General features: G+C 39.8%; 1 protein-coding gene across 9 annotated transcripts; it reads left to right on the forward strand.

Moving 5' to 3' along the window:
• The first annotated feature begins 2,761 nt into the window (after positions 1 to 2,761).
• UBE3A (ubiquitin protein ligase E3A) lies at positions 2,762 to 56,851 on the forward strand. 9 transcript variants are annotated; one of them, XM_061377666.1, is made up of 15 exons: positions 2,763 to 3,065; positions 6,661 to 6,873; positions 12,401 to 12,468; positions 19,722 to 19,867; positions 20,478 to 20,594; positions 23,922 to 23,966; positions 34,909 to 35,219; positions 39,061 to 40,316; positions 48,168 to 48,312; positions 51,978 to 52,183; positions 53,951 to 54,115; positions 54,496 to 54,651; positions 54,744 to 54,817; positions 55,709 to 55,852; positions 56,081 to 56,851. In XM_061377666.1, exons 5-15 carry the CDS (start codon positions 20,575 to 20,577, stop codon positions 56,199 to 56,201), a joined length of 2,643 nt encoding a protein of 880 aa, XP_061233650.1. In that variant the 5' UTR covers positions 2,763 to 3,065; positions 6,661 to 6,873; positions 12,401 to 12,468; positions 19,722 to 19,867; positions 20,478 to 20,574; the 3' UTR covers positions 56,202 to 56,851. The 9 variants fall into 9 exon arrangements, with proteins under 9 accessions (XP_061233657.1, XP_061233658.1, XP_061233650.1 ...); XM_061377665.1 differs by having other exon boundaries at positions 6,779 to 6,873; XM_061377667.1 differs by lacking the exon at positions 19,722 to 19,867 and having other exon boundaries at positions 6,779 to 6,873.
• Positions 56,852 to 66,749: the final 9,898 nt, after the last annotated feature.

Consider the following 66,749-nt stretch of genomic DNA (forward strand, 5'->3'; position numbering starts at 1 on the left):
ATGATGCCTGACCAGCCTGAGCACCTCTGCGATGAGAAGACCAGCTCTGCAGGCAAGAGGAGAGCAGATATTGCTTACTTGGACTTTAGCGATGACATGCTTCCCCATAGCATTCTTATAGGCTAGGAGGAAATAACGACTGAACATGTGCGCTCTGTAACAGATCAAGGGAAAGGCAGCAAGTAAGTGCATCTTCCAGACTGAGTTTTATCAATATTACTATTTCTGAGGTAATAAGAAAGCTTATGGCACAATAAACTTTGTCCTGAATCTGAAATTTTAATACACCAAAGCTGGCAGGTTTTGCTACTGTGTGGGAGAGCATCCAGATGCAGAAGTCTGTGTTCATTCCAGTGATTATTTTTAGGTGAGTAACAATGTCCATCTTAGCATAGCAATATACCCTGCTTTCAGACCATGCTGTGAAGTACTCTTGCACTTCAGTCTTACTATTCCAATTATACCTCTACCCATCATATTCCTTGTACCAGGATTCTCTGCCTGATCTGTAACAGTGTAGTTTAAGTCCACCAGACTTACTAGCTATTGCCCTGTAGCATACAGCTTAGGTCTTCCAAAATCGTGCTAAAATCTATAATGTATCCATGCCTTCTTAAAGATCTTTAACACTTTTCCTGGCCCAGAAAAAAATACTTCACTTCAGTATTGTACATTTGAGAATTTATTTTTATGGTTTTAAGAGTTTATTCTAACATTTAAGAACTTCTCATGCTTCTACATTCATTTATTTATTTATTTTTAATAAAAAGTATACTATCTGCAAGTGTATAATCATTTCTATTAATTCCCTTTATTAAGGGTTAATATAAAAAAAGATTCGGATCTGTTTTCCTTTTACTTTCTACTTACCCCTTCCTCTCCTTCTATGCTTGCAGCTGCACAAATTCAATGCCTTAAAAGAGTAATCATCCACAAAAGTCACATTTTGCATGTGTTGCTCTATTTTGAAATTACCTGATCAACCTGCTTTCAACACTGACCTGACAAAGCGCAAATTTTACCTGTGTTTTTAAAACCCCTCAGAAAGCAAACTTGCAATGCATAGGCCTTAGTGTAGGTAGGGAAGGAAACAAATGAGTTAATGGAAAAACTGTTCTCAAGGACAGGTGAACGAGCCAAGCTTCGGGCACAGCTGCTCAGGGTCAGGGTTTCTTGCTCACCCGTAGTCCGCATGCCCGGTCCTCACTGCTCCCCAGCCTTCCCAGCCCCACCAGCCAGTTCTACTCTCTGTGCCCCCAGTGGTTTGGGGCTTGAGTAACATGGGCCTCTTGCTCTGCCTGTCCTCATACTCTCCTCCATCACCTGCACAGAGAACTGACACAGCCGGGATGCCCATACTGAGTGCTGCTTGTCCTCATGTGCCTTGGCCAGCAGCAGCAAGAGCAGAATATGGCCCCTGCGCGGGCTACCCTCCAGAGGTCATTGTCCATTCCCCTTCTTGCGTTCCCTCCCGCCGGCCAGCCCTGGCACCCGGCCCAGATTAAACTTGATACACCCTGGGCGAACTGCCATGGGGCCGTGGACAGCCCTGACACCGCAGCAGGCCTTGATGGTGGCCGCCCTCTCCTTGCTGAGGGCTCAGAGGTGGCGGTGGTTTCTCTCCTTGCCCGCAACAGCTGTGCCCCCTTGCTGTGCCACTGCTCACCTCTATGTCTGTGTATTGTCCTGCCTGCAGCCCTGCTGCGAGCAGGGCAAGTGTGTGTGAAAGCAAGCATGCTTGCATGTGTGTGTGTGAACAGGGGTGCCCCTGTGCACCTCTGGTGTATCAGCATGCATACATATATAGATAAGCATATAAGCATGCATGCAGACATACACGTCCCTGCACACGTCCCTGTGTGTGCATCTGCATATATGTCCCTTGGTGTGTATGTGGAGATAGACTCAAAGAGCCATAGAATGGTTTGGGTTGGAAGGGACCTTAAATACCATCTAGTTCCAAGCCCCTGCCATAGGCATGGACAGCTCATAACTAGACCAGGTGGCTCAAAACCCCATCCAACCTGGCCTTGGACACTGCCAGGGTTGGAGCATTCACAGCTTCCTTGGGCAACCCATTCCAGTGCCTCACCACCCTCACAGTAAAGAACTTCTTCCTTACATCAAACCTGAACTTCCCATTTTAGTTTAAACCCATTACCCCTTGTCCTATCATATGTATCCTATATGTATCCTACCCTATGCGTACATGCATCTGCCTGTCAATCCCCCCACACAGGGATATATGTATATAGGTGTATATATGCATAGATACACACATATGTAGATGTGCGTGTGCGTGCACACTATTAGACACGCGCGTACCACCGTCGGCCCCATGCTATAAACGCCTCACTTCTTCCGCCCCCACTCGGCAACTCGCCCCGCGCCTTGCGCCCCGCGCATGCGCCACCCCGCCCTTCGAGTTACCACCCCCACGCTCTGCGCTGACCGCCGCTCCATACAGATGGAGCCCCGCCCCCTGAGCCTTTCGCCCTGTTGCCCTCTTCCAACATGGCGGCTGCTGCCTCATTCACGCAGGCACATAGGCGCCGCCCTGTCTCCTTTCCGCCGGGAGCCGCGAGTGAAAAAGACAGGAAGAAAGCGGCCCGGGAACTCTATGGTTTCGCGGGGTGGGTAGCGTGGAGCAGCCGACTTGTCCTCCCGCCCCTGCCCGCGTTGCACGCCGGGACGCAGTGGGTCCTCCTTCCCGCCCCCCTCCCCCCAACCCCCGCCCGTCCTCCGAGCTTGCGCCGCGCCGATATCCGCGTTGCTCCCAAGATGGTGGCGTGGGGCTCGCTGTGAGAGTGAGCGAGTCCGCTACAGGAGGCGCAGCCGCGGGCCTGGCCCGCCCTCTCGCTGTCGGCAGGCCGCTCCCTCGTCCTTTCCCGCCAGGCCGCGTCCCTGTCTTCTCCGCACCGGGGCCCCGACGACTCCTCCGGCAGCAGCAGCGTTGGCGGCGGCTCCTCGCCTGCGGCCCGACCCCGAGCGCAGCGCGGCCCCCGCATGAGCCCGGGCGGCGGTGCCGGCGGGAGTGACCGGGAGCAGCAGGCCGCGGCGCCCAGGTCGGTAGGCGCTGCGCAGCGCCCGGCCCGAGGGAGGGCCGGGACGGGGGATGGCGCCCGGCTCACGCCGGCCCTGAGGGGGAGGGAGCCGGGAAGCGGCCCTGCCCGTTTCCCTCCGCTTGGGAGATCCACTACCGGGGGTGGTGACGGCAGGCGGGAGGCTTCGGCGGCAGGGGTGCGTGGCCCCGGTGGTCATCCACCTCCTCCCCGTGAGGCACATGGGTGCGGGGCCGCCCCGTCCCTCCCCAGAAGCGGGAAGGCCGGGCGGGCTGCAGCCCGCCCCCAGGGGGACCTGGGCTTGCTGGGCGACCTTGGGTGAACCTAGCCTGTCCCTGCCTCAGTTTCCCGGTTCCGCGGGGCTGCCGTGGGCACGGGGCGCCTGGGCGCTCTCGGCATGGCCAGCTGGGGCAGCCGGGGAGGTGCGGGTGTGTGAAGTACTGCGAGGGTGCGTGACTAGTGTGCAGGGCCCGCTTAATAAAGTAGCTGTGTTCACTTGCTCCTGTTACCTTTGATCCAGTCTGAAGAGTCGGATCTTCTAACCTGTGAACAAGATGCTTTGCTAGTAAACGGGATCTGTCACCTCCCGCTGCAGGACTTTCGGGGTTCCGTTTTTAAGTGTAGCGGTAATATTTCTTTTAAAGGAGCTCTGTAGGGCATTACAGTTCACAGCTGATTTGTATATCTGGTGTCTAAAATGAAGTGATGTGGTCATTCAGAAGTTAGTACTGCTGAGGGAAAAAAGCATGGTCCACAACTCTCCTTTAAGTGGCAAGAACCTGTAATTATAGACTTTTGGTTATGCTTCCCCTCCTCCCCCAGTTAATGCTTTTTTTTTTTTTTGTTTTCTTCTGTGTAAGCTTTGTTATAGCTCTGGAAGAAAACCTGTGTCTTACACATCAGTTCAGGAATGGCTTCTCTGTGTCTGTATGGAAACTTCCCTACTTCAGTAGGTGGCTGCGCAAACCTGAGGCTCAGAATCAGCTTGTCAGATTAGTTTTACCGTTCCTCTTGCAGGTCTACCAAAAAGTTCATCAGTGGGAAATTTTATCTGATTTGAGCTTTGATTCCTAACAAAGTAAAATGGACGTGACTGTATTGTTATTTTACATTTTTGTTTATGTTGCTGACTGGTTTGAAAGGAAGAAGTCTAAAACAGAAGATTAAGTTACTAATTCATGCAAATAGCATCCAGTTGGAGATTCCACACGAAGAGGGAAGCTAAACTCTATGTTGTGTTGTTAGACATCTATGACTGGGTGAGATGATAACAGAGGTGGTGAGAGGTACCCCTTGATAAGAATGAAAACTGCTGGAAAACAGGCTTTACAGTTTTAAAAAACTGCTTAGTTTGGATGGTAGCATGGAATACTCTGTGCCCTTTCATCTTGGAAACAGTTGAAGGCTTGAAAATACTGTGAAACTTGAAGTGTGTTGAATTGAAAATAGGAAATGTGCATTACCAAATTGCTATGGATATTCCACAGTTTTCCTTACACTCATTTTCTTTTAAAAAGAACTGCAGTTTGCAGTGCTTATGACTTGTCTTTGTAACAGTAATGTTCTGTCAATTCGATATAGACAAACTTTGAAAGAAAATCTAGACCACTGCTTAGGTTTACAGGTCTGAAAAATATCTTTAATTGAAATTATTTCTGTGCAGTATTATGGGATACTGCATGTCTCTTTTATGAATACCTTCCATTCCACTATAAATGTTTGCTGTTTGTAGTATCTTTCATACTAGAATCAACAAGTTTTTTTTCTGTTTACCAGCATTGTTTGCTGGTTTTCCTCCCTGGACTATCCCTAGGATCTCCCAAGAATTCATAAATAAAAACATCAAGGTAGATGGCAAAATAGCTTGATTTGTTTGGGATTTTCTAGGGACATGATTCTGTGACTGTGTAAAGGAAGTGACAGAAGGGAAGGCTGGCTTGGAACAGCATAGGAGTTTAACTTGTTCACAGCAGTGTTTTAAAGCCTAAAGCTTTCAGTTCAGGTCCTCTTCAGAACCCTTAACATTGTGTGGGTTTGATCCTTTTTTTAATAGCAAACAAAGCTTTTAGTCTTTTTTTAATTACTGCCACTGCTTAAAGACATATGCAAATAATTATTCTTTTGTGGATGGGATTTAAAGCTGTGTGTGTATGTTAAATACACCAAGAGATTTTCTCAGCTTGTTACAGCACCTAGAGTGAGATTGTCCCTCTTCTAATTGACTTGAGGAAATAAAACAGATTCTTTTTCTTTTCACTTCATGTTTGGTAGGAGAAAGCCTTTTTCAGAATTATGAAATATGCACCCCAGTAGGAAATCATGCTTATTTCACTATGAATATTTGCTTTTTAACCTTGTAACATTTTGTGTAAACAATAGTGTAGGACATGATATGGCATTTAACGTGGAATGAATATAATGTTTACATTTTTATAACTGTATCAAATATGCATCACCTTAGTTTTTGCTATGGAGTAAATTATTATTATTTTTTTTTTCCTCTGCTGCTTTTGGTTTCAGTTTATTTAGTGAATGTTCAGAGAGAATTAATGTTTTTTTAATTCAGGAAATGTCTTTCCCTCTCACCATAGCAGTGTATTCATACATGGGAAGATAAAAGCTACCAACTCTTAAAAATAGAACACGCAATTGAGGGACAAGGGAAAAGAATTCCTAAAATATGTAGGCATATATCTTATTTTCAGTGTCAGTATTTGGTACTGTGGGCCAGGTCTTCGCTTCACTTTAGTTAATGAATTGATATTGATTTTTAAACAAAGGAGATGTTTTACACTTTTTTCTGAAGTATCCAGTAGCTGTGAGTTTTACAGAGCAGCAGTGTTGAAAGATTTTCTGTCATTAATCAAATGCTGATTTGTACATGGAAGACGGTAATACATTTGCTGTCAGGTTCTGTGACAAATAATTTAGAATATGATGTTTACTAAAAAAAAAATACCATTTTCTCCCCGACTCCCAGGAGAGTGTTGTGAGCTTTGCTAAATATTTGGTTCCCAGAAACAACAGCAGTGAGCAAACCACATGTTAGGAGTGGCTTTTTGTCACCTTAATATTTTGACCTTAACTTTTACTGCATTAACTTCTTGTGCTTACAGACAGTGCCTGACAGCCTTATAAAGCTGTATGGCCCATGAATAAAAGTTTGGAAAAAAGCAGACTTATATGAACAATAATGTGTGTAATGTATCTGGTTGGTCTGCAGAAAGTCAGCAAATGCAGTGTAAAGGTAACATTTTGTAATGAAGCAACACTTCAGCAGCTGTACTGGCTGGTAAGATGTTTCCTTAGGAAAATAACCTTGTAGGATAAATATTTAAAAAAAAAATTAATGATAAAATCAAATAATGTTGAGATCCAGGATTCCTGGTTAGCAATACAATACGTGACCAAATAGCACTTTTAATTGCTATTTTTGAATAGTTCCACCTTCTTGTGGCTGGGAGTTGAGAGGACTTGTTAACAACTTACTTGTTGCAAAATTACATTATAAATTAAATATTACTATGGTGTTCTGTCTCACAAACACTTGTGAATTCATCTCTGAAAGGAAGCGTTAACTAATTCTTACTTTTAATAGGTTGAGCCTGCTTCCCTGTATTATGAAAACTGCTGAATGGAGGAAGAGGGTGGAAGTCAGACTTTAGCGGTACTCTTTCCATTACCATTCTGCATGGTTCTTTACCTGTGTTTTACAGAGTGTTGAAGAATTAGGAGAAGCTGCAGTTATTCAGCTGGGTGAACTAAATGGGTGGCTTGCCTCTGGACCCTGACTCTCACTTCACTGTCTTAGGTAAGAGGGGTGACCTGCTTCTTTTGAAGCAACTTGCATTTCCTTAGAACAGGTGTATGTGTTTTAAGAGAAACTTCTAGTTCGTGAACCAGTGGTTTAGTTTTTTTGTCTGTTTGTTTTGTTGTTGGGTTGTTGGTTTTTTTTCTGTCACCTGGTGGCTTGAAAAGAATATTAACAGCATGTGGCTGTTTTAGAATTGTCTTTGAAAAGCACTCTTATTTGTATCCTTCCACATACCTTTGAAAACATGCTCTATATTGACATACTTTACCTTTGAGAATCATGCTTATCTTGTGTGGTACTTTGACAGTGGAACTGTCCCATAGGTGAATTACAGCAGTGATGGTTTAGCACAAACTTGAACTGATATACCAGCTGACAGCTTGATAGTGAGGGTATAACTTTTTTCATGGAATAATAGAATAGTTTGGGTTCAAAGGAACTTTTAAAGGTCATCCAGTCCAACCCCCCTGCAATGAAGCAGGGACATATACAAACAGATCTGGTTGTTCAGAGTCCTGTCCGGCCTAACCTTGAATTTTTCCAGTGATGGGGTGTCTACCACCTCTCTGGGCAACCTCTTCCACTGTTTCACCACCTTCATTGGTAGAATTGCTTTCTTGTCATTAGTGTAAGTCTACCCTCTTTTATTTTAGAAGCATTACCCCTTGTCCTATCACAACAGGCCTAAGTTTGTCCTATCTTTCTTATAAGCCTCCTTAAGTACTGGAAGGCTGCAGTAAGGTTTCTAAAGCCTACCTGGAGCCTTCTCCAGGCTGGACCACCTCAGTTTGCTCAGCCTTTCCTCATAGGAGAGGTGCTCCTGCCTTTTGATCATTTCTGTGGCCCTCCTCTGGACCTGCTGCAACAGATCCATGTCTTTCCTGTCTGAGGACCCAGGAACTGGAGGCACTACTCCAGCTAGGGACTCACCAGTGCAAAGCAGAGGGGCAGGAACACCTCCCTCAACCATCTGGTCGCACTTTTAGTGCAGCCCAGGATACAGTTAACATTCTGGGCTGCGAGTGCACATTGTCAGCTCATGTTCATTATTTTATCCACCAGTACCCTGTAAGTCCTTCTCAGAGGCACTCTGTATTGATATCACCCAGCCTGTATTAATACCAGGTATTGCTCTGACCCAGGTGCAGGTTATTGACACTAAAACTCATGAGGTTTGCATGTGCTCACTTCTCAAGCTTGTCCAAGTCTCTTTGGATGGCATCCCCATCCCTCAGGTGTGTCAGCTGCACCACTAAGCTTGGTGTCCTCTGCAGACTTGCAGAGGGTGCACTCAAAGTGTCCATATTAAAGAGTACTAGACCCATTACAGACCCCTGAGGAACACCACTCATCACTGATCTCCATCTAGATGTTGAGCTGTTGACCGCGTCCATCTGGATGCAGCCATTCAACCAATGACATGTTGAAACACATGCTGGTTGTCTTGAATCACCTGTCTTCCATGTGTCTTCATGTTCAATCCTGGTGTGACATAATGTCAAACCTGTGACCTAAGTACCTACATAAGACAAAGTAACAAAACCTATAAGGTAGTTTGAAACCCAGTTTAGGTTTGGTCTTGGTGGGCCTTGCATCAGCCAGTGGGATCACAAGCATAAAATCATGGAACCTGTATTTGGGTTTGGCTAATTGCATAGCTGTGATTTGTCTGCATGATTTTCTTTTTATTCTGTGAGGACTGTGGCAGGACTCCTGCCCTGACCAAGATTGAGTTCTAGGGACAAAGCTAGTTATTCATCTGTCCTTCATAGCGGAGATCACACTTCTACTTCCTTTGATGGACCCTTTTTTGGGATTTGTTGATACTCCCTTGATAATCATTACATTAAAGACATTGGTGAAATGAGAATGACAGACGAGCACCCCTTTTCCATACCTTCAGGAGCTGTGTGCAGGGGAGGCACAAGACCTGCGTAACATGTTGCCAAGCTTGCATGGTGCTGAGAGATGCCAGACTTGTCCAGGCAGCTGGGCTCTGGCATTGCTTGTGTACTCCTGCTCTGGTATGCTTTGTGGGACCCAGGTTGGAGCAGCTGCAGTTCAGCAGGCTTGGGGTGTCAGGGGGTGGTGGAGTGGCTCTTAAAGGAGCTGTACTTCTAAAATGGTCTGCAGGTCAAAATACTTCAAAAAATGCTACCATAGTTGTAGACAAGTTTTTCTTCTGCAGATGGTTATTCATGTGCAGGAGCTGATTAATGCTTAAAATATTTTGATTTTACAGTATGGTAATTTTCATTTTCTTAAAAGCTATCTAACTTTTACAAAGCTAGATGATATTGGTCTATCACTACTTCAGAATTTCTGTTTTCAATATCATGTTTCCAGGTTTCTTATTTGTATAGCGATACTCAGCTAATGCTTACTTTTTATTTCATAGTGAAATCTCTTGAGCAAAATTGTGGTAATAAATGCTGTGGTTTAATATGTGTATATACCCTATTTCATTTTTAGGAAGTCCATGGTATATGAGCATACACAGGCTGCAGTGGCAGCACTCAGATGTGTTTCAGCTGTTGTAGCAAAACTTACCTATTTGGGACCATGACAATACATACTTAGAGTCTACATAATCTGCAAGTCTCATCAGAGTTGAAGGGAATGTGTCACTTTTGTGAAATACTGGTATTTCTTGGTTGTAAAAGTTGAGCCCTTCACATTGTAAGGTGGTGATAAATACTTCATTTGTGTGGCTCCTCTGACCTAAATATCTTACTGAAAGAAGGGTGTTTGTGAATACTTGGTGGTTTTTTGTTTGGCTAATGTTATGTCGTATATGTCAGTCATGGAAGAAAATTATTATTTAAAGTCACAGTTTCTCTAATACAATTTCAAATACATAATGCTACATAAAATACCTACCTTTTTTTAAGGGTAGCTCTCAGAATTTTTTATTTTGCTCCTGTCTTATGAAAGTTACTGCAAAAAAAAAAAAGTGGAAAACATTCAGGACTAGATAAGAGGTGATTTCATGATGTCTTGCATCAAGCCAGACATGAAAGTTGCAAAGTATTTTTTGTAATTTAGAATTAATTTCTTAAATATTTTTCAGTTCTGTACATTATAGTTTGGTTAATTACCTAGCTTAGCATCTTTGTTAATATTCAGTGTGCCTTAAAGTCTCCTCTTACTGAAAATATATGACAGTTGTAAACAAGCAGCTCTTTTGGCTCTGGTCATGTGACACATCAAGATTTCTTCTTGTTGAGTGGAAGGAAGCGTGTTAGCCATGCTTTAGTCACATTTTCCATTTGCATTTTTTTTAGGCAGTTGTGGTAGCCTAATGCTAATTAATGAGTACTAAAGGTGAATGTTAAAGCACATCTGACTTCATTAAATTATTTTCATTCTTTTTTAGACAAGCATTACAAATTCTGTAGTTCATTTTGATGTTGGTCATGTAGCCTTTGAGTGTAGCCTTTTAGTAGACAGCTGAACTGCTTTGCTCTGGTGGTAGCTGGTGGGGGGAGTTTGAAGAAAGAGGACTAGAAGTCCAGGAGCTTCGGTTTTGTGTTGCTGGAATTGCTCATCTGCTGCTAGCTACATGTTAATAAGCAAGTCCTGTGTCTTCCGTCTCCTCTGCTGTGGTCTCGTTTCTGCTGTAAATTGTACTGTTTTAAACTACATAGCTTCAATTATATTGGGAACCTTTGTTATCTTTTCTCCTATTGCTGGATAATAATCATAAGATAGATGTGTAATTTTGATACCTTTTCATGCTATACTTTGTGCTCTGCTCATACTCTGTGCGTACCGATGGTGCTTTTGTACCTTAGAGGAGACAGAGTGAATTTTATATAGATGGTACTGATTTATCTGTGTACATGAACAATTATATGCATTGGTGTTTGAGCTGGAAGTCTTGTGATACAAGGTGTGAAAATATTGGTCACATTTGTCAGAATATTTCTGAGTTTGCTTAATGGCAGCACTGTGAATGAAGAATTATTCTTTAATAGAATATAAAATAAATATTCTAGATTTCTGTTGGTATGGAGTAGAAGTGCCACTTCCAAACAGGAAAATCATTAGTTTTTGTTTCATATTGTTCAAATAATCATTTTCTTTTTCTTCTGAATGGTACCAAAGTTCTACTGGTGTAGTTGCATAACATTAACTCATTAATCCTAATTGTACATAAATCCATATAGTTATCCTAATTGTTTGCTGAAATAGCAGTCTTGTTTCATGAAACAGGTAGGTTGTCCTGTTTAACTTTTTTCTTTAAATACAAAAAATTGCGGACAAACTGTTAGTGATATAGAGACTGCTTTACTGGCACGACTGTTTCAAACCAGGATCACCCATTTCACATCCCTGATAAAGAACTGGGCCTTTGGTGTCCTGGATGAGTTCTCTGTGGTTTGACATCTTTTAAGGCAAACCAAAATGTACTCTTAAGGTAACCAGATCAGTGTTTCCTTCGTGGGAACTCTGATCTGTATTGGAGATCAGCCTAAATCGGCAGCATTGGATTTATTTGTTCTAAATAGAGTTTTAGAACCTAGAAATTAAGTGGAATGGTACTGAAAATGTGATACTCTGTGCCAAATAAGTAAGTTGGGTGTTTTGGTTTTGTTTGTTTGGTGGGTTTTTTTTTCCTTTTGAAAGTTGCTACTAGATTTCTTTATCTACATGCTTATTCCTCTCACTTTTTTCTCCCTGAAACTGGTTGTACTTCTAGGTGTTTGTTGAAGATGTTTGAAGTATGTTTTAGTCATGTGTCTGTTGTTAGTTATGGCTTGCCTGAAAATGAATGAATTGTAGAGCTTATCAAACTCCACCAGTTTTGTGCAGCCTGGACAAAGATGTGGTTCTGTCTGTGACTTCTTTGAGCGTTGGGTGGGTTTTTTTCTAATGATAATTACCATTAGTTAATAAAAAAAGAAACAAACAAAAAACCCCACACCACAATAAAAACAACAAAACCAAACAAATAAAAAAGACCCAAACAAGCAAAACCCCCAAAAGCACAAAGAAACACACACACAGAGATCAAAAAAAGAAACCAAGCAAAAAACCCCAACCAAACAAAAAACAAAACCACAAACAAACCCCCCCCCCCAAAAAAAAAAAAAAGAAAAAAAAGAGGGGGGAGAGAAGACCATGCCAGAATCTTCCATATGAAGGAAATTGCTATTTATCATGAGGTAGATGAATGGAATTGTAAGACTCTATTGCATTACTGTGGAGGAAAGATTAGGGAACATTGTATGTGCAGGCTTTCTGCTTTTGTGTTTTCCCTAACGTAGTAAATATTTTCTGTTGTGGTTTTTATGGGAAGTATGATTTAGCTTGGGAAGTCATGATTTAGTTTTAGGTAGTCCTGTGAAAACAGGGGGTTGGGCTCTTTATGGTTCTCTTCCAACTGGACATACTCTGTGATTCTGTGTTTCCTTTAGTTGCAGCTTGTCACTGATTGAATGTGTCATTTTGAAGTTGTATTGAACTTGTACCAAGCACAGTGTGAAAACTGGAATGTAATGGGTTTTTTTTTGCATTGTAGGTACAAGAACCGTAGAAGTGCATTTTAAAATTTGAAAGAACAAGTTTCTGCAGCTCTGGAAAGATATGGTATGTTTATGTTTTCACTTATAGTGCGTGTATGCTAGTAATTATAATATGAAAGCTTTGTTTTTTGTTCCTGGTTAAAAAAAATGAAATGTTAAAAATAAAGTCAGGAAGAAAAATGCATTAATTTTTCCTGTATTTTTTTAGCTGTGATGTTTACTAGTTAGGTATAGTGCTCTAGAAAACTGACTTAGTTGAGGGTTTTTTGGTGTTGTGTTTTTTTTTTCCTTGGAGAATGCTGAAGATTTGGTTTTGGTTTGTTTGGGTTTTTTCCTTCCTGCTGAGCACATTTATAGTGAGACTTTTACAGGTTTTAGGAATGGCTTGAAAAATAAGCTCGTAACTACTCGCAAACTTAAGTAAACATCAGTGTAAGTTAAATTCGCAAATTGGAATGCTAGGAAACAGCATTGACCAGAGAAGCTGTGGCTTCCCCATCCCCAGCAGTGTTCAAGGCCAGGCTGGATGGGGCTTTAAGCAGCCTGGTCTAGTGGAAGGAGTCCCTGTCCATGGCAGCAGGGTTGGAACTAAATGAACTTGAAGTTCCCTTCCAACCTGAACTATTCTATGAAATACAGAAATGTAGCTTTCCTTAGTAGTGCTAACATCAGCTCATAGCATATGGCATTTTTTTGTCTAGGCTCTTGAATGTCCAGCCAGCTTAAATATATACATGTATTACAGCAAGGTTGGAATCTTAACTTGTAGTTATTTTAATTTTCATTTTCTGACTTTATTCTGGTGTAGTCCTGTGGAGATACCTGGTAGTACAGAATGACTGCGCCACCCTAGTGTTTTAAGTTCTGTAGTTGTGCAGTTTGGTACTTACAGAATTTTGGAAGTTTCTTGCATTGCTGCATTCAGAAAAACAATTACTGGGTGGTTTTTTTCTACCATATTAAATAGGTCTAATAATGTACATAAAAGCTTTATGTGAATATATGTAATATTTAAAATTAACTGCTTCTAAGCTACATCCATACTGTTTTTAATCACTTTAAATGTTGGAAGAAATAGCTAACTACTGATAAGAGCTTTATACGCCATGGGTATATGTCTAGGTTTTTGTTTTGAAGGTATTTAACATAGGAAAGTATTTAAAGTTTTGAAATCTCAACCTTGCAGAAGGATTGTTTGGCATCTGTTTTAAGCTATAGACAGGATTAATTCTAAGCTATAACTTTAAATATAGTATGTGCTAATTAAAGATTGTAAATGACTTAAAGCTATAACGTTACATTATCACAGTCCAGATGTTCCTGAGAGAATTGTATAAATTGGTCCTTTACTGTAGCAGGCATCTGGTAGGTAGCGTATGTTCATTTTTGCACCCACAGCACCACTGGGACCACCCAGCTGCTTCTTGCTCTCCAGTTCAATACCAGTTGTGTGTATGATAACTCTTCTTCAAACCTAAACCATTATTTCTTTCTTGCCATTTTTGATACTGGCTGCTGTTTTCCGAATGTTTAACTGCTTGCCACTGTATGTATGCATAGCCTGTGTACTGGTATGCACTTCATAAATTGGTAAAGAATTCCCCTCTTAATTCCCCACAACTTGAGTAATGAATGCTAATGGAATATCAGAAGAGCTGTATGTTATGCTACAGAATTGCATGATTGCTTGGTCTTAATATAAACTATATATAAACAAACATGCTAATGATACTGAAGAACTTGGTGAACAGAAAGGTATTTTACATGGAAGGCTGCATGAAGGATGGGTAGCAAAAGAAAGCAAAGTAACAAAGTATAAACAAAAGGACAGATGGAACAGAAGTTTAAATACTAAAACTGAAGTGAAGGTGTAAAACATACATGTTTGGAAAATAATTTGATACCTAGGCAGTAAAAGGAGAGCTACTAGAAGAAGTTTAAACAGATGACTGGATTTCACCTTCTGAGGTAGGAGGGTCTTTCTAATCCTAACTGTATATCATTTTGGAGGGAGCCTGAAATAGCAGGCATAATTGAGTTAGAAACAAATGGCTCTGCTGCAAAACCAAGGAGTGTGTGTAGCTGAGTAAAAAACCAGCTGTGGTCTAAGTGAAAAATGCAGAAACTAAAGAATATTTCAGGTCTTTCCCGCTTTTACAGAGGTGAATAAAGTACATCTATGATCTTACTGAAATACCAAACCAAAACCAAATGTTGAAAGAAAAGTCTAATGCCCAGAATTGCAGGGGTGGCTTTAGAAAATAACTCGCAGGCCTTTAGCTTTGGCACAAGGGGAGGGATTGGGTCAAACACTAGACTTTTTTCTGTTACTGCATGATTTCTGGGCTATTGACATACAGACAAAGTAAGTATACAAATATTACAAGATTAAGCTTTTATGTAAATCTGTAGTTGATCTCTGTAAATCAGGATGCACCAAATTCTACATTTATTAAACTCAATAACTTGTGTTTTTACTGAAGTGTAAATTCCAGAATGGTGGCAGCTTTAATTTGAAGATAGTAGCAAATTCAGATCCCTACCCCAAATAATTTATTCATGTTAATTATCCTTTCTGTCCTGCATGATTCTCTTCCTACTCTAATTTGAGTTTGTCAGCCTTCAGTTTCTAGTCATATGGCAGTTTTATATGCTTTCTTTTAATTGGAAGCTCTTTTTTATGTATTTTTTTATGTGCAGTGAGAGGACTTAGTTACTTCCAGTATCCATATTGATTAGCATGATTAACTTTGAACTTTTTCCCTTATCTAATCACAAGGCACTTTTTTCTATATACATGCTGTCTTTGTGACTCTTTTCTGCTACTTCTAGAACACTGCTGAAGAATATTGAATAATTGGAGAACTGGGCACAAGTTTTGGACATGTCTGAAGTACTTTATGTAGATGAACAGGCACTTTTCCAAGAGCCCTTCATATCAGTTGTTCTAGCTGTAATACTGGGAACACTTGTGTGCTTGCACATCAGTTACGACTGTTTTAATCATTTTAGGTTGTCATTTTCCAGGATAGAACCCAAGTCTTTTGGTCTTCTAACTGTATGACTTTGTATTTATTAAATGAATGGTTTGGCTTACTAGTCAGTGGGAAAAAAAAAAAATAATATGGATGTGTTACTACTGGTTTTCTGCAGCTTCGTTAGGATTTATGTTACCAGGTTTTCTTAGTGCATGTTTTATTTTACTTCAGGATCATTCAACCTCCTATTAGTTGTATGAAGAAAATTTCTGGAATCTTATGTCCATTCACGTTTTCTCTGCAGGAAGCAGCATGCAGGCAATGAAAATGTCTTGATAAGGTTGAAAACATCAGTTAAGTCTCAAACATGATATTTTTTTATTTTTTTTCCTCCTCCCCTGCAAGTGGCAGTTAAGATGGAATTTAGGGATTTGGTGAATATTCTACAGTTTTCTCCAGGATACTTAAAACAATCTCAAGTTATAAAAGACCAGCTTTTCTGTTAATTGTCAGTTCCTTTTTTGAAGTAGTGACCTAGCAGGGGAAGTTCTGAGGGTACCTTTTACTGCATAGATGATAACTGTTCATTTCATCATGGTACTCAAAATCCAGAAGTGTATCAAATTCACTCTTGGAGGATTCAGTGATTCTTCAGAAAACATATGAAAGCTGTCTAGTGTTATCTTCATGAGATGGATGATTATTTTTAATTAAGCAACTCAAATTCTGGCACTGTAAGGTCGGGAAGGTCATGGTAGTTCTTTGTACAGGTGAATCACCCTTGTTTTCATGAGATCACCTGTTAAAAAGAGAATCTTAAAAAGAAGAAAAATTGGATCAAAGATTACTCAGGTGGATACTTAAAATTCCTTTGTAAAAGAAACTTAAATTCTTAGAAATGCCACCTCCAGGGCACCCGTCCTTCAGTGAGGTCAGTAAGAAGTTATAGTTTAAATGAGAAAAGTGTTCCTTCTTTCCGGGATCTTCCTAGACCTCAGATACTAGGTGTCAGCTGCCAGATTTCTGTGCTTTCGCAGAAAATGAACATCAAATAACACAGATAAAGTAATGGGTATAGAAAATCCGTGTAAGTGATAACTTTCAATTAAGTGATTTGTACCTGGAAGTTTTTTGGCTTTGGTTGCTGACAAGTAGGTGCTTATGTTCTCCGTGGTGTCGCTTTAAGTTCTGTATGTTGATGTTGGAGACCTCTTCTTGGCTCCTGTTTGTGATCCTTGACTTTTGAGATTAAATGAAACATGCAAAGTGAAGATCTCATCAGGCTATGCAAAAAAGTTGCTTTTAGCCCCTTTTAATGCATCTGAACTTGTTTCTGGCTTCTTGCTCTTTCACTTATTTATAATTTTTTTCCTCTCTCTTTTTGAGTTCATAGAAACATTATTTTCTGAAAATCTGCACCTTTGCCCCCTTGAAGAAATGGGTCTGAGTTGTCTCAGACTACTGCGTAAACATTATTTATCCTGTTGCAGCTTGATGAGGGCTATTCCAGGGAGCCACATACGGTTCTTCAGATACATGGCTTGAGGGCATGGATCTTGTGTATTACAATGCTAATTATAATAGGGGCTGTTGCAGTCCTGGTTGAATCTACCTCTTGTAAATAGTCACTAAGCAGATACAGATGTGTCTCTACTGGAGCCTGCCCAGTCCCAAAGAGCCAAGCAGCCATCTCAGGTTTCTTGGGCATACTCCACAGGCACAAATTTAGATACATTCAGCTGCTCAGTGTGTTTGTGAAAGCCTAAACTGTAAGACATGCTAATCATAATTATAAAAATCTGTTTGAGTAATAACTATCTGCTCTGGGGCTGCTGTTCCTACCTTAGAAAAGGTAAGTTATATCCAGAGTGTGTTTTGTAATGGAATTCCTGTGACAGAAAAGTAGTTGGCTTAGGTCAGTTTCCTATTCTTCATAATGTCAGTTTCCAGGATGCTAATATTCTCATCAGTGTGGTTTCCCTTTCCTGATCAAATAGTGTCCTTTAACTCTGTTACTTGTTGTGGGGGTTTTGTTTGTTGTTCTTATTTATTTTTTTTTGCCTTGTTTGGATCAACAATCAAATTGTCCTTTGTTCAAACTAGAATCAGAATAAGGGATCTTCTGATGCCAGTGTCCTTTACCACCCACCCTATGTTTCAACATGTTGGTCTCTTTGCCAGGAGACACTACTCTGGTGATGGATGAATGAGTAAGGTTTTAGAAAAGAATTTTCATCTATGCTAGGGAATCCTTGCCTATCATATTCTGTCCCAAGGAGTGGCAGCAAGGATATGTGGGGAAGGTAGGACAGGAAGGAGATAGAAGGGAAAATTGTTGAAAGGTAGCATGAGATTCATAGACCCCATACAGTAAATCTAGTTTTAAGGTATCTTGTTACAGATTAGAAATGCTGTTACTGTCCGTTTCAAAGCTGATTCAGTCTATAGACACAAATTTTGCTGCAAAACTTAGATGAGTTAACTTCACCTTGGTGAGATGCATGCTGGCTTGGGTGCTGCCTCTCTTCACAGAGCTGTTGTAGATACTATGTTCAGTGATATGCTAAATCTGACTAACAGAATTGGAGCTGTGTCAGGCCTGGGCACAAACTTGTCTTGGCCATGATTAGTAGAGGTGCCACGTCAGTGCACATTCTTTAACATTCCAAAATCTGATGGTTTTTGAATCCAGCACCAGCACTTCATGTGTTCCTTCACTGTTAACAGTCATGTTCATGGCTTCTATAATACAAAATCTCAGGAAAACCTTGTTTTAAGGTTGCTGTCAGCCTGTTGTTCTAACATGCTTCTACTTGAATGGAAGACTACTGTAACTAGCTTTTTGCCCATGGTCTGGGTGATACAGAACTCAAATCCAGGTAGGGAGTGATTGGTTTGGAACATGAGCCGATGCTGCCAGCAGTTGGACAGAATGCAGGTTTCCTAACACATGAGGAAATTAGAGATTACACCACAGTCCTCTTTGACCCGCATGGTGAAAGTTACTTAGGCAAAGGTCTAGAAGCGGTGTTAATTTCTGCATGCATTTTTACAGAGCAATTTCACATCAGTTCAGAAAGCAGCAAGAATTTAGATTTAACTTTAGGAAGAAGCACTGCCTTGAAATAGGCATCTGTTTATTTAGAGAAAAGGCTTGCCTGAACGTAGACACTGTCAGGTCTTCAATAATCAGAAAGCCATAAGAAGTGTTTTTAAGACTTCTTAGTTTTGCATCAGCGTCTTGATTTTTGCTTTTCTGTTCAGCTGATGGTCAGTGAACTTTAATTTGAAAATCTTTACCCTGTTTGTTGTTTAATGTTGACAGATGAGGAACCTTTGCAACTGACTCTTAATGGTTGCACTGTGTTCCTGGCATTGACTCAGTTAAACTTTGACAATTTATACCTGTAAAACGTAAGCACTAGAGAAACTGCTTTGTTTCAGAGGGTTTTGGTAGCCTGCTTCCTTTTTACTTATGTCAACTGCACGTGTGTTTAGATGAGAAGACACAAATATAACTGATGTTAAAAAAATGAAATTACATTTTTCCTATGTCAAGGAATGTACCCAGTAAAGCTAGTAAGCATCATTCCAAAACTAATACAGATTTGTTCTGTTGTGGGGTTTGTAGCAGAATAGCAAAAATTAGCATTTTTTCTGCCAATTTTTTTAAAATCCTGGGCCTTGTTTACAGATAAGTGGTTTCGTATCACTGATAAGTCAACAGATAACAAATTAGCATTGAGAATGCTTGATTGCTTATTGAACCTAAGTCTTTACTGAAGACTCTTGTAACAGGTTGGACTGAAGCACAAAAGCTTTCTTTACTGGAACATTTAAAACTGTATGATGTGCTCCCTTAATACTTTTACCAGATCACTGTGACTTTGGAGAGCTACGGGTGTGCCCTGAATAGCTTGCTAGCCTTTGTACACCTTGCTTCTGTGTGAGGCTTCTTCATGGCAACCTTCAGATATGGGGAGTTTTATCTGGGACTGAGCCACAGGAATAAACTTCTCTGATATTGTACAGAGGTCTGCCCTCATAGCTACTGGTGTTTAGAAAAAGATAACTTTTTACTTACTAAACACAGTAATAACATTTCAGTTTTAATCAAAACTTTATATTAACAGAAAGTGAATAATGCTTTGTGGTCTGACTCTCCATCAGAGGCCTTTTTTTCTTTACAGACTTTGTCCAGTGCACTTAGGAGCTTGGGTGGGAGAGAGAATGGGGTTGAATTCAGTGTTGAGGGTTATATTTGGAAATATTTTTTCAATTAACTTTAGTTTAGAGTAGATAATAGCAGTAGGTAAGAGACTAACTGGTTCCTTTTCAGCCATGGAAGTAATCAGCTGGGGTGGTCCCAGGGCGCTCTGGGCACGAGTATTGCTGGGTGATCACTGGCTGCCACCTGCGTGACAAAATAAAGGACCAACCCTTCAATTTGTACCGTGGAGCCAGATCACAGGAAACAGTTGACAGGTAAAATACCCTTTTGAAAATTTAAGGGAGAGAAGAGTAGATGCGGCTTAAATGGAGCGAGGTACCTAAAATACTGGCCACAGAGAGTAAGGGTTGCTCCTCTGAAACTTTTACATAGCTTTAGCCTACTTTATTTTGGGGAGAGGCGCATGGCAAAGTGCAAGTTACATGCTGGTCCCCTGGGAAAACGCAGCCTCATCAGGAACCAGTATCAACTGAGTTGTGGCAGAGAAACAACTAACAGAATTTTATTGTAGTTAGAAATTACAGTTCATATTTATGCGTATGCTTCCAGATCTTCAAATGCTTGTTGTCCTGATGTTGGGTGCTTTCCACTTGTCCAAAAGATGGATGTTAGTTTTTTTAGAGAGGCTAAAAATAAGTCGATGAATTTTCAAGTTCACCAGTTGAGTGTACTGTAATGAGTTACTCCAGAAGTCTTAAAATGCCATTCAGAAATTAACTTTTTTTTTGTGCAGTAGGTCTTAATCTTGCAGTTAAAACAATGCTTAACATCAGTATTTTTTATTCTATTTTATGGTTTTTATTTAGCAGACTGGCTGAAAATAATTTGTAAGGACTTATAACTAAATTATTTTTGATTATTTAGAGTTGTTGAGCTTATGCTTAGCCCAGCGTGATACAGGACTGGTGTGACTACTCGTTTTTAATCAGTGAATCAATTGTGATCACCCTGATGTCACCGAATGGCCACAGCTTGTAAAAGGTAAGTATCAAGTGTACTGTGTTGTTTCTCAGGATCAGTATGTTTCAGTTTAATATTTATTTTTAAACTATTTCATTTGTAAGGCTTGAAGTTAGTTTTATAGATAGCATTAAGGTGTATTGTTTGTTTAAGGTAAGTCAGCTGTCAAAGTTGACTTGCGCTCTTGCTTAGAGTGATTTCGAAGCTCACTTAGCTTGTCTCTGCCTGCTTTCTACAATAGGAGCACTGTGGTGCTCTGTGGCAGTCCTCTTAAGACCAATGTTAATCACTTTTGAGTCTGGTGTTTTATACTGTCACACTGAAATTCTGTATACATTTTTTAGCATTCTTATTCAAGGAGTGGCTTGCAGAATGGAGAAGTTGCTCCCTGTGTTATTGGAAGTGAGCCACCATTTCAATTTGCTAGCTCATACTGCAGTATTCAGATTAGTTAGTGTCTTGTGATCCGTATCTAAGATCTAATTCAAAGCTGAAGTTTATAAGAGCATTTGCTCTGTGATTTTTCTCTGAACAGAACTCTTGTTTCAGATTTTAAGCATGCTGAAAAGACACCTTGCCATACTGTGTAGTTCTTTCTTCATACGGTTGCTTGCTCAGAGGAATAACAAGGTATCTTGTTTGTAAACAATTGGGTATTGCAGAATAAATAGCTTCTCAACAAATATTATATTTCCTGTAATTAGATTGATGTTCCACATTGTTCTAATGAGTACTGAAAGCTCGTTTTATCTGGTGCTTGTATCACCATTTGAAACCTTTTAAAATCCGGTTAGTAATTGCATTAATACTTCTACAAATCATAGTTATGCTAGGTCTGTTCATGCTATAGAAAACAAATTAGCTGAAGGAGTTTGATCCCTGTTTTCTCTAGAACCATTTACCTTAGAGGACCAAACCTTTTTTTGACTCAGCTAGGTTTATTTTTTTCTGAACTTTCCTGAAACTGTGTCTTATATTATTGTCTTACAGAATTATATATTTTTTACTTTTTTTTTTTTTTTTTTTTTAGTATAATAGCATGTACTAACTGTGCTGTCTGTTCAAAGCCCAGATAAAGCTCACACAAATGTTAAGGATAGGAAAAGATTTTGGGTGTACAGATAGCTGTGATTACATCCGTACTGCAGATTACCAGGCTACCTTCTTTACATTATATGTTTAGGTGACAATCTGCTTTTTTTTCCCCTTAATTTTTCATACTGCTGCATATTTTGAAGGCTCAAAGCATACTCTTGGTGTTTGTGTTTTAATGCTATTTCACCTGTACTTTCTTAGCAACTTAAAGCATTACTCTTACCCAAAGCTTCATTGTGTCGTATGACTAAAAGATCACGACTGCCTCTAACTTCCAGTCTCTTTACTATCAGTTTCTGAAGTCCTGAATGTGAATAGAGGAGCTAGTGAGTATGAACATAATAAACACTCTTCTTTCCACTGTTCTTCAGATCATGTGACTTCTAGCACTTCGATGCTTAGGTGAATAACTAGAGAAAAAAACCCTAAACTGAAGTTTTTTCTCTCTGCTAAGTAATTTAGTGACCTGGTTTGGTCACTGGAGTTGAAGGGAAATGAAATTTTGATTTGTTTTGCTGTTGAGCATTTTTGTCAGCAACTGTCTTGTCAGTCGTGAACTTCAGTCAGTGAGGGGAAACATCATTTGGAGGGAATAAATAAAGACCAGATTTTGAAATTGGGCAGTCTTTATTATTTTCCAGCTAGAGGGTATGTGCATTTTAAGCATCAGTATAGGATCAGTTGGATGGTAAGTTCAGAATTGTTGCTAGTGTTAGTTGAATTTTATAACTTAGTGAAATATAAACAAATTACTTCCTGTGTTCTTCAGCTGTCACTGCATGGTATCCAGCTTGCCTAGGAGTTTTTAAGTTGTCTGCCAGAAATGCTTTCTAGGCACTGGATCTGTTAATGTGGTACGGTTTGGTAATATCCAGAAAGTTGCTCTGGTATGTTGGTAAAGGAACTAAGATTTTTAGTAGAGAATTGAGAGAATAGTCCAGGCTTTACTAGGAGGGACCACCCAGTAAGGGTAGCACAATGAAACATGAAAAAAAGAAATGTTTCAGGCTACAGGTGAAGATTTCCAGGAGTGTTTCGTATATATGGTCATATAGTAAATAAAGAAATTCAGGAATCCCATTCCTCTAAACAAAGATTTTCTTAGTGAAGCTATGGCAAGGCCTGCTTAGCTGTGCTAACTGAAGCCCCATAGCAAACTGTTGAAACCTACAAAGTGAGTTCTGTTTGAAGATTTTAGCTCACTTCTGTTTTAAGAAAGCTGTCATGAAAGGCATTTTTGTTTATGTAAGCTACAGAGTTTTATTCCAATGGCTGTGCTCTGTTTCCGCTTCTCGGGAAATATATCCTTTGTGTCAGTTATGGGCAATTGTACCAAAGTCTATACCCAAGTGAAGGTTGGCTAATGTTCTTAAGGTATGATACTCAAGGCAGCTATGGTGACTGAAGTCAAAACTGCTGCCATGTCTCCTGGCTCATTGGTTACAAACTCACAACACAGGAAGAAGTCCTGAAGGAAGGAAAAAAATAATCAGTATAAAAAAAATTTATTAAATGTTAACTTCTTGAATTGGTGCTGCCGTAAGGAAGAAGATGGGAATAAGGAAGAGCTGTATTTTAGCCTTGCTTAAGTTAATATGGAGCTATACCCCTTAAGTGAGTCTGTAAATTAAGTCAAGGGGGTTGGTAAGCTGAACACAGGTGCTGTTTGTGTGTTCAAAAATGCCAGGCAAAAACACCTAATTCTGAATATTATTGTCTGACCTGTTGGTTGGAAGGAAGAAAACAGCTGCCTGCAAGATTATTTCAATAAAGTCAATTTGAGAGACATACAAAATTTATGTTGAGATTCTGTTGAGACCTGTTTTGGAGCTGCTGCTTCTTAGAGTCCAGCTGTGCAGAAATTTGTTTGTAACAGTTGATCAATAATAAACTTTGAGTATATGTTTTAGTTACAAAATTGTTTGTGAAGGTTTAGTGCAGAAGTGGTGTAGTATGTAATCTGATTAAGGAAGTACTGCCGGCAGAACTCTTCTCTAATGCCTGCTGTTGTGTAAGCTGTGAGGAAAAAGGGCTGTCCTCCTTAAAGAAAATTTGTCTTAATTATATTGTCAGGGTTTACATTATAAATTGTCTTCTAGGGTTTGGTCAAACAAACTGAATGTGGAAGTGCATAGAAGTTGATGTTTTTTGCTGGCAATAATACAGTATCATCACTTTCCACCTTTCCTAATTTCATATTGTAATGACTTACAAAACTTTAAGCATTATTTGTTATTTTATCTGTATTTGCAGATCACCAGGAGAACCTCACTCTGAAAACATTGAAACTAGCCGAATGTAAGTAAATGAGTGGATGAGTTTGGTATATCTTGTTTCAAAATGTTTTGGACATATGTAACAATTATTCTTGCACCTGCTTAAAAAAGATGACCAAAGCTGAGGAGAGCTGTGGAATTACTGTAGAAAATTTCAAGGTAACATTTTGCTATGGAAAAATAAATAGCTTTAAGCCTCTAAGAAACTGATTATTTTTTGGTTGGTTGGGGATTTTTTTGTTTTGGTTTTGGGGTTTTTTTTTGGTTTTTTTTTTTTTTTTTCTGAGAGTGAATAGGTTGAAAGTTCAGGCGTTTAATTTAATGTGAACCAGTAGATGGTAGCATAATACAGTGTCAGAAATCTTCAGGCCTGTCTTCAGACTTGACAGTAGGGGTGTAATTTCTACCTGCTGTTCACTAACATCTTGCATGGGTTTGAAGACACTTCAGTACTAAGGCACAATACCTGCTAATATCTGTTGTGGCAGATGGATTGCTGAACTAAACAGACTAAAAAAGGTCTGAATTTGTCATGTACATACTAGTTAATTCTAGAAACAGAATGCTATCTTTCTTAACTAAGTTTAAAATACTAAACAGTATTCATGTAGCATCTTGTTCACAGTTTTGGACCTTGTTTTGGTCTGTCTTCATTAGCCTAGAAGCCAAGATTAACTAGAAGCATGATTGTGATAGGCTGAAATCTTCATTTCGAATTTTAAAGGGCTGCAGGTATGAGAGAAACATTAAAAACAAACAAAAAAGTTATTTGAGGCTTTATTCTTCTCTGAGTTAGCAAACACAAATTCTTTTCTAGCTATTCAAACTGTCCTGTCATAGAACTCTGAGAAACCACAAACTGTTTTTCTGGCTTAGAGCACAAGTTCCAAAATAACAGAGAGAGAGCATAGTTTACTAGTTAGGGTACTGTCTGAAGCTTTGAAGGATCTGTGCTCATTTCTCTTCTCTGCCTACAAGCTTCTCTGATCTTAAACTGTCTCCTCCACACCCTCCCCCCAACTGGTCTAGCATTCTACACACTGTGGCTGAACGCCAGTTTCAGGATGTTTTGCAGGCTTAGGGATATAGTGTGAATTGTTCAAGGACTTCTGTGCCATAGCTGTCCAACTTGGAGGTGAGCAAAGCTGAAGTGCCCACATCAAACTGCATACCTAGCCTTAAAAGTGATAAGAAGGAAACAAGGAATGCTTTTCCCATGTGTTTTTAATAAGTCTCTAAAGTGAAGTCTTTTCTTGTGCAGGGATTTCTCCTGGGACCTCTTTTCCCTCTCATGCACATCTGTTACAGAACTGTTGTCTAGCTGCTTTTTTAGGAGTACAGGTTGCAGGGATCCAGACCTTAGAAGTGACTGGCTGTTGCTATGTGAACATGTGTTAGAGGCAGAAGTTGCAGAGCAAAAAACCTGCCATAGTCTCTTCTGCTCCAGTAGCAGCCCCTCCTCCATTGCGTTTTATTGTTCCTGCAGCAAGTTTAGTTTTGTGTTCTTTTGTTTCCCTGGCCTAGTCAAACAGGGGAAATCAGTCTGTAGCCTGGCTAATAGTCTGCTCTGCATATCGTCAGCTGGACTAGTGCTTTTTGCACATTGTAAGGGAAGATGTGTTGGAAACAAGCATTTTGGCTGGCATGAAATAAAGACTCTCTAAGGACCTATGAAAAATGAGAAGGAAAAGGCAGTATAACTTTTTTTTTATTATTCTATCAATTCAACAATTCTTTTTTGTATGTGTTATTATTCTTAAAACTGAATCTGAAAAAGTATCTACAGTAGCAAACTTTTCTGTGGGAAAACTGATTTTTTTGGTGCAGAATGATGATCAGAGTTGCCCTGAGGTTTCAGGTGTCTGTCTAAAATAGATGCAAGCCAGTAAGCTGTAGGGATTCACATATTTGAGTAGTAGTTACACAATATTAATGCATGGTACAGTTTCAAAACTATATTTTTTTTACCGCAACACAATGTGATGGTACATTACTTAGAGAATTTCTGCAATCCTGCTGCGTGGCTGCTCTTGCCACATCAGATGGAATGGCAGGCTGGGTAATACAGTGTGACCTGCAAGCCTACTGTGTAGCTAAAATAGTTACAATGTTATTTACATGACCTTTATTCATTAATAAATATAGGCATTTAAGCAAATGTTTTGTTGTTTGCACACTGAATGGTTAAGTTGGTTTTGCTCTAGTTGACTGACATAATTGCTATTTGTTTGTTTTGCATTGCAAAGCTTTATACCAAGAGTATAGTCATGTATTTTTTCAGGTGTGTGAATTAAAATAAAAAAAATCAACTGCCTCTTTCATATTCTTAAGCAGCAAATTCTTTCATGCAGAAGTCTTGCTTATCCAAAGCTATTCAAATTCTGGCTCTATGCATGATGAACATCTTAGTGCTAACTCAGCTTTTAGAGTCTTTTTCCTTAGCATTCATTCAAGTCTTTGAATTTTTTAAGATTCTGTCACAGTTCTACGTTAATTTTCGGCTTCAATTTGGTATAACTTTCTTAAAACACCTTTAGCACTAAATTATATAAATTTAAGTTGTTCAGTGTAACAATAACTTGGCTTCTTATCGATTCATGTAATTACACTCTGTATCTCATCATGTATCAAGGCAGAGGTGGGTATTTTGATATGCTGGCTTTCTGTGCATTCATCTTTAATTTCTGTTTTTGAGGATTGGATGCTTTCAAATTTGAAACTTCCTCCCCCTTTTTTATATCAGAAATTTGACATCACACACACGCCCCCACACAGAGATTTAAAGTGGAGTAGACTTGATAGTTTGGGTTGTTTCCTTTGAAAGAATGGAAAAATGAAAATTCTGCAGCAGCCGCAAAATATGCCAGAAAAACAAATTGCAACCAGTACAAATATGTACAGTAACTGTATAAGTATTAGTGTTTCATACTACATAATTGCAGATGACATTCTAAGTGCTTTCAAGACATAGAGTGCCTTAAGTTAGTTTCTAATTAGTCATAGCTGAAAGCAGAGGTGGGTTTGCATGACAACCATGGGACATGCTGCTCCTGGCCTCTGTATCAAACTTTGACACATAGGGTGATTTATGTGGCATTTGCTGCTTGTTTTTTTGCCATTCTTCAGAGAAGAAGGTGTAAGAAATATCTTTATGTACAGTTGCAGCTTTGCACTGTATTGTACATGGCTGGGGGGTTGGAACTAGATGATCTTAAGGTCCTTTCTAACCCTAACTATTGTACTGTGGTGTGTCTAGGATGAATGAAAAGATTTCCTCTTGCAATGCGTCATTTATACCCAGACAGTGATTCACTGAGGAAGCTTCATCAGTTAATAAGACTGCATTGACCCACTCAAGAATTATTACTTTCTTAAATTTACCAACTACTTCAGTTACAACTAAGTGTCTGGTTTACCTTTACTTCCAAGAGCAAAAGTGCAGTTTTATAGAAGTGCAGTTTGGCTGAGTTTTATAGTGAAAGAAAAGGAATTCCAGGTTTTGCACTAGAAGACATAAGTGGAGCAAATGTATTGTAGTCCTCTGTTCCCATGGAGCTTGAAGGATGCTGTAAATTTACCAGTTAAAAATAGATGAAGGAAAGCTTAAAGAGGAGAGATCATTCTCTCTGGAACTGTCTAATCCATGAACGGTAGGTTGTTGTTAAACTAGAAACTTAGGTGTTTCAGTCTTACGATCCATATTATTTGCACTTACTTTCTGCGTGACCATGGTCATCTTTCTAGGGCAGCGTCATGCAGAATGAAGGCATAATGAAGGAATGCTACCGTGAAAGCCTAACTTGAACATGTTCTAGAGTCTCTACTAACAGAGTTGTGTGATTGTCATTTGCTTGTATATGATGATGTTTCTTCAAGTTATACAAGATTGATCAGCACTTATGTCTCTTTGCAAGGCCTGTGGTGCAAAGGTTAGATATAAATCAGTATTTTTGTCTGAAATATTTTGTCTCCCATGTCATGCTTTCTACTGAAACACTACAGTGGTCCACAAGTAGACAATTGGAATCAGTGTCTTCAAGTTACTCTCTCTATCTCTTCTGATACCTCACTGCAGTGCTAATACTAATCTCCTTTCTTTGCTTGATCAGAATACAGGATATAAATTTCATACTTGACAAAGTTAAGCTTTTTCAGTAGAGTACATGAAGTTTAATTGTACTTGCTCAAGTGCCAGGACTTCTTTAATCGAGGGAAAGTATCCTAAAAAGTATGTCTTACGCTCAGTGTCTGATTAAAGTATTCACTATTAGTTTTGTCCTGAATATAAAAGGCTGAAGGATTCCTGCAACTGTGTGAAGTTACTGTCATTTCATTACTTTCCAATACAGTCAAAATTGGTTTTATAGCAGCCTAACAGCCTGTACAGAGTATTAGAGTTTAGGATTCTGTACTAGATAATTTAAAACAAAATTTGGAGAACTGTTGAAATGTTTTGTTTGTTTAGATATGATTATTCTTTGGGAATTTAACAGCTGATAACTATCGCATACTTTTCTTTAAAATACTAACAAATTTGTTCAAAGAGAGTAAGATGTTGTAAGCTTATAATCAGTCCAACTTGTAATATGTTTATCCTGGCAGTTACTCAGATTTCTTTGTAGTTAAATAAATTTATGGGCTTTTCTATGAAGGGTATATTTTCCCTTTTCAAAAGGTACTAATTCTGTAAAAATGAGTGTAATATTTAAAACATAGTCAAGTATGCCTGCAGTCATTACCAATTATAGTAATTGCCTAATAATTGTTTCCCTGTAATCAGTTACTTAATGGCTTCAGGCCTGTAATATTGTGGGGCTTGGGTTAGAGAAGGTGGGGAGCAGCAGGGACTGGGGATTTTTCCTGAAATTGCTTGGATCGAAAAGCCAGGATGTAATTGATGCATAATTCATCTCTCAGTTTTATGGCTAATTGAATGTTGGAGGATCACATAGGTGACAGGGCACTGCAATGCTTCTTAAGGACAGATAGGAACCACAGTATGAAACAAGTTGGGGTGTGGAATGACATTATTTCTGAAGAGTCCTGAAACTAATAACCTGAAGAGGAAAGGGCAGTAATGAAGGGTGCTTTTCTAATAGGACTGTATTAAGGTAATTTGTCTGTGATACAGGATTGAGGGATAAGTGCTGTGTTATAGACCCTTTCTCTCTCTGTCTGTCTTCATTCTTCTGTAAAACAAGAACAGCTCTTTTGTTCTCAGGTTCACCCTTCTTGAGGAAGTGCCATGTCTTCATCAGCACATGTTGTTCCCATAGGCACAGTGTACCTAAGACACGTGGTGGGGAGGGAGGTCCCTTGGGTGACGCCACTGCGGTCCAAGGGGTTCATGGTGTGCACCCCAGCTGTTGGGGCTTACCATACTCTACTTGGGGGTGTTGGTCAATGAGAAAATGAACATGAGCCAGCAGTGTGCACTTACAGCCCAGAAAGCCAACTGTATCCTGGGCTGCATCAAAAGGAGCGTGACCAGCAGGTCGAAGGAGGTGATCCTGCCCCTTTATTCTGCTCTCGTGAGACCTCACTTGGAGTATTGTGTACAGTTCTGGTGTCCTCAACCTCAAAAGGACATGGATCTGTTGGAACAAGTCCAGAGGAGGGCCACGAGATTGATCAGGTGGCTGGAGCACCTCCCATATGAAGGTCGGCTGAGAAAGTTGTGGCTGTTCAGCCTGGAGAAGAGAAGGCCGCGTGGAGACCTCATAGCAGCCTTCCAGTATCTGAAGGGGGCATATAGGGATGCTGGGGATGGACTCTTCATTAGGGAGTGTAGTGGTAGATCAAGGGGTAATGGGTTAAAACTTAAACAGGGGAAGTTTAGATTGGATATAAGGAGGAAATTCTTTCCTGTTATGGTGGTGAGGCACTGGAATAGGTTGTCCAGGGACGTTGTGACTGCTTCATCTTTGGCAGTGTTCAAGGCTAGGTTGGACGAGGCCTTGGGTAATATGGTTTAGAGCGAGGTGTCCCTGTCCATGGCAGGGGGGTTGGAACTTGATGATCTTAAGGTCCTTTCCAACCCTAACTATTCTATGATTCTATTCTATACTGGAAAGAACGGGGTTTGGAAAATGTGAGCTCCATGTGCTATGTGCATTTGCAGGCGTACATTCGCTGAAGTGGCAGTAGCTAAGGCAGGCAAAGGATGTTGCAACACTGCTGGAACAGAGGACTCAGCTCCAACGCTGGGTGGAGTGTTTGGCAGTTCAGTGTGGAGGCAACTCCGAAGGGTCTGTGTGGGCAGTGCTTTTACGGGAAGTTTATATTCTCTAACATTGCTGTTCTTAACTAAACAGAAGCAGGAAACCAACATGCAGGGTTTGAAACTGAAATTCTTAGAAAGCAGTATTTGACAGATGTTCATCCATAAGCCACACTTTAACAGCTTTCTGTTGCTGGTCATCTTAATATCCTAAGTATATAATTGTTGCAGGTGTGAAGTCTCTTTATGCTCCTCTGTGTTAAGGAATATATTGAAAGTTGGTTTACTATTAGTACTAAAAAATCTATTCCCTGGAATTTTCCTACCCAGAAGACAAACATAAATTTCTTCTGGTTTCCATATACATGAATGTTTTTGTTGTGTTTTTTGTTTGGTTTTGGTTTGTGGTTTTGGTGGTTGTGTTTTGTTTTGTGGTTTTTTTTTGTTATTAGTTTGGGTTTTTGGGGGGGGGTTGGTTATATTTTATTTAATTTTTTTTTTCCACATCTTAGAGTGATGTCAAACTTTTTTGTAGAAATAACATAAAAGTTATGTCCCAAGCAAAAAACAATCAGAAATATGTATGAAGGTTTCAAGTTTAGGTAAACTTAAAGCTAAAATTATGCAGTTATTTTTTATTTCAGGCAAGTTTTGAAATTTGGATGGAAAAATTTTTGTTTTGTAGGTGGACTCTAAAGAATTATGCTTCACATTTTTTCTAGAATTCCTTAAATGTTTAAATCTTCCTCTTTTTTCTGTGACAAAAGTTTCCTTTTTATAGTTTTCTTTTTGTGGTACTTGTCTGTATTTAATTTGAGAAATGAAAATTCGATGCTATTACATAGGAACTTTTGAACCAGTGCATGCCATCTCGTTTCGTATAGGTTTTAGACATTTGGAAATGACTTTACAACCCAAAATGCAGCCCACCTTTGCCTAAGTATTTTGAAAGGCAGAGGCTCTGTGGTGCACGTTTCTTTTGATACTCCACAGTTTCGGCAGCATTTAAATTACAAATGCAAAGTATTTATCACCTGGCTTTTTATTAGTTAAAGAGCAATTAAATAGTATAAAGGCTTTTTTTTTTTGCCCAAGTACTACAAAAGTAAGTCAGTGAATATTAATATATTTTTAAATGGAAAAATGATGCTCATGAAATTGTTGGACTTTGGGAAGGAAGGTGATGTCTTTTTTAGTTGCCTTTCCTCTTCACTGCAGTAGTGTGTCTTTGTTTGAGGAGGTTATTCAAGGCCCAGTGTGTGAGAAGTTATCTTTAGCCCATAAGGATATGCCTGTGAAATGTTTACAACTGCACACTGGTGCAGTTTCATACTTGGATGTGCAACAGCACTGTGAGTCTTGGCAGTCAGTCATTGAATCCTCAGTAACGCTAGGAGGTGTCTGTGTGCTAACATACAGTAAACTGGTAATCAAATTTATAAGGGACCAGTTAATCTTCATTAGATCATTGTATAGGATCTTAAAGGGAGCTGCAGTCTTCACTGTGTAGCATGAGCTAAGAATAGAGATAGGTTTTATGTTACCTTGCTTAATGACCCAGTTTTAATGTCTCAAGCTAAGAACTTGAGTTTTCTGCATCCTAAATGAGCAAGGGAATGTAGAAAGCGATCAAGTTTTCACCTCTGGAGAGCAGGGAAGGTATGCTACTTTCTTTTTTTTTATTCTCAATAATATAGGAAATGTGGCACCAGCCACTGACAATAATTCGTCAAGTACCAATGGGAATGTTGTATGGAGTAACTTAGTGTTCTGTAAAATCACACACTGGCTTACTCAGGCTGCGTTCTCTGTAAGTGCTTTCATGGATGGAGCTCAGTAAGGGTAGCTCTTGTGGAAGGCTCAGTAAATTCCCTTCTACCTTTTGAGGTCTGTATCCTTGCTTTGAGTATGACCTTTTTTATTTACTTAAAAAATTTATCTGAGGCCATGCTAAAGTCTGTGGAACAGCCCACTGGGAAGAGGTGGGAAGACATTTAATTAGCTGATTAAAAAAAAAAAAGAACAGAAAAGAAAAACTGAGCTTTCAGGCAGACTTCTGTCTCTGATCGAATTTCACAGAACTTGAGGCAGTGAGTCCGCAGCTACAAGTCAAAATGAAAATGTTTGTACAAACAGCATTATTGTAGGCATGGCACAGTTTGAGAAGTAATTGGTGGTTAAATATTGGAAGCAAAATATCCTGTCCCTCAGAAGTTAACTGTTAGAGACAAGTCAAAGCTTAGCTTTGTCTCCTGGCATCTCCGGATGTCATTGAAGTGTCATTTAATACATTAAAATTTGTTGTTAATATATCAGTGTTTATGCATTAAAATAACTTTATTCAGACGAGATAAGCAAGCTAGAAAGGTGTGCACACCTCTGCAAGAGTTAACAATTTCTCCGATTTGAAAATGTAAGTTCTCCCTTCTTAAGGTATTGGTAAGCTTTTCATGATATATTTGATCTGAATAACAACTCCAGCTGCTTTAACTTCTTAAATACCCCTTTTTATACATGCACACACAGAGATATATACAACACATTATAGAAATACCCACACTTAGAACAGCTCTGAGAAATAATCCATGTAATGTTTGTGGGTGTATTACATAGGTCAGAAGATTATGGCAAAAAAATTGTGATCTATGTATAGACTGCAGTGGAGGAGTAAGATGGAAGGATAACATGGTAACGTGTATATGAAATAATGACCATTTTGTATGCATAGGAGAGACTGAAAGAGGAGTAAATAAGGAGCATTTTGGAGAGACGGGTGGCCATAGCTCAAGTGTAAAAATTCAGTATTAACAAAGGAAGGTTTTCACATGATATAATTACCTGCTTACAAATGACAATATCTCACACTATAAATCTGAAGGTCTGGAATGACTGCAATGATCAAAGCATGGAATCTTGTCATTCAGAAATAGATGTTTGCAAAATCATGTACTGGTCTAAGCTGTATTAAAACACATGTTTGTTTTTTGTGGGTTTTTTTAAAGCCTTTGTCCTGAAGGCTGAAGTATGAAAGACAAGATCAGAAAACCCTTGCATTTTTATGAGTACATGGAGAAACACAAGTTTTGAGTCTACATATAAAAATGGGAGAGGCTAGAACTCTTTTCCTTCAATCAGAATGCCGCTATTCCCTGTTTATACAGTGGTGCTTTTGATGGTATTGCTCGTGCTGCATTTTTTATTTATATTTTTTTTATGATCTTTCTCCTCCCTCTCAAAGTGCCAGGGAAACTTCCCTATTTATTTTTTTTTTTTTTTGTCATGGAATGCACTGGCGCATTTGGAAGGTCAAGTAGACATGAAGGTAATGATATTCTTTGTAAGAAGTATTTTCTTCCCTAGGCTCATGAGATACTGAAGGGTGAAAAGGAAGGAGTAAAGGTGTTATTGCTGAATAATACATGGCTCGATAGTTACTTTCAGAACTTGGAGACATTTTCGCTTCTAAAGCGGCTACATTGAAACTCGTGATATTTAACCAAGCAGTATTAAGACCTAGAGTACTGAGCAGTACCGGTCGGTCTAGCCCTTCAGTTCTCTCATGCTTATTCTGTGCAGAATTTATGCATGCGTCAACATTAGAAGAGGCAACTTTAACATAATTTCTGATTAAAATCTTGCTTCACAAGTTCTAATCTTTATAGTGTACCGTATCACTAAAATTAGGTAAAAAGCTCCCATGTTTCACCTAATAAAAATGTTTGAAATGTTTCATATCTGGTATTTTTCATTAATAACTTGTTTTCTTAAACCCCAAAAACTTCATTTCTTGCCAAAATGTGATCAAATATGTCACTCTAGGTGCGGCATGCAGCTGCTTCTGTCCCAGTTACCTACAGCTTTCCAGTGATTTCTTTACTATTTGCATGTTTCTGCATAAGTCTGTGACCTTAGTAATTGGCCAGTTAAATTTTCTTGTGTGTATATATAGTACTGAGCACAGTGACTTGTATAGTAATGCACTTGTAATTTTTCAGCATACATACTTGCCATGTATAATTGCAGGAGAAAGGAGAGGATTGGGTGAATAGCTTTTTTGAGAACCATATACCTTATTAAGCCGAGGGGAATTACATTCAACCTTGAGCTCATCTGTGGTTGTGGTTTTGTCATCAGTTTAATTAACCAGGCAATATTTTTCCTACAGATTTAAACAGACTAAATATCTGAAACCTTAATTCATCTGGAGTCTTGTTTAAAAAATGGTTTAGATTTTTAAAGGCTTTAGATGGTATTGGTGTAGTATTGATAGTGTTACTAAATAAATGCCTGAATTGTTTGTATTTCATATCTCTTCCCTCTGTCTGTCAGTGGCAATCTACCTCAGTACTATACATCAGACTTAATCACCTGTGTGAGATCCGGTTCTGCTTCATTTGAAGCCTTGCTTTGCATCTGAATTGGTCTCTCTTCTAGTGATAATTGAGATTGTTCAGAACTGAACAAGATTGTGTCCACTGTAGCGCTAAAATGTAAAGCTGAAAACTGCATAAGTAGGATTTACCTTCCACTTAGGTAGGACCCACAAATTAAATTGTGTTAAATATACTTGCATTTGTCAAGATGAGAATCCTGCATTTAAAAACCCTCCTGATGTGTCCTTTCTGACACAGAAATCTTGTGTTTCGGTGCCTGACTAATCTCTGCCTTGCTGATGCTTTTGAATGAGCTTTGTGTATGAAAGCTCTACTAATCCTTGTACTTACTGTTTGAATGTTTGCTACAGGAAGCGAGCAGCTGCAAAGCATCTAATAGAGCGCTACTACCACCAGTTAACTGAGGGCTGTGGAAATGAAGCCTGCACGAATGAATTTTGTGCTTCCTGTCCAACTTTTCTCCGTATGGATAACAATGCAGCAGCCATTAAGGCCCTCGAGCTTTATAAGATTAATGCAAAACTCTGTGATCCTCATCCCTCCAAGAAAGGAACGAGCTCAGCTTACCTAGAAAACAATTCCAAAGGTGCCCATAACAATTCCTGCACTGACAGAAAAATGAACAAGAAGGAAATGCAAGGCCCGAGAGATGACTTTAAAGGTAAGAAGTTACTTTAGTTATTTTTCAGTAAAATACATTTCATATGCATAATAACGGAGTTCAGTGTGGTGGTGTTCTGCTGAATGCGGGAGGTTTCTGCTGACTTTAAAATACAATATTGGGCAATCGGATATTTTACTGTGGAATCTGAAAAATGGTTGGATTAATGCTGATTCTAAATCTGTATCTTTACCATGTCCCTGTTAAAATCCATGTGCATTTGTTGCTTTCTGAGATAACTGGATTTGCAAATATGGAGAGATTGTTTTTTTAAAATGTTGTTGTATGTCTGCTTTAGTTTCACAACTCTTCTGTAGTTAATGAGTTATAAAGGTTATGCTTTAACTAGTTCCAGTTCTGTTAAGAAACAGATGAAGAAAAAATGATACAGTGGATGATAAGGCAGTACTTCGACCAAGCTAAAAATTAAGCAAAGTCATTTCTAAGCCAATGTACAAAAATTAAAAACTGTTCTGTATGTCTTTTATAACTTCTAGTTAGCTTTTTAAACTCTATAGGATAGTAAATACATACTAGTGTTGTCAAAACCCGTGGTGCAAGCAGAAGCTAAATGAAATTAAAGCCCTTAACCTTTGAGCAGACCTTTAAGTATCATTGCTGTAAGTGGTATAAACACAGAAGTTCAGATTCATTCACTCTAAAGAAGGTGAAACTGTTTACAGGAAAGAATTCAGAAGTCCTACAGAATCAGCAATAAACATAGTACTGTGTTGTAAGATGCTCCAGTCAATACTTACCTGCATCTGTTTGTTCTTTATCTGATGCACAGATAAATTTGTTCTGAAATTATTTATGATCTGAGTAAGCAGAGAGACAAACAGTAGGTAGGGGAAAGGGAAGCCAGTGTATTGTGAGGTGGGCAAGAGGAACATTAGGTCTGTTTTGTGATTTGTCTCTTGATTTTGTGTATTTTTAATGGAGGCGTCTATGTACAGAACTTTCCTCCTTCGTTCTGATCATGCTGTCCTCTCTCCCCAAGATAGATGTCTAAGAGTCCTCTCAAACCATTTGCAGAGTCAGTCTGTTGTCTGAAGCAGTGACTCAGACTTGATGTGTTGCAGCATCTCAATTATTGACCCGTCTTTGTAGCTATATGGACAGAGATCATTAATGCATTCTTAAAGGCCATTGGAGACTCTTAATTACCTTTGGAATTGGATGATGTCTAAGGAATTCAGCACTCTGAATTGTTTGGGGTTTTTTTAAATCCATCTGCAGTAACAGTTACTGTGAAAACTGCAGCTAAGCCAAGGAAGAAGATATGCAGCTTGCTTTTATGCTTGACATAGAATTGAAAGTTCTAAATAAAACAGAAGAAATAACCTTCAGAATCAATAATTTAAATTACTTTTCTGTAGTGCTAAGCCCTAAGACTATTACGTGGAGAAAAATGTACCTGTAGGCTGTTGTCAGTATGTCAGTAATATCTTAGATGGCTGTCCAAAAAGAGGAAGGGAATTATCAAATCATAAAACTATAAAAAAGCATGCGTAACAAATGTAGTCAGAGAGAGAGAGTGCCATTTCAAAATCTGTGTCATTATTACCTGGGAAAATCTTTTCAACTTGTGGAAAGTAATGTTTGTCCAAAACGTGGAACTGTAAGCAGAGAACATCGGTGGACAGGCAGTGAGCGCACAATCATAACAAAGTTTCCATAAGGGATAATGAAAAGATAATTAATAAATTTGTTAACTGGGGAGTGTTGTTGGCAGTATGTATGCCACATGCAGTCTTTCTCAGAGTCAAGGATCATGGCTAAAGCGTGACTTCATGTACAGATTTGTCATGGAGTATTACTGAGACCAAGGATCAGAAGAGATACACTTACTTTGCTGGATCGCTTAGTTGTAATAGGAAGGGTGAGAAGAGAAGGCATGTAAAAGTTCACATATCCACACACAAGTTGACTAAAATTGACTTGAGGTAGAAGAAAACTTCACTATACATTTGTTATTCTCTCGCTGCTGTATTGTGCTATACTACATTTGTTCTCACTACTGTAAAGTAAAAATGGGGCAGACTCTTCTGATAGCTCAGAGGATGGTCGAAGGATACGATTTAGAACTGTTATGAAACTGCTAATGGTAATACTAAATATTTTATCTGGAAATAGCACATGGCTAGATTCTTTAATACTAAATACTGAAACGTTTAAAAGAATGACTGGGGAATTCCTGTTGTGAGTACAGAAATCTGAAGAGTAATATACTGTTAAATAGTCAACTTCTGCTGATAATTTTTATGCTGTGAATAACCTATGCAATCCAGTGTTAGTGAACTTGAGGCTGTGGCCCTCATTTTGAAGAGCTATGGCATGAAATAGCATCTGTATCAGCAGTTAATTTTCTTTTAGTCAAGTTTGCTTCTGGAACGTGCACCACAGCAGGTACAAATAGGAGATGTTGCGCTAAGCTTGAATCCTTTCATAATATTTTTTCACTGTCTTTGAATTGGTTGGAAGTCAATTTCAGTACCGTGACATAAGCTTAGTCTTTCCTGTGTTGTATGTGCTCTAACAATGGCTTAGGAATCTGCAGAAATCAATAGGTTGTCTGTCTTGGCATCATTTAGTTTGTATTTTTAATTTAATGACTGCTTGGAATGAATAGTAGTGTAGGCAGTCACATTTCAAAATACTTTTAACATAGAACTGTCTTTATTAAAATTATACACTTCCTTCTTTCTGCACAGGTAGTTGATCTAGCATGGTTAGTGAATACAGTGCTGTGATGAGCGTTTCTTAGCTCTCCAGAGATGCTATTAAACAGATTCTGTTCTAGCTCTGAATTATGTGTCAGTTCAGAAGAATCTGCTTAAACTAGAACATCTTTTCAGGGTCTGATCATGTGGTAATTCTACTCTAAATCATCACCTGATGTGAGAGAATCTGTGGGTTCTGTTTGAGAAGAAGCATAGAAAAGATATAAATCTTTTTTTCTTTAGAAAAAAGAAGAAAGATTTCATATTAAAGAAAGAACTTTAATATCAGGGGTTTGGGGGAGAGGTGGCAACAGGCAGGTATTTGGAGTGCATGCAGATGATGCATGTAAACCAGCTGGTTCATCTGAATAGTATGTTGATGAGTATACTCAAGATGTTTGTCTCTCTGAGGCCTAATGTACAAAGAAATAACCCACATATTCAACTGTGTAATTTAGAAGCAGCATAAATTTCTGAGCATGTATTGTGGTTTTGGGGAGGATTTTCAGGCATCAGTTCAGAATAAAAACAGTTGCAGAAAGCTTTAAAAATAAAAGTAAGATCTCATATTCCCATTAAAATTCAACAAAACTAACTATTGGATCTTTTTTTAAAAGTCTACTTCTAAGGGAGAATTAATGTGTGAAGTCCATGCATATCTGCTGTGTCTGAAAAAAGATATTGATACAGTTTAGTTGGTATATAGCTTAATGACTTACACATTAACTGTGCAGACCTACCAGAAGACTGTGTTGTCACAGAGTCGTATTCATTAAGTCTTTCAAAGATTAAACATCTTAGTGATTGATTTAGTTGCTCTTGTTTATATGATAAAATATTAACTACCAAATGCTGCTAATTGGCTGCAAAACAGTTTTACTGTTGAGCATGTTCTCTATCAGGGATCGACATCCATAAATAAGATGTTTTACATAATCATAGTGAATGAAATCATGATTCTTCATGCTAATGAAATTATAAAGTATCTGTCTTAAATTTATCCAACACTGACACTGTTTTGGTTTGGGTTTTTTTTTTCTGGTGTTAATGATGATACACATTAAGAGCAAATCAGAAGTATTTTATCTCAACAAAATTAATACTTTGTCTTTTTATAGATGTGACTTTTCTAACAGAAGACAAGATATATGAAATTCTTGAACTATGTCGGGAGAAAGAGGATTATTCCCCTTTAATCCGGGTGATTGGGAGAGTATTTTCTAGTGCTGAAGCACTAGTACAGAGTTTCCGAAAAGCCAAGCAGCACACGAAGGAGGAGCTCAAGTCTCTTCAAGGAAAGGATGAAGACAAAGATGAAGATGAAAAGGAAAAAGCTGCCTGTTCGGCTGCTGCTATGGAAGAAGATTCAGGTGCATCATCATCTTCATCATCAAGAATAGGTGATAACACACAGGGAGATAATAACCTCCAAAAACTAGGTCCAGATGAAGTGTCTGTAGATATTGAAGCAGTCAGACGGGTCTACGATAGATTACTGTCTAACGAAAAAATAGAAACTGCCTTTTTAAATGCACTTGTGTACTTGTCACCTAATGTGGAATGTGACTTGACTTACCATAATGTGTACTCTCGGGATCCTAACTATCTGAATTTGTTTATTATCGTTATGGAGAATGGCAATCTTCATAGCCCAGAATACCTGGAAATGGCTCTACCATTGTTTTGCAAAGCAATGAGCAAACTGCCCCTTGCAGCTCAAGCAAAACTAGTCAGATTGTGGTCTAAGTACAGAGCAGACCAAATTCGGAGAATGATGGAAACATTTCAGCAACTTATTACTTACAAAGTCATAAGCAATGAGTTCAGTAGTCGTAACCTAGTGAATGATGATGATGCTGTTGTTGCTGCTTCAAAGTGCTTGAAAATGGTTTACTATGCAAATGTAGTAGGAGGGGATGTGGATACAGATCATAATGAAGAGGAAGATGAAGAACCCATCCCAGAATCAAGTGAACTAACACTTCAAGAGCTTTTGGGTGAGGAAAGAAGAAATAAAAAAGGTCCTCGAGTGGACCCACTGGAAACTGAACTTGGTGTTAAAACTATAGATTGCAGAAAACCGCTTATCCCATTTGAAGAATTTATTAATGAACCACTGAATGATGTTCTAGAAATGGACAAAGACTACACTTTCTTCAAAGTAGAAACAGAAAATAAATTCTCTTTTATGACCTGCCCCTTCATATTGAATGCTGTTACCAAGAACCTGGGATTGTATTATGACAACAGAATCCGGATGTACAGTGAAAGACGCATAACTGTGCTCTACAGCTTAGTTCAAGGACAGCAGCTCAACCCATATTTGCGACTTAAAGTGAGACGTGATCACATCATAGATGATGCGCTTGTCCGGGTAAGTCATGCAACAACATGGAACTTAACGTTGTTGGTTCTGACTACTGCGAACTATGTGGGCTTTGACTTACTGAAAAGGACTGTGTGTGTGCAGTGGTTTATGTACTAGATTTCCTCTAGAAGAAACTCAGATAGCTTTACCATATTAAATTTGAATTTTACACGTGCTGCTGAAGATTTGTATGTTAAGCAGAACTGCTTCTACTCTGGGTGATTGCAGACTTAGGAATTTTAAAGTGTCAAATAGTTCTTACTCCCCATTAACAGATTCTGCAGTTACAACTTACTCTTATGTTTTGGTACTTTTCCTTTGTCCTGTGGAGTGTCTTGGATCATCTTCTGATAGCAGAATTTTTCAAATGGAGATTGGAATTAAAACTTTTCGGTTGTGTACTCTTGTTGTGGACTTCTGAATTTTGAGATGTAAAATGTGGAGTGCCTGCATAAGTAGAACTTCTCACTTTAAGAGTTGTTGCAATTTGGTGCAAATACTGGTATGACTGAGGAAAGAGAACAGACCTGTTGGTACCTGAGAGCTGTGAGAGCAGGTTGTTTCTGAATATGCTGGCTTCCTAAAGTAAAACCCATTTGTTCACACATTTTTGGAAGATGGGACTTACGGAGGATACAAACTATAAAGAATACTTCACAGAAAATTTTCCTGTAAATCTGCCCTTTAATTTTAGGACTTTTCCTACTTCTAGTTTTTCACTTAAAAGCTGTTATTTCTCAGAAGCTCATTTTTCTGTGTTCTGTTATTAAAGCACAACACTGTTTGCAAAATTGGAAATTCAAATATAGCTTTAAAGCTTGCTGAAGAGCCAGACAGGTGTTTAGAGAAACTCTGGAAAAGTATCTCCTTTTGCCTCTCAGCTCAGCTCAGTTACTTTTAGTTAAATTTGATGACTTTAACTGCTGCTGAAGGTCAATTGTGAGAGCCCTAAATGAGCTCCCACCTTGATTTTTCTGTGTACCTATGAATTTCCAGATGGGCTAGCTATTTCCTGAGAATTGCCATCCCTCCCAGTTTTACATTATCAGCAGACTTGCTGAGGGTATGCTGTCCCTTCATCCAATGATGAGTAAATTGAACAAAACTAGACCCAGTACTGACCCCCGGGGATCACCACAAGCTACAGTCCTCTGACTAGGCTCCACCGCTGATGATAATCCTTTGAGCACTGCCATTCAGCCCATTCTCAGGCCACCTCATTGGCCACTCATCTAACACACACTTCCTGAGCTTACCTATGAGGATGTTACAGGAGATAGTGTCAAAATCCTAGTCAAGGTAGACAACATCCACTGCTTTCCCCTCATCTACCCAGCCAGTCATTCCATCATAAAAGGCTATCAGATTGGTCAAGCACAATTTCCCCTTGGTGAACCCACACAGACTACTCCTAATAAACCTTCTTGTCCTCCACATACTTGGAGGTGACATCCGGGATCACAGGGATGAGCTATTCCATCACCTTTCCAGAGATGGAGGTTAGGCTGATTGGCCAGTTGGTTCCTGGGTTCCACTTCTTGCATTTTTTTAAGACTGGGGTGTTGTTATCTTCTCCCCAGTCATTGGGCACCTCTCCTGTTTGCCATGCTGTTTCAAAGGTGATAGAGAGTGGCATAGCAATAACATCTACCAGCTCCCTCAGTACTTGTGGGTGCATCCCATCAGGGCCCATAGTACAGTTGTATCCTGTTATGTTTTGGCACATTAAAGTAATGGAGCCTACATTGACTGTTCAGCTTTCTGATACATAAATACTGGGGGAAAAAAAGGGAGGGATAGTATTATCCCTTTAGGAGAAGATGGGCTAAAAAAGGATAAGAGCTAGTTTTGGAGAGATGTTTGATTTGATGTCTGTTCTAGCAGAGAGGAAGCAAACCTTCCTCTTCATGCTCATGATGGAGAAGAAAATCTGTAAATATGAGAAAAGGACACGTATTGCTTGCTCTGGAAGGAAGTTGAAATCTTTGAGGACAGTAAAAATGTTATTGTTGTTCAGAAGGCACATGGGCAACATGAAGTTAGTGCAGCTGCTGTATCACAATGGGGTCACAGCAGTTACTGCTGCGCACACTCTTGGTCTGTTGGAAATTTAGGTAATTTAAATCAAATTAAGCTCAAACATACTAATTTGTGGTGTCCTTGCAGGAGCCCTTGCACAGCCTAGCAGTCTGCGAATACATGTTTGGGCAGTTGCCATGGATCCTCTTACGGCTGTTAATTTAAGCTGTCAGAACATGCTCAATTATGGTGATCTGACTCTTGTCAAAGCCTCAAGAAGAGTAAGATTTTAAAACTGTTTATTCTGGAACAGAAAATAAAAGAGAAAGATAAAATTGTTCTAAATTCAAGTAGTCTGAGCTGAACTGTGCAGCCCAAGAATTTCTTGCAGGAAATGCTCACTAAAATGGAGTGAAGGCTTGCTGTTCTTGCCAGAGAGTATATGCCGTTTCAAACAGGTGCAACAAGGTAACTGTTGTAAGATGATGGCATTAAGAAAAAAGAGTGTTGATAAATATATGTAAGGGGTCTGCAGAGTCACCTTTTAGCTATTGATAACGTTTTAACTGATGATATGAAGTATCGGTGCTCAGAAGGACATTTTTGGGTATTCCTGAAGAAGTGTTAGGAGTTAAGAAAGGACCAAATGGAACATGTAGTAAACATTGCCTGTGTCTACTACAGTGTGCCTATGTCTGTCTCTCATTTGTTTTTTCTCATTTTAGTATCAAAAACAATGCAATAGAAATGAATTAGGAGAGTCTAGAGTCTCTTCAGAAAGACTATAAGGCCTCTTAGTGGTAAAAAAGATGACAGAGAGTACATAAAAGATGGCATGAAGAAATGGAATGAGGAATACTGGTTTTCTTAACTCATAGCACCTGCTCATATTATCAAGAAGCAGGCTTAACACAAGCAGCTTTACCTGACTACCTTAAAATTGTGGATGTCCTTGCCCAGAACTTGTAGCTTTTTATGAAAGAAAGATCCATCTAAAAGTAATGGGCATTATAGGTATTTCGTTGTGACCAATGCACAAACCTCAGAAAGTCTCTAGGCTGCAAATCTGCTGGAAGAGTGTTGTAAGGAAAGTGCTGTTCCATGGTATCGTCTCACAGCTTCTTCTGTGAGTGCCTGATCTAAGAATTGAATGCTGTTGTTACAGGTGCTTCCTGTAGCAGATTGAGAAGTGATTTTAGTAATCTTTAAACTTCACTACCATGTCCTAATTGGTCTGAAATAAGTCTTCAGTCTTGAGTACTAATCCTTAAAGTTACTTGTTCTGCCAGTGATTCTAGTCAAAGATAGTACCATGCACTGACAGCATAAAACCTAAGTGAAAGCTACACTGTGGAAGTTTGTATCAGTAATGGTTGTGGGTTTGGGTGCACTACTAAACTTCAGAAGGGAAAACTATCAGAAAGATACTGCCAAGATAATATTCTTAAGCAGTGAAAGCGTATTCTTAGATCTGTCTAGTGGCAAAACATTTCTAAAGGTGCTTAAATTACAGGTAAGTAATTAGGATTACAAATATTTTTACCCTTGAATTGTATTTTTTATTTCTGGAGTTTGAATACTTAAAGACTTTGAAGTAATTACATACTCGGATCACTAGACTTGTGTCTTCACAGAACAGTCAGTGCAGGCTGTATATGGAATAACTCTGAGAACTTCCCGATAAAAGCATTTTCATGAGTATTTATTAAAATGAGGCTGAGATTCTTATTCATATTTTCCTTATTGATGCTGGATATTTTGCAAGCAAATACATCAGTATAATTTCTTCTTGCAAATGGATGATACCAGTCTTTCTCTCCTAATTGATCGAGATAATTGAGTGATCACCAAGCTGGGTTTCTCTTATCAATATTTAATGTTTAAACTTCTAGAATTCAGTGTGTACATCTCACTGTACTTCATTAAAACAAATATGAGCACTGGTAAGTGATGTTTATTATTATTACTGCAGGATTTTTTCTTGAGAATTTGAAGCAATACATTTTAATGCAGTAAGTTGTTAAGAGTCGGTTATTAAGAGAACCGCAATTCACTCTGAAACATGTACATCTAAGCAAAAACTATTTGCACATTCATTGTTCAGTTTCTTTGCATGTATGAAACTTGCATCAGAAACTTTTTCTTTTTTTTACATTGAAATGGACATAATGAAATATGCTTGCTTTCTATTACGTATTTGTTGTATACTTGTATGTATGTTAATCTGAAAAGACATTGGGGTGAGGAATTTTGGAATTGGTAAAGCGCTAGTCCCCATATTTGTTAAGGAGCCCTTACATCTGGGAGTTGGTAGCTCAGTTTGCAGTTTTTGAAAGCAGTTAATATGCCTTTTTGCATCTAACAAGTTTAAGAGGTCAGCTGTACTTCTGCTGCATCATGTTATGTGGATGTGGTAGTATTGAAAGGAAATTTATCCTTAAATCCACTCTTCATCATCCCCTTTTTATCACTCAACAGCTATTTGTATGTGGATTTATTCTCAGATAGCAGTAATTTAATGGGTGTGAGCTACAACACACAAGTTGTGCAAGTGAAAATGTGGTGGATTCCTTCATCAGAGTCTGGCTGGTACTTGCTCACAAATTAGAAATTCAGTTTGACAAATTTCACATGGAACATAGATAGCTGGCAGGCAGCAGGCCTCTAGCTTGTAAATGACTGCTGAATATATTGATAAGCATGAACTCTTATGTGACAGCTGAAGCTAGTAGGCAGATTCTCTCAGAGTGTATTAGCAACAAAGTACTTAAGGACCTTTTTGGTTCTTTTAGAACTAAGGTGATGTATGTGTGTCCTGTTGAAAATCTCAGCACCAGTACATCTTGGTTGCATGCAGAATGTGTGTGACTGTGTTGACACATGCAAGCCCCACTCAAGCATATACATGAACCATAAAGTACAGCTGGCAAGGGTGCTGCTTAGTCATTTGAAGTATTACTTCACATGCTGGTTTTCAGAAAAATGTAGTGATGGACTTGTCATGACGTGTCACTGGTACTTTCAAAATTGAGTTAGTTGTGTTCATGTCATTTCTGCCTTCTAGTGGGGAAAAGATTCCTCCTGAAAGAGAACTTTTATGTTACATTACTAGAACTTGAAGGGGTTTTTGACTGTTTTTAACTGAATAGAAATTAGTTCAGCTACCATCAGTTTTAAGAAGGTAGTCAAACTCTGGTGTTACATCAGGCTTTTTAATGTCATATTGGTGTAATGTATTTCTGAAGTTCATATGTCCTTGCTACAGAAACACTGCTGCAGTTCTGCTAAAATTAGTGCTTCTCTACAATCATGACTAATGCTGTGTTTTCCACTCAGTTCCAATTTCCTTATGGAATGTCAGTGTTGAGACAAGATGTTCAAAGGGGAGCTAAACCCACAACCTGCAGTTGAGCAGCTTAGCAACATTGTCCTGGTTATAGAATCTACTTCAACGAACATTAGGCTTTCACTCAAAATGCTAGCTTTCTGGTAATCCTTTTTCTGACTCCCTCACAGACATCCAGTGCACTGTTCCAATATGTCTAGCCAGTGTTGCTGAACTGCAAGTGCTTCCTTCCCCCTTTTTTTTAAATGCTGCATTTCTTTTGCATCACTCATTGCAGGGTAGTTTTCAGCAAAAAAATCATTTTTGAAATATTTTTAATTGCTTCATATTTATAAATTAGAGAACTCCTCTTAGTAGAAGTGTATTTCTATGACTCAAAAGAGCCTTTACGACAAAGGGTTGCTGTCCCAAAGGACATGCAAAGGCAATACTTGCTTTTTCAGAACTCCTCAAAATTCATGAAAATTGCAAAATAGAAAACTGCTGATGCTGTATACTGCACAGCCAATAGCTGTAACTGGGGAGAAAAAAAAACGAGCCATTATTAGTGCCACTTGTAAATGGAAGAGACTCAACTAGGAGAACTGTCTGTCCAGCTTGAATGTATAATGAGTATTGAGGATCTTAAAATAAATGCTACTTCTCTGTTTTGAAAATCTCAGTTGTATTTGATACATGGGTTAAGCTCCATTGTTGCCCTGTTCAGGAAGAAAAGATCTTGCATATCTGTAAGATGTATAATTTTAAGGTTTTCATGATTTTACAAGATAAAAGATTACATTTTATGGAAAGCATGTGATGAGAATAGCAGGGCAGGGGATGCACACCACAACATAGTTTTGTTGCAGAAGTATTGTTGATAAAAATTACAGTGAATTTCAAAGAATAAGTATTATTTGGTCTCCTTAAAGGCAAAGCCACCACTGCAACTAGTATGCAATAGAATACCAAATGGTTTATGTATTACATAACTATGTTTTCCAGGTGATCTTGTAACAGTATCAGTCCCAATCAACTGATCTGACTTGCCGTCTTTATTGGGGTCTTCATGGTTTGCCTGTTGTTTGTTTTGGTTTGGGGTTTTTGGTGGTGGTGTTTTTTTTACCTGAGCTTTATATGATCTGAAGTTACACTCTGTTTCCTTCCGACACTAGTTTTCAGTTCCAGATTGTGCAGTTTTCTCCACATGCTCTCTTTGCATGAGGAGCTTCAGAGTCTCCAGAGCTGTTAATGCTAACTACCTTTAGCACTGTCTCACATCTGCCCTGCTGTGCTGCTTGAAACATGGGCTGGCTGATTGGCAGTTACCAGGAGAAGATGTGTCTTACTGGTGGTGTCATTTTGAGTTGATGGTGTGATTATTGCTACCTTTATCCTCCCTGTTCTGTTCCTGTTCTCCTTTACAGTTGTGTAGTAAAACTCTGGGATGTAAAGATTGTGTTGGCTTGTGTGTGTGGATAAGGTAGGGTAGTGGAGCAGAAGTGTTCCGGTGTGTTAAGGACACCTGGTGGTAAGTACAGGTTGCAGTAGTCCGGCTTAGAGGCAAATCTCACCAGTAATACAATCTTGGTAGAGGAATGCACAGGTCCATTTGTGCTTTACTGCTGTTGCATTTTCTTCTTTGCCACAAAGACATGTTTAATGTTGCACAGATTTAACCAATATATTTATTCTTTTAAGCAGCATATTATCAGCTGCAAGGTATTCTTGCATAACTTTTGATTAACTGAAAAGATACATTTTTGTTGTAAAAGACATGTAATGGCCTTTATGTGGACATGAAGTCATTTCCTGTGAGATGTTATAACTGGTATTTGACCTTAACTGAATATTCACTTTCATGGAAGCAGTGCAGTAGATCTGTTTAAAGGCACTGAAGAAATAAGCAAGAGATTTCTGAGACTTCTTCATTAGAGTCAAGAGGAAAGGAGACCAATTTGACTGTAATATTAGTGTCTTCTAATTTCTGGGGTGTTCTGGTTTTTGTCTTTTTTCTTCAGCTCTTTCTCTGTGAGATGCAATTACTAGTCAAAGGCTTGTCTTCTGTCGTTCACTCTGAAAACGTATGTGTAATCCCTTCACAAAACCATTTGTTGTCAAACGTAGATCAGATTGCAGTCTGTTTTCATTGTCAGATGAATTTGATTATCCCATTAATAAATCTTGTTTTCATACTGTTTTCTGTGAATTCTGTGCAACACAATGCTAACTTATTTTAAATAAGTGCTTAAAAGAATAGAAATGGAGAATGCTAACAGTCTTAATTGGCTAACATCAGATCTGTGGTAAGTTTCTTGCTGTGTTAATCCCCAAATTCTGATAGAGGCTTAGAGTGATATAGCATTACAATTGGTTTCTGGTATTTTGCTGCTGAGGTTTATATTTGCTTTCTTAAGTTTGGAGCGTAGTTTTGATTTCGTTATTTGATACTCAATTGACTCTTCTGGTAAACAGATTTACTAATTAAATACTTCTGTCTGTTCACTCAATAGCTAGAGATGATTGCCATGGAAAATCCTGCAGACTTGAAGAAGCAATTGTATGTTGAATTTGAAGGAGAGCAAGGGGTAGATGAAGGAGGTGTTTCCAAAGAATTTTTTCAACTGGTTGTGGAAGAAATCTTCAATCCAGATATTGGTATGTGCTACAAGAATTTACTAATTTATCAACCTTTTCACACAAAAGGTTGGAGCAGATGATCTTTCAAGGTCCCTTCCAACCTGTCCTGTTCTGTGTTTATGCAGTGCCTTTCTGTATCTGCTGCTGCTTCTTTCTGAAGCTCTCCAGATTTCTTGGTGATCATGAGAGTATTTGACCCCTTGAGGCTCACTATGTCTTTGTTGTCAGTCATCCTCCTAAGGAGGAATGATGGAAAGCTATGTGTATAGCTAGTGAAAGCTACCACTGCCTGTTTGGATATAAATCAGTAGTATAGGGTTTCTTTGCAGGGTTCCTGTGTTTGTTCTCTCACCTTTCTCCTCGCTCTGCTTTGTGATTAGCTTCTAGAATTAGTAATCAAACCAAAGAGGAAGAGCTTCTGCAATAAAACCAGAGTAGGACTTATGGTGAGTTTTTATTTCCTCCCCTTCCTCCAGCTTAAAACATCTGATAGCATCAGTTCTTCTAATGATTTCATCTAAAAGGGGTACAAACCCAGAGTGTAGCAGTAATGTCAAATTTCATTGTAGTTACTTAGAACTAAGAGATTTTGATATATCAGAGCCGAAGTTTTATATCTGTGTTTTTACAGTCACATTTCCATCTTACCATTTTTTATTTTACCCTTCTTGTTCCCTGCACCAGTGTCTAATGCTTCTGCTTCATACATGCAGGGAGGTACTGCTTTTAATATGCAGCTGGTCTGCTGCTCTGCGAAGGTTAAAATGTCTTAAAATGTTACTAATACTTTGGGTTAGAATAGAAATTAGACCTACCAGGTTCTTATGCTAATTTCATAGTTTCTGAACGATGATGACACATTGCAGTTCCTGTTAAGGCTTCCTTTAAAGAAGCTCAGCAGCATGTAGCCATTAGTTAATTTGGGTTCATTGAGCTGTTTTAAAAAATAAAGCTGTTGGTTTTGTAGCTTAGAAAATTGATGAATATAAACATAAAAGTTCAATTTGTCAGGTTGAACAGGAAGTCCCCAGAATCAGTAACAGGATCTGAACCTTAGCACTTACCATTACACAAGGTAGTTCTTATAACAAGCAATAGAGATCGATAGGCAAGTCTTACTCTGAATACTACCATTAACTTGGAAGGATTGGAATCTGAATTAGCAAGGTTACTTGGAATAAATTGGAGTATAGCAGAACAAGGAGGTCTCACTACTTTGACAGAGGTGTATTTTCAGTGTGAAATACATTTATTCTTTTTCTTTTCACCTGCGTCTAGCTAAGCAGAAGTTGTGTGGTATACCTATATTGAAATAATCCCATTTAGTAACTGAAGTCTGATTCAGCTAAGATCCAGCAGTGTATATATGCTCCCTGTGTATAAAGATGGGTAATAGATTAGGTGTGCATGCATGGTTTATATTTTACTTCTGTAGTCAGAATACAAGAAAGTAAAAAGTAAGTACACTTTTTGTATTCATACCAATTGGGGGGGGGAAGGGAGGGTATTTATTGGCTTTTGACATAAATATGCAAAACCAGAAAATGTAGCTTGCATTCATACTCTTCTTTTGCACCTGTTAATATGCACTGCAGTTTAACAGTTTATACACTATATATGCCAAGTGGGCTTTTGTTGATTCATAAACACTTTATTTACCAGAAAAAATGAAGGAAATCCTTTAAATGGAATTTAAAATATCATCTGATAGGTATGTGTGAAGTCATGCTTATACCTGTAAGTTTTGTTGCCATTACATTTCAGGTATTTTGATATTAAACTACTGTCAAGTTTTACTCAAAGGAGGTAATTACTTCATCAAAATTAGATTTATGACCAACAGTCACCATGGTAAAAGGGAAGAAGAAATAACTTCATACACTATTCCAACCAATGCTATACAATTGGTTTTGTCTTATTGAAGCTTCCATTTTATTCTGGTGTTTCATTTTTATTTTAATGTATTATAGTCTTAGTTTTGGTCAATGAATAAAGTGCTGTATTTCACATTAAAGTGTTTCCAGATGTTGGTCTGGGTAAAGTGTTAATCCTTAAATATTGGACATTTGCTGGAGTTGTTTATTTTGACTGTTTAACTCTTCCGTTATCTTCCAGAAAGTACAAGTAATTGCTTTTATTTTGCCAGTAATCCAGAAGTTACTTCAGTCAACTCAGAAAATGGAATGCAGGGTTCTCTTTAATGTTTCCCCTATGTATGTTTGTGTTGCTTATCCATTTCTGATTTCCTTACCTGATGTTAGTCTTGTTATTTATGTGCTTCCCCTAATAGCTAGCCCTGTCCTCGTATCTTACTGTGATAAATAATCTTCAATTTTGGGGAATAGCCAGTCTCTGAATGAGTTTGCAGTTCATTTCCTTACACTGAATGAGAATTCAGGCTTTATCTGTTGGCTGAAGGTGACATTTTTAGACTTGGGAGTAATACCGTGACTCTGTTTGTGGCTTTGTAATCAGTTAGTACCATCTCAATAGGCTGTAAATAAGCATATCTTTTAAGAGCTGACAAGATAAATCCTTGTGGCAAACGTAGTTCATGTTGTTGACCATGTGCATCTAAATTCTGTTGTGTTGGGAGGAAGGAGCCTGGACACTTTTCCTTAGGCTCTGCCTGGAAATCATGAGATCAAGCTGTAAAAGGTCACTGTGACTATACTAGTCTCTTTGTCCCCTTAAGTCTATGGGGTGTGAATTTATCTTGTTTTAGTATCTAGTAAGGAAAAGGATTTTACTATAGGGTTCATTTAAATAGTGTATAGCCTATGCACAAACTTGAATTTCATAAACAAGAGCTAATCTACAGCCAAAAGAGTAAGGGGTTATCCTTCTCTTGTCTGTACAGTCGTATCCGCTCCCTGTAGCTCCTGGCATGTGCCAGTTCAGCCGTTTGTTGAAGACTTCTGTAAAGGTACTTAGTTTGTGGACTTGCAGAAAATCAGATGAAGGGGACAGGGGAACAAAGCACAACCTCTTTGCTTTCAATGGTGATAAGCTGTTAAAAGTTGCATCTTCTCCTGTGAAACACAGTCTCATGTTAACATTTTCTCCTCAAGTTCAGATGTACGTGATAGCTGCAGCAACAGTGGGCTTTGCCAAGTACCTTTAACAAACAAAACCCAAATGTGTTGGGGATCTAAGATTATATGTGATGGTTAATCCATGCCCTTTTCTCATAGCTTCCAATTCAGTAATAGGGCTGCATCTGGTCCTGTTCCTTTGCTTCAACTGACCTGGAAAAGCCTTTAAGGAAAGGCTGCCACTTTGTAGTAATTGGAGTTCTTCAGGATTATTTCATCCACATGTGTTTTGACTTATTTTCTTGCCCTGTTGTATTTATCAAGAGTTACAGTGTATGTTGACTATGTGCTTCTGGTTCCTCAGTAATGGAAGGCAATGAAAGGCTGTGCACGTACAGGTTTGGTGGGCATTGCAGGATGTTGTATCACAGGTCTCCTGCATACTTTAAATAGTAATGTTAGTAACAGTATTTTGAGCAGCTCAAATTACCCTAAAGTAGGCAGGTTCTCTTCACATTAAATTCACTATAATGTTAAGCTAAGCGTGTTTTAGAGACATTCTAATGCAAATGTGTTTGTAATGGTATGTTTTACGTGTCATTTTTATTGAAATGTAGCCATGATTGTTCAACTTCATTTTTCTTACAGGCATGTTCACATATGATGAATCTACAAAACTGTTTTGGTTTAATCCGTCCTCTTTTGAAACCGAGGGTCAGTTTACACTGATTGGCATAGTACTGGGGCTGGCTATTTACAATAACTGTATACTGGACGTACATTTTCCCATGGTTGTCTACAGGAAGCTAATGGGCAAAAAAGGAACTTTCCGTGATCTGGCAGATTCTCATCCTGTAAGTTCATTATGTTCTTTGAGTTTATTAATGCATTTGTCATGCAACAAATACAAATAATGCAAATACAAGATCACTGTCAGAAGTGGAAGCAAAATAACCAGTGACTTGTGTAAAGACTCTGTATTTGTTAAATAAATTCATAAACAGTAAAATCTCTTACTACATCTGGCTTGGAGGAAGAAGAATTGTCAAGTCAACAAATAGGGCTGGGCATCAGTAAAGCTTTGTTACATTTTTTTACATGCTACCTAAATTGTTTAATATCACTAAGCATTAGCTATTATTCATAGTATCTTCCCAAAAATACTTCTAAAATTAGGCTGGTTATATCTATTTGTAGATTTTTACAACAAATATGAAAGTAACAGTAGACATGCAAAAAAGGTGTGATGCACTTGGGGTTTGGTTTTGGTTTTTTGTCTTAAAGCAAAAGACAGATGAGGCAGTGCAGTCTGAATATCTGCACAGTTTGGGAGCAATGATCAGTACCCATCTTCCCTACCTCTCCCCATCCAGTGGCTATACAAAAGCACTAAGCCATGCGTGTGTTTTAGAGCACAGAAGCAGCTGTGCAGGGTGACTTTCCCTGCTTCATCTGCAATGAAAAATCACCAGTAACTTTCTCACATGCTAGCTAATATGAGTTGAAATGGTTCATTTCATTTCCCTTTTCATAAGTGCTTATGCAAATCTTCAGTTACTCAAAAAAGATGAGTAGAATCATAAAATCAGCTATGTTTGAAAAGACCTTTAATATTGAGTCCAACTGCTAGAGCATGGAGGATATGGTGTTCACCAGCCCTCACACCAGCAGTTCCAAGTCCAGCCGTTGTCAATGCAAGGTATTTTAAAGGTGCTGTGGAAGAATCAAAAGGATATATTTAGTGAAAGGATGAGGCTTACATGTAAACTCTTAATAATTGAAACATTGAGGAGAAATTTATTATTTCTACTTCACTATAAAAAATACAGGTGCACTCAGTTGTTGCTTTTCCTTTGTTTTGCATTCTTGAGTCCTGCACCTCTGCCACAGCCAAATAATTGTTCCTTTTGTGCGTAGCCTTTGGTTTCTGAAAGAGTGTTGAGCTTTTCTTGAGGCATAGCATGGAGGAAGGCTGGTTACTCCTTTGAATAGAGCAAGCTCTTGCAGTTAATTTCAGGTTCCACTTGGCAAATTCTGACTTAACTTGTGATTTTAATTGTTTGGGTTTTTTTTAATTTGTGCATAAATGTTTTCTTACCTTAATGACTGCCCATCTGTTGCTTCAGGATTGCTTCCTAGTTCGTTTGTGGTTTAAATCATGATGTAGAAGGCAGAAGCTTGCTGCCTGGAGTTTAGCTGATATAAGATACAGCATTTTCTTTGATTTTAATACATGTGCGTTCAACCTACTAGTGTAACGTGTTCTGGATGCCAAAAATAAATACAGTTTCAAGAGAGTTGAATGGTAAAGAGGTAATCAGTGGCTCTTAGCTACAGGTTTGACCATTGCGTTTAGGAATATTCCTATGTACTGGTAGGCTCTTCTAAGGGATTTATCATTCATTGCCATGTTTCTTTTTTATCTTTCCTTAATATCTGCTATTGGTTCTTTCAAACACTGAGGTTAACATACTTTTGTTTGGACTGTCATGGGAGATCTTGGGGGACTTGTGTTACAGAATGCAATAACCCTTTTTGAGCAGATGATTTTATGCCTTTTGGTATTACTCAGTGAAATCCTGAAATTTGTTTATGATGTTTGTGGGTTTTTTTTTCTCTAGGTTCTTTACCAGAGCTTGAGAGACTTGCTAGAGTATGAAGGAAGTGTGGAAGATGATATGATGATAACGTTTCAAATATCTCACACGGATCTCTTTGGCAATCCAATGATGCATGATTTAAAGGAAAACGGTGATAAAATTCCTATTACAAATGAAAATAGAAAGGTACATTTGAATGATTTTTAATGTAATCTGTAATTTTTAGATACTGTATGCAGAATTGTGTAGCACTACAAAGGTTTGGTCTCACTCCTGACTTGAGCTTAAAAGCCTTTTTTAATTGCTATAGCACAGTATAATTGTAAGCAGGAAAGGCTTACCTTTTAAAGAAAGCATTGATGTATGGATTTGTAGCTTCTGGATGTGGTGTTTGACCTGTCTGAGAAATATGTGAGATTTGTTCTGTGTTATTGCTGAGTAGAAGCTGAATCCAGGTAGTAATCTGCATAAAATTACATGTATTTCGGGGTCTTACATTTTTTGGAGATACTTCAAGTGGCATGTGTCAAAGTACTAAGGTTTTTTTGGGGATTGTTTCCTTACAGGAATTTGTCAATCTGTATGCTGACTATATACTCAATAAATCAGTAGAAAAGCAGTTCAAGGCCTTTCGGAGAGGATTCCACATGGTGACCAATGAATCTCCTTTGAAATATTTATTTAGACCAGAGGAAATTGAATTACTTATATGTGGAAGTAGGGTAAGAATCCTGAATGTGCATCAGAAAGTGGAGCTTTTTTGATCCTAAGTACTTAACTAGTGGTCATTTTAAAAAATGTCATCTTCTTACAGAATTTAGATTTTCAAGCACTAGAAGAAACTACAGAATATGATGGTGGCTATACCAGAGACTCTCTTATTATTAGGTAAATTACTTTTTTTCTGATTTCTGAAACATAAAAAGCACTTGACATGGCTGTTTCTTCATAGTATTGTTACATGTAGTGTTTTTGTACTGCTGGAGATTCAAGTGTCTTATGTATAATTCCGCTTTACTCAAGTTACTGTCATTAGGAAAGAGCACATAGTTGTAAGTACTGTCTTTAGCTTCCAGTGAACTTTGGTAAAGATTAAGAGGGATTTTTCCCTCGGTTTTTGTGTCTCATACCATACAGTTAAATAATCCCCAGTATAAACAGGGCTGTTTCAATAAATAACCACTGCTTTGCTACTGTTTAAAAAAAAAAATGAAATCACACTGAACTGTTTGGATAGGTTGCATATGTAAACCATTCTGCTCTAATTAGAAATCAAGTAAATTCAGTGGTTTTGATGTTTCTACTTTTGTGTCCCCTTTGACTAGAGAACTCTGAAGACAAAGGTTAGGGAAGTGTGCATTTGAGTGCTCTAGACTTTGACAACTACATAACTAATTCCTGCTAGGGGAGAAAACCTTGGCAGCAGCTGTGTTTGCTTACTGTACTGTTTAAGATGGTGGTAGAAATGGACATTGTAGTGAAACCAGTATAATTCCTTAGGAAATGGGAATCCTAAATTAAATGATCTGCAAATATTCTTCATTTATCAGCCAAATTAACATTTTAAAGCAGTTACACTGTAGTGTTTTGGTAATAATTCTGATTTCTACTTCTGAATCGCATTTGATTGGTAAAGAAGTTACTGGTTTGGTTTATGAATGCAACTTGTAAACTTGCTGTTAGGGTTGATAAGGATTACTAAACATTCAAAGCTCAGTTACTTCCAAGAGTCTCATTTATACCAGATTTCAGTTCACTTCTTGATTTCTTCCTTCATAGGGAATTCTGGGAAATTGTCCATTCATTTACAGACGAACAGAAAAGGCTATTCTTACAGTTTACAACAGGCACAGACAGAGCCCCTGTGGGAGGACTTGGAAAGTTAAAGATGATCATAGCCAAAAATGGCCCAGATACAGAGAGGTAAAAGAAAAAAAAGTCTACATTTTTCTTGTTTGTTTATAAATGGAAGCAAATTATTTGCTTCTAAGTTAACTTAATTAAATCCGGACAGTTGAATCTTTAAGCAAAGTGGATTCTCTTTAAATTCATTATTTTGGATCTGTGAAAGAGCGATGTGTTTCTTTGCAAGTACTGCATGTTCCCAGATCTGAATTCTTGTTTTTCTTTTTCCCTTTTTTTTCCCCACAGGTTACCTACATCTCACACATGCTTTAATGTACTTTTGCTTCCGGAGTACTCAAGCAAAGAAAAGCTTAAGGAGAGATTATTGAAGGCCATCACATATGCCAAAGGATTTGGCATGCTGTAATGAATATAACAAAATAGAAAAAAGTATATAAAAAAAGGGATTAAAAAATGATGGTGATGATGTCCCTGTCTAAAAAGGCCATAAGATAGTGAGCTACAGTAGTCACCTGTGTTTGTGCCTCCCTTCTTTACTGGGGACATTGGGCTGGAACAGCAGATTTCAGCTGCTTATATGAACAAAATCTTTATTTTTTCTTTTAGCGTGAAAGTGTTACATATTCTTTCACTTGTATGTACAGAGAGGTTTTCCTGAATATTTATTTTAAGGGTTAAATCACTTTTGCTTGTGTTTATTACTGCTTGAAGTTGAGCCTTTTTGAGTATTTACAAGAAAACAAACTGTACTCTCCCAAGGAAAATATTGCCATCATTTGTAGACCATGTAACCTTCAAGTATGTGCTATATTTTTGTCCCTGTATCTAATCAAATCAAGAACTGTACTTTTTGAAGAGTTTGCTTTTGAAACTTGAAGTCTTGGAAAACAGTGTGATGCAATTACTGCTGTTCTAGCCCCCAAAGAGTTTCTGTGCAAAATCTTAAGAATCAATAAAGACGGAAGGGAGAACTTGGAATGTTAAATTGCAGCCTTGAGAACTTTACTTTAGTCACAGCACAACAATTAAATCTCATTTCACTATATGTTGCCTACACATGTCTTGTAATAAACTGTGTTTTCTAATTAGGAAACATTTCTTAGCATAAGAAAGGGTAGAAATTTTAGTTACTTTTTTTAAAAAGATGTTTACTGGGGAAAGTGCATTTTCAACTGAACAGCTTTAGAGTAGGGAGTGAAGTGTTTGGACAAGAGATAGGAAGTTTTTGCTTTATTATAAACAAAGCATGTGGAAGTGCACTTAAAATGAAGTTTTCTTCTTAATTGCCTATTACGTTGACATTTTAAATAGACAATCCAAAGTCTTCCCTACATGTTATGTCATCACCGTTTATTTAATGACTTATTGTTCCTACTTATCAAGGCACATGATCAGTGTTGCAACATAATCTAAAGGGATGGCTACTGTATTTTAATCTCATCTAACAGTAAGCAAAATTGAACAATATTAAACGTAAGGCCTACTTCATGTTGTACACTTCCAACCGTTAATTAAACTGTTAGAAAGTTAAGTACTAAGGTTATGTTCATCTACTACATAAAGTATTCAGTAGGTTTTTAATTTAACTCTACAAATCATATCAGAAATAAATCCTTTACCTTTCGTAGTCTGTGTTTAATGTTAATTTCTCCTGTTGCAGTGTATGACAAAGGGATTATGCGTTTTTAAGTGAGGATGCAAGTGGCATATCTCTTTTTTCCAATACAAGCTGCAGCGGATGTGCAGAGCTGAGCTTGTGCCTTGACGATTGCTTATAACTGACTACTACCGATCAATCCCGTGACTGTGTGGAATTGGCATTCAAAGGCATAGTTTTGAAATCATTGGAGAAAGAAAAGCTGTCTTTCAGGACTATTTTAATAAATTCTTTCTAGTAATAGAAACAGACAACTGTTATGTGACTGATGCTGAATAAAACAGTGACCTTTTTTCACCACGGTTCAGTGAAAAAGAAAACAAGTGACTTCCTTACTTTGATGAATTGGATGTTACATTATTTGATTAGAAAACATTGTAGTACAGCATAAGTTGAGGGTTACAGGTACGGAAATCTCTCTAGAGGTGAACTGTAGTGATGTGGGGTCCAATGATGTTCCCCCCTCAAATCCAAGACAACCCGGACACAGGGACTGAACCTCGCTGGAGAAGGATTGGTGCTGGCTGTCTTCTGGTGTTTGAACTGCAGGTGGCAGGTAGGGCAAGCTGTTCTGGATGTTCACCTTATTTCATGTCCTTTGAGAGGAAAACAAGATATACCAGCCTCTGGGTAGGGAAGCTGACAACAGTGCCTGCAGATTCCTTCAGGTTTGGGGCATATTTCACTCTAAGTGGCAAGAACAGGATTTGCCAAGTGCCTTGAGGTGTTCTGTGACAAGTATGAACCCCCTCATGATACTGCTGTGTGGTATGTACTACATCAATAGTCTAATGCCATTGAGCTGTGTCCCTATAACTTGTCTTATTCTGATATAGCTATGGATGGTGGTTATACCCAGCTAACAAGTGGATAAAATTCATGTTGGTTTTTTTTAAACAGACCCAAAACCAGGGCAGACAGCATCATTGGATAGCAATACAGTCTTCCAACTGAAGTGTTGACATTGTGAATATGCTTTTTCTATCTTCTTTTAGCATTAACATTAAAATAATACATAATTGTATTGGCCTTTAAAAGGATAAGCTGTTTTTCAAGGAATCATTTTCAGGTAAGATACAAGTACTTCATATTGACAGATTTCCTGTTTAAATACATACTGCCTCCCCCAAAATGCCACTGTATCAAAACCTTGTGTCGTTAGTGGTGTTACAGATGTGCTTGTCCAGCTGCATCAGCTGATAAAGTTTAAAGTAAATAAATCTTGAAGTCTTGTAGCTGCAGGCTGCTCTCCTGCCCCGCAGAAGTTCCAGTCAGTCCTCTGCTGCTTGGAATGTTTGTCATACTGGAGAAAATGCCATTTTAAGTTCTTTTTTTCTTCAGGCACAACTGGAATGTCTTTAACTCTCTTGTAGTCTCTCGTAGTCTTTCAGCAGCATTTAGCAAACTTTAGGTCTACAAAGCTGACCTTGGAAATGTAGCTGTACTTCTGTGCCACTGAAATACCTCTTTCAGGTGAGACATAAGGCTCCTCATCCCAGGTAGCACCGTGATGCCAGTGTGCTGGTGCTCTCTTTTCAGGGTGTCCTTCATTTGTTGGCAAGAAAATGTTCTGGGCATCTCAGCATTGTCTCATGTGACACAATCCTTTTTCATTTATTTTTAATTTTATTCTTCTCATTAAAACATATTGCACTTGGATGCAAATTCCTATTTCTCTGAACTGTACTGTATGAAACATCAGTCCCTCTTCTGCAGTGGGTGGTGTATGGGGTAGGAGCTGGGCTTGGCTGGTGGAGTCACTCGTGTTGGCTGGTGGGGGAGCAAGTGGAGGGATGAGATGGGAGAGGAGGGAATGGGTCAGCAGAAAAAGTAACTAGGTGGGAAGAGAAGCAGTTGGAAAACATCCTGATTGGCAATGGCTAGGGAAGGTGAAGGAAGCAGAGATGTGCTTGGTTTTATTTCCTTAACTGAAAGGAGTCTTGTAAGGGATCTTGGGGAGACAAGGAATGTGGGAAGGTGGTTTTAATTGCAGAGGGTGCCATGTTGAGATACACCAGCATGGGTTTGTTCTGTTCTGCAGTATTTGTAGGATACACCCAGTGGTCCTGACAAGTAACTGAAGCCAGCCTGCTACCCTTGTGTTTATGGATGTCTGTGCTCAATATATATCCTGCTTCAGGGGTTTTGTGTGTGAAAATTTCTTAAGAGACAAGGACACTGGAGATACAGGTAGAGGGCAGGAATAGTTACTCTATTTTAGGATAATAAAATAGCTTTAGGAACTGCTGTGTTACCTTCCTGGGTAGGTTTGTGCATGGTTTTGGGGCTTAAAAACAAAAGCAGAGCTGTCTGAAAGTCAGACAGTGATCACTGGAGTTGGCTTCTGCCTTTGGGAGGACCCGCAGCGCAGCTGAACTACGAACAACTACTTGTGCAGGGATGCTATGGCTAGTACAGGCTTGGCTGACAACTAGAACTGAGCAGTGTCAGGTGAAGATAAAACCCAGCAGCTTGGTTTGTGCCTGAACTGTTGTCATGTGCAAAGCTGACGTGAGGCCTTTCTGCTTCATGTCAGTGAAAGCTCTGGTGTGCATTTCTGCTGTGCCAGGGGGGTCACCTACAGAGAAAGTCCCTTAAATCTGTTTTCCCACTGCATCCTTTTGCTTCCAGATCCATGTAGTACCACAGTGTGAGCAGTAGTGCTCACGAGTAACTGTTTATCCATGGCAGCAAGCTGAATGTATCTGTCCTGTGTTTTGAGATGCCGTACCTTATATGCTGCTAGGCTTGATTTAGTCATTTCCTGTTGCAAACACTCGGTGTTTGAGCAGCAAGGTGTAAAGGTCAGGTGAGCTCATATGATGCAGTTAAAGGGGTTTCATTGTTTCCTAACAGAATTGATGTTAATAAAAATGGGAAGCTCCACACTAGAATGTTCCATAGGTGTTTTCAGATGAATAACATGCCTTTTGCTGTGTACACTGATTTTATTTACTTATGTTTTTAATGGTCATCTGCACAGGAAGAATCCTTGCACTTTGTAGCAAGTCACCTAACATAAAGCAAGTGACATTTTGGCCTCACCAGCAGGGATACCTTCTTCTCCTCAAAACACAGCACAGGCTTCTTCACAAGCATCTGGTAAGGGTTGCTCTTGGGCCAGGGTTTTTCAGCTTGAATCTCTCCAGGGACGGTCTCACATTCCCAAACTAAAATCCCCAATGGATATAATTTATAACAAAACGGCTGTTAGCTGCCTTGAAGCAGGGCTGCAGCCACTGGGCTCTGCCCTTCCCAGGCTCCTGCTCAATGGCCATCAGCCAGCCCAGGTGCAAGCACTCCTCCTGGGCTGGAGCTCGTTCCTGGTGGCAGTGCTTGGGCCTCTCAGGGGCAAACCTCTTCCAAACCTGCAGCTTTTTGGCCAAGCAGTTGGATTCATCCAAGCTTGTTCCTTGCTGGCTTTGCTTTTGGAGAAGAGAGGCCTTGGTGTCCCAGCCCTAGGAAAGGCTTCCTGCGTTTGGGACTCTCTGGGATCACATGCTACTGCTGTTACCACCCGTAGGACGGTTTTACTCCCCTCTCTCTTCTGTGCTCTTGGCTCCTTTCGAAGGGACAGTGGGTGGCTTGGAGCCAGCACACAGCTGCTGTATCCTGCTGCAGACCAGCAGCTGCAAAGGTTGATGCTGGAGCTGCAGAAGCAACAGAGATCTGCCCCTGAGCCTCAGCCACTGCTGCAGGGCTGCAGGTGGTAAAATGAGCTGTGTTGGCAGCATCTGCAAGGTGGGAGCCTCCAGCAGCCATATTCTACTGGTTTCATGCTTCCTCTAGGCTTGTCCCAACAGTGGTTGCAGCCTCTGGACTCTCCCAGTGGCCATCGGCAGCACCACTTGGTCCCATCACCTTGTGAGTTCCTTCTGCCATTTTTAATCCCCTGCACAAGTGAGGATGGAGCCCTCTTGGACTGAAACCCACAGAGCAGCTAACTGCTGTGCTGCCCACTGCTGCTCCTGCCCATAGCACTGGAGATGGCTGAGGAGTGGGGACCATGCTCCACTGAAGACATCCCTGTTGCCCATCAGTCTGGCATGGCCTCTGCTGGCCACCAGAGTGTGAATCAGTTGCCTGGTCGATAGACAGAGACTTCCCTGTCTGCTTTCTCCCGGTCTCTGCATCTCTTCTGTAACGGCTGCTCTTCCCCAGGCAGCGAGCTGAGCTGCATGGTGCTTCTCCTTTGCCTGGGATGGGTTTGTCACCCCTGCTCTTGGCTTCAGACTTGAACTGCCTTTGGCTGCCCTGGAGGTGCTGCATGGCTCTTTCTTCATGCCTTCCTCATTGTGCTCATGCTCCTTTGGAGCCACTGCTTGCAGCTGGTGCAGTTAGGTTATGGCAGGTGAAAGCCCTTCAAAGCAATTGAAACCCTGAACTGAAGGTGTTTTGCTTGGGGCAGCTTCTCTGTCAATCTGCCCGGTCTGAACCACGCATGGAGAGTCCCGGCTGCTGCTGACGGGACAAACGAGCTGTGGCACCAAGTGATGTGTTTGGAAAGGTGTGAGAGGTGCTTCCCTAGAACAGCTCTGCAGCTTTTTGTGGCTACACCTGAGCTTTTTTCCAGCCTTCATGCAAGCGTGGTCAGAGGCAGTGGTATTCCAGGGAGACGAGGCATTGGGGTTCAATAGTCAGAATCCATTTAAAAACTCACCTCTGGATCATTTCCTTCACCACAGAGTGCCCAGAGTCGCTGTTAAGAGGCTTCCTTCTGCCAAGCACCTGTGAACAAGCAGCCCTGAGGCTTGCTTTAAACAGCCTAAATGTAACTAAATGTTGAAGATAGCAGGAATCCCACGGAAGCTGCTTGTGTGAATTACCTGCACTGTAGCTCTGCAGGTGATGTATCTGTATTGCGGTGGGCAACTGGCATTGATTCTCCTAAAAAGCACAGATTTTTGCAGCAAGGTCCCTTCGATTCCTCGGCCCTGGAGGTGAGCTGAGCCCAAACCAGCAATCCTTCAATGCTGTTTCAGCTGCTGCCCTGGGAAGGCAGGCAGTGCCGCTGCTCTCAGTGTGATACCCACCTGGAGGGGTTGCTTGGGTGCAGTGGCTGCTGTGGTGCTTGGGTGCTGGGACTCCTTCCAATGTGATGTGGGAAACAGCTGCTGGCAGTTAAGGACAGAAACGGGAGGGGAGAGGGGTGTTGGGTTTGGGGGGGATTTTGGGGGTTTTGTGTTTTGTTGTTTTCTCTTGCCAGGAGCCTAAAGAAATGACATATCAAAACAGCCAAAAAGCTGATAAATCGTGAGCTATTTGTCAAGCTGTCCATCAGTCTGTAATGCAGTAGTCCTTTCCTGGTTTTCCATGTTACTGTTCTTCAGTTGCCCTGTTACAGAAAGGTTGGTACCAGCCACTCTAAATGTTAAGGAAAGAAAAGTAGAACAGTAACCATTAGTAGATTCCTTTCACGTTTCTGCACTTCTGGTTTTAGTAACCTACCCCCAGCTTACAGGTAAGACAGGTCCCCGTCAGAGCTGGACCATGTTGTCCTTTGCCTCTTGGGAGAACATGGCAAGGGATGGCACGGGAGCTGTGGCCACTGGCACTGTGCCCTGTCCTCTCAGCAGAAGCCAAGCAGTAACGGTAGAGCTGGTGAAGATCTCATAGTGAGAACTACTGCTGCTTCTGGACTAAAGCTGATGTTTGTGCTCATCCTTGGAACTGAGGCCACCCCATGTCCTGCTCCTGAGGCTGCAGAAACTGCTTTTGCTTAAGTAACGTGGGTCTTCCTTTCGTTTCCCACCCTGCCCGGAGCGCAGTGGGGTTGGGCTGCAAACACAGCAGCAGAATTGCGTTCTCCACAGTGAAGCTGTGAGGGGCGTTCACTTGTGAGCTGCAAACGGGCTGCAAAGTCTGAATCTCAGAAACAAAAGCCCTGACCATTTTTAGCCCCAGAGGTTGCTCCTCAGGGCTTGCGTGTGTGTCCTTCGCCACCTGCCCAAGGCCAAGCGGAAGGGAGCAGGGCTTCCCATCCTCCCTGTAAAGGCGCATCCTTCTTGAGCTCTGGGCTGTGTCTGGGGCTGCAAGGAGAGGGATGTTCCCAGGTTGATGGCTTCCCCCAAGAAAGGTGCCACAGCTGGAATCTTGTGTTTCAGCTGCCTGTTGACTTGCCAGCTCCATTTAGTGCATAATTCATTTTGCTCTCAGGGATAGGTAAAGGGTTTTTCTGAAACTGTGTAAACAACAGTTTAATTCTTTCTGTGTGCTCTAGGATGGAAACATCAATGGAAGTGCTGCAGGACTCTGAAGCCAAGTAAAACGCTGTCATCCCGCAGTCTTCAGGATGAAGAACAGCTCTTCCTTAGTCAGTCTGACTGTATTATCCTGTTGGACAACCTGGACTAGGTTTGAGCTGTGCAACCCTCTGTCAGCAGTGATACAGGAACGTGTCTTTCAAACCAACAATCTACAGACAGTCTTGGAGAAAGCACTAAAGCAGAAAGCACTAATGCTTTCATGGGGGAAAGGAAAATGACCAGTTTGTTCCTTAATGTAAAGCAGAGCCCTGTCTGGTTGTAAACATTTGGCAGGAATAAAACTGTAAAGCAGATGTCTTAAGGGAAAATAAATAAACCCTGGCCTCTTTCTGCAGAATGAGCTGCAGTTAAGCTAACCCCAACCCTTGCCTGTATGTATGGGAGTCTGTACAAAGGCATGTGATGTTTTGCTGTCACCACCATTTCTGTTGTCCAGCTCATTGAATTTTCCAGAGCTGAGCTTTCTACTGTAAAATCTGTTGAAGTAAAATAATAGTAGGGAACAAGGGAAAAAGGATGGGGTGCTATGGAGAGCACTTTGTAGAACAGCACGGCTTGAATCATTTGCTGTTAGGGAGCAGGGCTTATAACTCAAGGCCTTATAGCATCACAGAATGCTTTGGGTTGGAAGGGACCTTAAAGATCATCTGGTTCTAACCCCGCTGCCATGGACAGGGACAGCTTCCACTAGGCCAGGTTGCTCAAAGCCACGTCCAACCTGGCCTTGAACACTGCCAGGGATGGGGCAGCCATGCAATTAAGCACTTCTTCCCTGGAAATGCTTGCTCCAAGCAGCACCTGGAGCACAGTGGTGCTGCTTCACCAGCTTTGCCCTCCTTTTGCACCTGCAGCAGATGTTCAAGAACCTCTGGCCTTCCCCATCAGCTGTTTCACTCAGCACAGGCAGTTTGGGCCAAGACTCCCACCCCACAGCCACCCCTTTGGCACAGGCTGGCTCCCGTACCCGTGTGAAGTGGATGCTGTCCCCGTGAGACCCCTGTCTGCAAATTCAGGGCATGTGTTCAAATGCTCGCTAAGAGCTGTCTCCTTCCTGGCTTTCTCTTGTGGTGGGTTGAAAGACCAGGCAAGCCCATGCCAGGTACTGCCCGAGGCCCTGGTCTAGTGGAAGGTGTCCCTGCCCGTGGCAGGGGGTTGGAACCAGATGACCTTTAAGGTCCTTCCAACCAAACCATTCTCTGTTTTCTGGCAGGTGACACGTGTGTGTGCAAGTAGCAGAGTGCTGCCAACACATTTATTTCTGCTGGACAAGGCGCCATCCCTCCTGTGTCACCCTGCATGGGGAAAGGGAAGGCAGGAGCCAGGTGGCTCTGCCACCCATGAGGCCTGGCACCTCTGTGGAAGCAGGGTGGGGGTCAAGGCTCTTGTGCCTGTGTTGCATCTGCAAACACAGCAATGGTGTCAAAACCGGGCATGGGACCAAAGCCGTGTTGTGCCAGCTGCCCTATGCTGAGGGGAGACCAGCGCCATTCCCACGTGGTTTTCTGCCGCTTCAGATCTCTGTTCAGCTAAAGCTTTCTGGGCAATGTAATAGTGGCACGATGAGAGTCTCATGAAAGGCTAAAATCCAGAGGGATATGGGTAAGAGAAACCACAGAGTTGCTTGAATGTTACTCAGAATATTTTAATGTACATGCTGCCACATTAAAGAAGCGGAAAAAGCATCTTACAGAGATGATAGATGTCAAAGGATGCAATTTCATCATGCCAGAAGCTATGTTTCCAAGTGACTGAAGCCAATAACATCAAAATAGCTCTTTTTCTGGCATGTGAAAACCTGACAAGTACAGAAAAGGGAAGAGCAAACACATATTTAATGGATAGATTAAGCTGTTCTATCCATCAGATGACAAAGCATTCTTGTGTTTGTGGGAGTTTTTAACAGGTATAAATTTGGTGTAAGTAATACTTTAAACAGGTCTATCTGTATATTCCTAGCAGGCTGGAACAGCTGTAGGATGTTGGGTAGGTAAGTAGATATTTACAGAGAACGATGACTGATGTAGAACATGACAGTGAGTGTGAAACCCTACCAGAGTAACACGACAGTGAACATCAGCCCCAGGTGCATGTGGTACCTGCCTGTTACAAGGGGAAAGCTGCAAGTTCAGCAGCCTGTGACTTACCTGTGCTTACAGCACCAACCCAGCCCCACTTTCAACCCTGCCTTCCTCAGTGTAGGGTGGGGAAGGTGCTCAGCCCCTGCCTAAAGCACCTCTCTTACCTCCCCTAATTGTCTCAAGCCCCTGTGTTGTGGTTTAAGCCCAGCCAGTAACTCAGAACCATGCAGCCATAGTGAAAATAAGGACAAGATGCAGCTGAAGGACTCCCGAACTCCACAGGCCAGAGGTAGGTCTCAGCTACTTTCCGAAGCCCTTATTGCAATCAGTGGAAACTTTGGTAACAGAGGTTAAGCCCAGCCTACAGTAGATCCCTAAGTCTAGTTGTCTTCTAGGCTGATGATAAGAGTTTAGACATGGCCTGCGTGTGGGCATCTACTACCTGGTGGTCCCTTTGGCAGCATCCCGGCAAAGCCCTCTTCCTTAGCCACTGTCAGATTTGTCTCACCGGGCCCAAAAGTATCAACAGGAGGGGGACAGCTGCTTGCCCAGAGACAAGTGCCTACTCTGAGCAACTGTACTCACCAGAGCAATGGTCTCCATTTCACTATCACCTGCATAACCCACCCTCTTCTCTGTGGGTTTCTCACCAGTTTTCTAACAGACCACCTCTTCCCATTTGCTGTTAGGGCTCCTAAGCCAAGGCTGATGACAGCTAAAGGCAGAGCACTGCCCATAGTAATCACAGAACCATAGACTGGTTTGGGTTGGAAGGGACCTCAAAGCTCATCCCATTCCAACCCCCTGCCATAGGCAGGGACACCTTCCACTAGACCAGGTTGCTCAAAGTGCTGTCCAACCTGGCCTTGAACACTGCCAGGGATGGGGCAGCCACAGCTTCTCTGGGCAACCTCTGCCAGTGCCTCACCCCACTCACAGGGAAGAATTAAGTA

Source organism: Neopsephotus bourkii, unplaced genomic scaffold (genome assembly GCF_033783945.1).
Source record: "Neopsephotus bourkii isolate Nb327-2 ecotype Australia unplaced genomic scaffold, CSIRO-AGI_Nbou_v1 NB_1760, whole genome shotgun sequence".
NCBI lineage: Eukaryota > Metazoa > Chordata > Aves > Psittaciformes > Psittacidae > Neopsephotus > Neopsephotus bourkii.

Bases quoted from the DNA above. Each gene is read 5' to 3' on its own strand.
- UBE3A (XM_061377666.1), top strand. From the start codon at position 20,575: ATGGCCACAGCTTGTAAAAG. The intron at 48,313-51,977 runs GTATGTGCTACA...TTTTTCTTACAG, and splicing joins AATCTTCAATCCAGATATTG to GCATGTTCACATATGATGAA. The intron at 52,184-53,950 runs GTAAGTTCATTA...TTTTTTCTCTAG, and splicing joins ATCTGGCAGATTCTCATCCT to GTTCTTTACCAGAGCTTGAG.